Genomic DNA, 67500 nt, shown 5'->3' with positions numbered 1-67500 from the left:
AACAACACCACCACCCCAGTGTAGATGTAATTGTTGTTATAGTTGTTGATTAAAGGTGATAGAAAGGAAAAGATACTGCAAAAGTCCTTATCTATTTCTATAAAAAAACAAACGACTGAGGTTAGTAAATCTTTAACCATAAGTCAGCTCAATCAAGACTGAGTTAAGACTAAACCACATTATTCAAGATTTATTCCAGTTGTTAAAGATATGTAAACGAGTGAAGACAGGTGTGAGACACACCCACATTACATGACCTTGCTTCTACATCCCTCCTCCCACCCACATCTTTTCACTTCCCCAAAACTCTGGGTGTGACCCCTGGGTACATCTGTGACCAATGCAGTAGCAAGTGGGGATAGAATGACTGCTGACTACTAAAGTGTGATGTAGTGAGGGGTTAAGGAGCAGAAGACTGCCCCAGGAACATGGTGACCCTTAACCTGTACAAGAGGAGAAGAGGGAGTGAAACACCAAGAGAGGGAGGCACTGAGGCTGTAGGGTGCCCTGAGATGGTAGTGGTCAGCCAGATAGAGGAGCAGGGTACTTCAGTGGTCAGTGTGGTTTACTGGAGACCATCGTTGGTGCTGGGAGTGAGAGATGTTGATATTGTACCCTAACCCTAACCCCACCTCCAACACACACACACTGAACCAATGGGATGGGGGTTGATAAAGGAGTTAGTCTGATAGCTAGAAATAGGAGACAGATTTTAGTGAAACCTTTAATAAAGGAAAGGACACATTCAGTTATGTAGCTATGGATACCTTTCCTGAAAATTAGATGTGGTAGTCATGGTTGGAACATATTGACCCTAGATGTGTCTGATTTGAGCTGGCCTAGAATATACAAATAATGTTATTAGCCTCAAACCACAGAAAAACAGCAATGGTATGGAGCAAGGGGTTATAACAGAGACTCCTTAGCTCACCTCCAGCATGGCCACTGCTAAACCTCCAAAGATCTCTCAACCTCAAACATGCCCACCACTAAGATTTCCAATAACCTGTATTGGATACAGTCATTTACCCATCACCAGGGGTGACCTGAGGGTGACACAACCACCAACACCAGAGCCACAACAACATCAGAATCTGAGTTCAAATCCTACCAAGGCCAACTTTGCCTCTTATCCGTTCAGGGCCAATAAATAAATTACCAGCGCAGGACAGTGAATTGGTGGAATTGTTAGTAGTGACCAGTGTCCATCTCCCACTTCTGTGTTAAGGTCTGTTTAATCAGGACTAACTAAGGTCACCCAACGATAACACAGAACCCACCTCCAACTGACCATTAGAAAGGGTCAGAGCATTTTGTGTACAACAACTATTTAAATAAGTCTAAATATTTATAAACCTATCAAACACTCACTAAATATAAAAATCAGAGACAATGAATCATTTCTTAACGAGACAGATTTAGTTCAACAGTGTAGTTATTAGATTTCATACAAGCTATCTCTTGATAAACAACTGGGCTTCACTCAAATTAAATCTAATCAGGACACCCGTAATCAGTCCTAATTTAAATACCTATCAGCGTGTGTGCGTGTGTTAGACACAAATATTATTGTTTTGTGCAATTCAGCTGATTCTAACAAACCTTCACCTAGTTTCTAACGTTACCTTAACACCTTTATATCAGGACAACAACAACTATATATATATATATATATATATACATACACACACACACATTTTTATAAAGATATATATATGTGTGTGTATACTTGTATGCATGTGTGAGTACATATTATCACAACCATTTTAATGCCTGGCTTCTCTGCTTGCTGGGGTCAAATGAAATTCTCTGAAGCTGATTTTCTACAGCTGGGGCCTTTCCTGCCACTAAGCCTCACCTATTTCCAAGCAAGGAAGGTAACACAATTTAGGAGGGAGTTCCAGAGATCCACTTCTGCAACTTACCATCACTTGCATCCAAGACAAGTTTGAAGCAGATGGAATGGTTCAGAATGAGCAGAAGGAACATTCCATTGAACCATGGACATTGACAAACAGACAGACTAGGAACATATTATTGCTGGAATCCAAGACAATCTGTGATAGGCAAGTCATGAGAGAGGAATATCAAAATCAAGTGTCCATCGAATTTTGAAGTAATGTCCAACCCATACCAGCATGGAAAAACGGACGTTAAACGATGATGATGATGATGTCATCATCATCGTTTAACGTCTGCTTTCCATGCTAGCATGGGTTGGACGGTTCAACTGGGGTCTGGGAAGCCCAAAGGCTGCACCAGGCCCAATCTTATCTGGCAGTGTTTCTACGGCTGGATGCCCTTCCTAACGCCAACCACTCCGTGAGTGTAGTGGGTGCTTTTTACGTGCCACCAACACAGGTGCCAGATGAGGCTGGCGAACGGCCACGCTTGGATGGTCATTGGAAAAAATTGTGATCCAGGATTAGTCTCTGTTCTCAATGAAGATGACCCAGACCAAAGAGCAGAGTTCTGAGTGGTTCTTGGCAAGATGTGTAGAAGACAACACTTTCACCACAAAGATTGTTTGGAGTGAAGGTCTGAGAATAACTTCCTTTGGTCAAAGGTTTTACCTCAAGAGTACCCAGGTAGATGGTCAAAGCCTTCATGTCTCCAGATACACAAGACTTCCACCTAACTGAGGACCAAACCAACATGTGGTGGTTTATTGAATGAGATTACAGAGTGTTGAGGACGGCCTGGACAGGTTGTACTCTGTCTGTCTGTTTGTCAATCAATCTATCAATTTACATCGCTTGTTAACAACTAGAATTATCCACCGAGGGCAGCCCCAATCATGACCCCCACTAAACAGCTTTAGGATTTCTGGATGGCTGCTCCACCAATTGCATTGCCCTGCTGGTAGAGGGGCTACGAGTACCCGGCACAGACAGCAGCAGCAGTAAATTATTCATGAGTGATAAGACTCATAAGATTGGAGATTAATATCATCTTCATGGCATTTAGGCGACCAGGATCACAAATCTGCCCCATTGAACACTGACAACAAAAATGTGAAATGTTCGAGATTTAGTGAAGAGAATGATGATGTAAAAGATAGAAAGTGGACAAGACAAACTGACCAGAGAATAAACCACTCAAAGAACATTTATGTAATCCCTTAACACAGCAACACAGCACCCCTACATCACCACCTACCATCATCATTTAGTGGTGCTAGTCAAGGCTGACCCCAAAATATCTCCCCAAAGCTCTCAACTCAACATGATCACACCAGGGTGACACACTTCATATGATGAACTTCAGTTGTGACATTCTGAGAGAAGAACTTGTGACAGTTCCAAGTCATCCAAAATCTTCAAAAGGCAAAGGATGATACCAACTGATATTTTATTCCAAAGTTGTGCCGAGTTAAATCATATTTGACACTGTCTTACTGTTTGTGGGTTGAGTGATTGAAAATGCTAATGGATATTGATCTCCACAGCTGGGTCACAGAAGCCCATGACAGGAACCGTGGCGGAAAGACTTCAGATGATAAAGAAAAACAGTTACTATTGAGATCTACACACAGTTTCTCTCTCTAAAAATATATGTGTGTGTGTGTAGACACACACATACATCATCATTTAACGTCCGTTTTCCATGCTAGCATGGGTTGGACGGTTCAACTGGGGTCTGGGAAGCCAGGAGGCTGCACCAGGCCCAGTTTGATCTGGCAGTGTTTCTACAGCTGGATGCCCTTCCTAACGCCAACCACTCCGTGAGTGTAGTGGGTGCTTTTTACGTGCCACCGGCACAGGTGCCAGGGGAGGCTGGCAACGACCACGATTGGATGGTGCTTTTTACATGCCACCGGCACGGTCATGCCACCATGCATATATATATGTATATATATATAATAAAGGTGGCTGGAGGCAATTTAAAACCAAAAAGGAAATACCATATTTTAACACGTATAAGGAACCCGTTTTTGTCAAAAATTAGGTTAAAAAAATACGGGAGTTTCTTATAATCCCTTACGAAGTCTTTTTTCCAAATGTTAACCCCCCCCCCCCCAAATTAGGGGGTTCCTTATACACGTTAAAATACGGTAATTCATCGTCCCTTAAAGTGACCAAAGGTGCAAAGAGCACCAGCATTGCTAGAAGTAGGAGTCAAAGACCCCTTAGCCACAAGAAGTCGTATGTTATATTTGAACTGACAGGAGAGACACCAACTCCCCACCATAAGCGAGATGCAAGAAATCAGTATATACATACAGGGGAGAGAGGCACTAGACATACGAGTCAACGTATTAAGTCTATGAACCTACTAGAAACAGCAGCCAATCCTTCTTTACATTGCACCAATTTTCTTTAAGCCCTAATAAGGCCAACAAATGACCTCAGTTCTATGTGCTTGACATGGAACTAACTCACAACTTGTCTTCAAAAAAGGGGAGAGGTCATAAGACATAACGTAGTCCACGATTTACTCTGTGTGGAAAGAACAAAAACAAGGATGGTCTGATCTTGTGCTCAACAACGATAATAAACCTATTTGTTTCCTGTTAACAACAAATAACGAAGACATCTGTAAAAGAACCCCAAAACGAAAGAGGAAGAAGATTGGTATTTAGCCCCGGGTCAACACTGAGCCAGCAGACTTATTATGATCAAAGATATTCCAACCATGGTCGTTCCATCGTATCTTCAAGCATAATGTAACCACATTATCTAACAATAATGTCCTTCTCTTTTTAAGACGATATGGTACGATTACGGTGAGAACTGGCTGTTATTTTTAGCAAATTGAGTAACCATGTAGAGACTCCCTGTCATCACAAAATGAAGAGGAGAGTAAACAAGGAGAAATATTTTCGTCAGCGGAATTTGGAAATAATAACAGTCCCTCGAAGTCCCATACCTCACAAGAAAGGTATTCGGAAGTATGGGGAGAATTTACAAAAAAAACGAAGACAGGTGGTGTAGACAACAAACAGATGTATTAGTTTAGCGCTCGGGAAGTGAAAAAGGTCTTTAATGTTTCAAGCCTACGCTCTTCCACAGAAAGGAACAAGGAGAGAAAATAAAGAATGTCTAATGGCTAACGATCTAAACATGTCAAAGAAATAAATTACAAGTTATCTCTCTCTCTCTCTCTCAGGATCGTAATATCTGTTGTCTGCAACAGAAGAATGTTAAAAATAATCATAATAAAGGAAAAAGACCTTTCCTTTCCATGAGGTATGGGATTTCGAAGGAGAGACAGCTATTCCGAGATTCCGCCGAAATGTGCAAGCATTTTCAACAAAACGCTTATCAGTGAGATTCGGTTTCGATTCCCGGCTGCCGTCAGTTCACATACACGGCAATATGTCCGTCAAACAATAATCAATACTCGTAATTACAATATTATTTTAAGCTAAAATCCTTCCACATTATTCCACTTTGTCACTGTCTGTCAATTCAGATTTAGATTAATTAAAACACGAAATCTATAATTGATTTCATTTATAACCACCCTTACATCATACATTCCGGATTGTGACAGATCAATAATCTAAATATTTAAAATCAATATTTTAATTATTTCGCAACCGTAATTTTTATGTAAAACGAAAAATTTATTAATCGTTCCTTACATTATGAGGTTAATTAGCTTAATAGATTTATCAAGAGTGTAATGAAAAGTGTGTAACTTCATCTGCGAGAAATAAGTCTCAGAGATACTCACTATATCTCTGACAGGCTGGTCACGGTTGGAACATGTTTCGAACAGAATTGACCCGACACTAAACAACGTAGCCATTACCATCACGTTTTCACATGGGACACAGTGTGTGTCTAGGGGGACATTATCGAATTTGTCCTTCCTTTACAAGACGGTAGATTTCCGCTGATACCCGTCATAAAACGGCCTATGCACCCGTTTTACTGTATCAGTGAAAGAACCTGTTATACAAGACTTACGAGATAGTATCAAAAAGTTCCTGAATTAGTTATGTTTAATAGAAAATAACTCATTTACCCACGTTTAAACATCATCCCCTCCGAAATAGTCACCCTGCGCAGAACTACACCAGCCCCAAAGTTCCCGCCAATTTAGGGATCCGGCCTGGAAGTCGTTTTCCGTAAGCGAGTCGAGGACCTTCTGAGATTCACTCTGGATCTCGACAAAGGTGTTAAAACGGCGACCTTTGGGCAGCATTTTTATCTTGGGGAAGAGATGAAAGTCTGCAGGTGCTAAATCTGGGGAATAGGGTGGGTGCGAAAGCGATGCCATATTCTTTCGGGCGAGAAACTGACGAATGGAAGAGCTCGGTGAAGAACCCTATTTTTCGCGCTCCACAGATCCGGTTGCTTCAAAATGTTACAGTAGAACTCTCGACTGATGGTCTGGCCCCGGGGGACAAGTTCTGGATGCACAATACCACATTTCCGTGGGTGACACTCCAGGCAGATCTTCCAGATCGCTCATCGTCTTCCAGGAACATTCTTCCGCTTTTGAAGCACCCGTGACCCTCGAGTCATTGCGCATGACTCATTGTCTCGTAGCTGTAAGCTTGCTGAAGCATGCTCAATGTCCCTGTAACAGACTTCCCAAGTTTAACACAAAATTCCATGCTGGCTCTTTGTTCCTGTCCATGACAAAATCACAGACTACAGCAGACACATAATCACAAAAACAGAAATTTCACAACTTGTGAAGTAAACACAGCGACATCACTCAGCACACTGCCTCGTGAAGGTCACGGCTAGCTCTCACTTGCAACGCAAAGTGCTGCCATCTGTTGGCACGCTACAGAACTAGTCTGGAAACTTTGATTATTAATTTTTAAAGCTGGTTGTTCCTCAATTTCCGTAGAGAACTTTTATTTACTTTTGTTTTCATGTCCCTGTTTGCTATGAAGTCGGTGAGGTCGGTGGAAAGTGACACACACATTGACTTTTAATGTTCGTGAGTTGAATAGTGAAACACCCACTCGTTCAATGTATTCATGCAAAGATAATGGATGTGCGTTCGAGTATGTTCAGCTCCATGTATTTGTTGCATTCACATACTCACACTTGCACAATTTATGTATTTATGCCATGTACGTGTGTATGAAAGATAATGAGGAGAAAGGTGCTCGTGTGTTTCACTTCTCATCGACTTCAGCAGGACATGAAAACAAAAGTGAATAAATAAAAGTTCTTTACGAAATTTGTCGAACAACCAGCTGTAAAAATTGATAATCTTTGGGCCATAGGCGATAGGATATCCCCATATGAGGATATCAATTTACAGCTTATTTTAAATTCTTTTCTGGCATAGGCAGGAAATAATTATAATAATCACGATTATTATTAAGAGATAAGATCTGAATAAACGTTCCCAGGGACAACGAAGGTGTAAACGGGAATCGAAACTAGACTGTAGGTCATACAATATGTTAGAAAAAGCAACTTTCCTTCGGCTGTCTTTAAAAAAGAACACACTGATTAATATACATATGGTATATAAACAAACGGGATGGTCACAGTTTTTATCACAGGTCTGCTCAATTTAGGCTGACCTGGGGCTAAACATCATGCAATTAATACAGTTCCTTCCATGCCTACTTCAGACGAAAAGATTGAGGATCGAAGTTCACGTTGATCGGTCGCTTTACCTGGTTCCTATAAAGGTTAAGATGACCCCAGGAAATAATGAAATATTTGGTGGTTAACGAAGGGAAATCGTTGTAAACCGTTCAGAAAGGAAAACGGATGAGAATAGAAAGTGGTTGTGTGTGTGTGTGTGTGTGTATTTATAAATACATATGTATATATATATATATAATATATTCATATGCTCGTGTGTGCACGTAGACCCGAAAAACGTGAACACTTTCGTCCAGTTTGCTCGAAAACGATTAATAAATTTATACCAATTTCATTTTTAACATTCGGGTTCAAATTATCATATTTGACTATCCCTGTATGCGAGTGTGTATGTGTCTATAAACGTATGTTTGGAAATATATAATCTACACTCAGCTATTTTTAAAAATCCTCCCTCTTCTTCTATTTCCTAATTAATGTGGGCGGTAGGAAGGGCAAGAGAGACTGAGTTAAAACTGAAGAATAATAAAAAAGAAGAAAAAACTTCAGGCAAAACGTTGCAGAGTTGCACGTTTACAAGGACATTAGCCAAAGACCTTGAGCAGTCGGGTGGTTCTGTTTGTGAGAAATAAAGGTTACACAGAAATATTGTACCTCGGAAAAAATACTCAGAAAGACCAGGTATATCACGTAAGAAAGGCCCAAACCCCTCGTCTTCCTCATATCTTTACTATTTTGCCCTCTTCTAGGAAATATATTTGAGGCTTGTCAAAACTAACGGCTGTGGTGCAATAACCTTAACCTTTCTTTGATTTCAGTACTGAGGTAACTGAAACGGAACTTTTACGATGAGAGGGGAGTGACATATGAAGGGGTTCGCAGACGAAAAGGGTCAGAAATAAAAATGTCAATGTCAAAGTAAAACGGGAAACGGGTGGAAATGTAATGGGACGATTCTTATAAGACAGGTCGGGGCACGTTAGAGTGGAGGGGTTCGATTAGACCGAATATTTAACAGGGAATTTGGGACGGTTATACTAATGAAAAGACTAATTAATTTTAATTGGATATAAGGCAACTTTTGATATCAATTAAATTAGATTTAAATAAAAAGTAAGTTTTGAGAGCAGGTGTTAAAATCGACACGAGTATTTAACTGGTACTTAACTCAACTCTCGACCTGCTAGAAAGAAAAAAAGCAGTCAAATCCTCTGAATATACTTTGGAAAATGCAATTCTAAATATACGAAAATACGAGATGGTCACAGATGGAATGTCTTTCATCGTAGTTGTCTGCTTACTAAACAACAATAGGTACAATAAAATATATAAACGAAAACAATAATAATAATCCTTTCTACTGGAAGCAGAAGGCCTCGAATTTGGGGGAAGGGATTAAGTCGATTACATCGACCCCAGTGCGTAACTGGTACTTGTTTAATCGACTCCGAAAGGATGAAAGGCAAAGTCGACCTCGGCGGAATTTGAACTCGGGACATGAAGACAGACGAAATGCCGTGAAGTAGTTTGTCCGGTCTGCTAACGATTCGAATAATAATAATTTTTATGTCGACATGAAGGGTGAAGGACGGGTGTTGGTGGTCGGGGTTTAGCTTTTGATAGCGTAGACGTTCGATGAAAGGCGTTCCAACTATGACAATCACATCTTTCTTCTATTTTCTCGGCCAGAGTAGGTTACATTTTCCAGTATTTCCTTCCATTCAAATATAGAAAGGGCGTAATCTGAGGGACTTTCACAGCTATTTCTAACAGGTTAAACAAACAGGTAGAGGCGCCTCCATTTGCTCCAACATTTTACAGGTTAACGAAAGGTATTATGCGTTGCACCCAGGCCCGCCCTAATCCACAGGCAGTCCAACCATGACTAAACAGTCTTTTTAAAAGCCAAGTACGACTATATTATATCAGGTACTTTGCTCTTCTTTAAAACGGTTATTTGAAGATCTGGCTGTTATCTTTAGCAGGCCTGAAAGCCTTCATAAAATTTTCCATTTCATCCGAGATACATCATATGTCGTCTATTTTTAACAAGACATCCAAGATTTCACCAGTTTTGCTGCTTCTGAAGAAAACTTTGATCCGGACTGAAGAAACACCAGACTTCTGCGAAGTTAGTGATTCGGTTTCGATCCTCGTCCAAAGCCACACTCTAAATCCACCCCACTTGATAGAAAAACATTAACTCCACACAATCAACTCAGAATTTCTACAAAATTTACTCTTTTTTTTTTGTATAAACAATATTTCTGTTATATATTATATATATATATACACACACATTGAATGTGTGTGTGTGTGTGTATAAATTGTGTCCATTATTATTCCATTTAACCCCGAGTCAACCTTGATCGAGCAAACCTATGATCATAGACATTCCAGATATGACCATCCTGTCTATTTTTTTGCATCAGGGGCTAATCTGTCTAACGTGCCTTCCTCTTTTTAAGATGACACGTGTTATTTTAGGGAGACATTGGCTGCTATTTCTTGCAGACCGGGTGATCAACGTAGGAGCCAGGGGTTGTTAGAAAAGTAAATATTGGCTGTCTTTCATGAAGTAAAGCTAGAATATAGCAAAGGATATATTGAAAACGATGAACTTACGAAAGTCTGTGGATGGCCCCGGCGTGGGGCGAGGCCCCGGGGAGAAGCCTGGGCAGAGAGCGAACTGATGTGAACAATGCCATGGTTGGGTTTCAACTGACGCTCGATGAAGGTCGGCTGCCTATAGAACAAGGAGTGGAACTTTCACTTGGCAATAACCTCACGACGAAACGAAACACAACTAGGTAAAACGTCGTTTAGTTTGGCTCTTACTTAATTTTCTCTTTTAATTCTGTGTGTTTGAGTCTTTACGTACATTCGTGAATTCTTCAGAGATCCACACAAATGTACAAGATAAATAAAATATGATTTGGAGGCGTTCATGCCTTTCCCAGTTGTATTAGGGACTGAGAAGGTGTTGCTGGTTTAGTAAACCAACGAACCGAAATATTAGATGTTGGTAGAGTCGTTAGATAATCGGATAAAATATATCGTGGTATTTATTCTGGCTCGCTGCACACTGAGTTCATATCCTGCCGAGATCAGTATTACCGTTCATCGTTTCAGGGTCGATAAATAAAGTACCAGTTTATTTATTGATTCTTCTCTTACATTTTCCTTCTTTCTCTTTCTCTCTGGTCAGACCCAAACATGGATGAGTTCTCTCACGTTTAAGGCACACTGTATAAGGTTTAATCAGAAGCTGAGGGACTAAAAAGGGAAGCAACATTATGTGCCATGAGAAAGGGGGAGACAATGAAGTCGTGCGGGGGCAACTCAGAATCTGCCCTTCCACCGAAAAAGAAAAATCTTATTGTACTTTCAGTTTGAATCGTTTACTCTCGTGTCTTAATATTTTCCTACGGAGGCGCAGGAGTGGCTGTGTGATAAGTAGCTTGCTTGCCAACCACATGGTTCTGGGTTCAGTCCCACTGCGTGACACCTTGGGCAAGTTTCTTCTCCTATAGCCTTGGGTCTTGTGAGTGGATTTGGTAGATGGAAATTGAAAGAAGCTCGTCGTATATATGTGTGTGTGTGTATATATATATATATATACCAGCCGAAATTGCAAGGATGATCCGGTTCTTGACTGAAGATAAAAGGCTTTGAATGACCCGTCCGTGTTTTTATAGTATCGTCTCTCTGGATGTTTTGTTGTCCCCTTTTGTATCACCTAGTTGTCCGGATGTTTTGCGTTCTTGTCCCATTTATTTTATTTTATATATGTTTGTGTCTGTGTTTGTTCCCCAAACATCGCTTGACAACCGATGCTGGTGTGTTTGCGTCCTCATAACTTGGCGGTTAGGCAAAAGAGGCCGATAGAATAAGTACTAGGCTTACAAAGAATAAGTCCTGGGGTCGATTTGCTCGACTAAAGGCAGTGCTCCAGCATGGCCGCAGTCAAATGACTGAAACTAGTAAAAGAGTAATCATAAAGGAGACCAGCTGGCAAAATTGTTAGCAAATCAGACGAAACGCTTAGCGGCATTTCGTCCGTCTTTACATTCTGAGTTCAAACTCCGGTGAGGTCAATTTTGCCTTTTATTTTGTGGGTCAATAAAATAACTACCAGTTGTGTACTGGGGTCAATATAATCGACTTACCCTCCCCCCATCCACAAATTTCTGGCACTGTGCCAAAATTTGAAACCAATATTTTTCTAAGCAGGTCTCAGTGATACACCTTCTGACTTCCTCCTCTGAAACAAGTCTCTAGTCTGTATTTCATATCTTAGAATCATGATTAAAATATTGGATTGGCAGAATTGTTGGAGAATCAGAAAAATGCCTTGAAGAATTTCTTCTAGATTCTTCTGAAACATGGACGTTGTTATGAAAGACATTTCAAATTATTAGAATGGTTCCACTAAAAATACCTTCACTGCATTTTAAACATTAAATGGAGCATTTATACTCCAGACACAGATGTCTTTGCATACTCTCTTTTACTTGTTTCAGTCATTTTGACTGCGGCCATGCTGGAGCACCACCTTTAGTCGAGCAAATCGACCCCGGGACTTATTCTTTGTAAGCCCAGTGCTTATTCTATCGGTCTCTTTTGCCGAACCGCTAAGTGACGGGGACGTAAACACACCAGCATCAGTTGTCAAGCAATGCTAGGGGGACAAACACACATATACATATATACAACAGGCTTCTTTCAGTTTCCGTCTGCCAAATCCACTCACAAGGCATTGGTCGGCCCGGGGCTATAGCAGAAGACACTTGCCCAAGATGCCACACAGTGGGACTGAATCCGGAACCATGTGGTTGGTTAGCAAGCTACTTACCACACAGCCACTCCTGCGCATCTGCAGGAATCCAATTAAATCAATGATTCTGAAAAGCCAAATGAGATGATCCGGCCATAATAATCCGTATGGAGGATGAAAGCACACCTGGACATCTGTTTTATGGCAAGTTTGCAGAGGGGAACCGCAATTGGTGTAAACCTAAAAAGATGTTTAAGGACAGCAAAAGGACTACCATGAAGTCACTTGGAATGGGTCCTAAGGCCAGAGAAACCCTTGCTTCAGATCGAGCTGGATGGTGAACAAAAATGTGGAGTGGAGGGAAAGCATTTGAGGAAGTCATGCAAGACCCCAGAGAGATTTAAAGAAGAATTTTGTGATTGAGAAGGTGAATCTCAGTGACCCTTTTTGTGTGCACAGTTTGTGACAGACCCTGCCTTTCTTTTGCTGGTTCAAATCTCATTTGCAGACCCATGGAAAACGAACCTCCACTAACTATTCTGCCTATATACCTGTGCACACCTTTCAATGCTGTGTATGCCATAAGGTCTGCAAATCTAATGGACGAATCAAAAAGCATTTTAAGATCCACAAAGATCAGAACTTAACTGCAGCTTTTGGTGGTCTAAATCAGATATGCAATCTAGGTGGGTGGCTTTTCAATACATTTAAAAAGCCACATCGGATGCCATGATGGCTCTAAGGAGGTGGTCAGACTCTGCATAAGGAGTAGACAACCACCAAATATATATAAAAACAGGGCTAATTTAGCTACTTCTCTGAAAACTGAAAAATAATGAAGATCCTTAATTGATGGTTTGAACTTTTGGGGTTCTCATCAGCAGTGTCTGGGCCCTTAACTTGTTAATAGGGTCACAGAGACACTATGATGAGATACATGTTTTAAGCATTTTGAGACTTGATGAAGCCCATCCTTCTCCAGATTTGCCTAAAGGTAATTTCTTCCAAAAGATAGGCAAAGAGTTGACCCCAGTATGGGACTGGTACTTTATCAACTCTGAAAGGATGAAAAGCAAAAGTTGACCTAAGCAGAATTTGAACTCAGTGGGCAGACAACCAGAACAATTACCACAAAGCAATGTATCCAATGAATCCCTGAAGCTTTATTCAAGGTCCCCCACCCCCTGCTATTATTGCTTGAAGCTTTAAACTACAACAGTGGCAACACCTTGAATAAAGCCTCAGAGACTCTCGACCAGACGAACAAAACTGGATGCAAATGCAGGCCACATTGCAAGACATCCAACGGAAAATATGTTGGACAGATTGAAATTCAATATGCCCCGCATGACCGTAATAACAACAACTTCTATGTAAATGTATATTCTTATTTATTTGAATTGTTTTGGGTTTATGCGTGGGTGTTGATAGGATAGGAACTGTTGAAGATTGAATATAGTTGGAGGAACGGATGATGTTGACTTAGAAACCTTTCTGTAGTGACTCGAGTTATTTATAAGAGACAGAAATTAATGCCATCCATTATTTCTATCTCTCTATAATTAGAATCATAAACCTCTTCAGATGTTTTATTAAAAAGGTTTCTATTGTCTTTTAAAACCAAAAGTCAGGATTAGTGGATGTGTTTGAAGAAGATTTCAAAGACATTTCTTCGGTTGAAACCAACTTTTCCGTGTTTCCCATTTTAACGTATAGTTGTCACCATGAACCATTTGTCTAGCTCCCTAAAACGGGTTTACTGCAGCCCTTTAGCCAAGCAATTTTACAGCTGGGGATAACATACCTTCACCAAACTGCATCCTTTTAATACAGATTTTGTTGTTAGCACAACTGTGATGCACCATTACATTTTGGACTGTTTTCTTGTGTTCATTTAACCATTTCCTGTTGATTAAAATCCTGATACATCTTTTCTCTTTCTCACATTTCCCCCTCCATGCACCATGACCACCTCTCACAGTGAAAGCAACTGGAGCAGTCTTTCAAATCAAAATATAGAAAACAATTAAAAACTAAGGTTTGTTTCAGAAATCTGATCAGATGCCACCAGATTTGTGAAAAATCCTGTAATAATTCTCCAGGATGGTGATATAACTATGTTTATTAAAAAAATATGAACTAGATTAAATGAGGGTTCAAATAGCTGGCAATACCAAGTTCCCACTTATGGGCTTACTGGATCTAGGCTAGAACAATTCTACTTCCAAAAAGAGGACTTTCTAGACCATTTATTTATGAGCACAGCTAGAGTTAATTTGAGGTTCTAAGCTTAATACCACCGAGTGACCATCCTTAGGTAAATGGACTACCAGAAACCACAGAGCTGAAATTGAGAAACTGACCCAATTATCTGCAGAGTGACTATACCTGGTTGGTAGATTCATTCATTCCTTGAATAACTGGTTCATGGTTACCTCTAAAGGAGTTCTAGTTGCAAATGAACAGACTCCCCCCCCCCCCAGTGTCAGAGACCATCAACATAGGGGTCATGGACGTCTTACATAAAGAGCACTGGTCATATTTAAGCAAGGCACCTTGTATTAAAGTAGATAATTTGAGATAAATGAACCACTAAATTACAAATGTAGATTATCTAATTTCTCCATAGGAATATTGGAAACCGTAAGGAGTTCTACTGTTAGAGTAAAATTCTTAAAACTCATCTCGGTTATCCAAAGTGACCCCAAGATAAAAGTTAACCTGTTCATTACCATATTTCTAATGAAATCAGGTTTGTGACATCAAGAGCCGTCTTAGGTTGGCGTCAAAAGAGTGCAGAGATATTTATAGATTACAATATTATTTAATTATAAATCTACAAATTTCATTCTAGAAAAAATAGATCTCTTCGAATAAACAATCCTTGGTGAGCAGGAAATAGTCCTGGTGCTGATGGCATAAAATGCTCCCAAATGATGCTATATATTGAAAGGATTAGCAAGAGGAAAACCAAGGAGCCAGGTGAAAACAAGTACTGCCCAGCTGGAGTAGTGATTGGACAACCAAGTGGGGGTGGGATCATTCTCTAGACACAAACATTGGTAGTTCATTAGATCACTGAATGGTTGTAATGTGTGGCACCATGGGAGGAAAAACTAAAAATATCCAGAATTAATGCAAGGATGAAGTGAAAATAAGCAGCAAACAAGAAATACCTTCACATTCTTTATCTGGTGTCTGAGCTTCAGATTTCGTAATCTCCATTATATTAAGCCAGATTATCCAGTATTTAGCAAATTTTTTTCCATGTGAAGTTGATTTACTTCCCTACAAAATCCTTAGAGCTATGACATTTGTTGGTGGTAGTGGATAGCTCACTGCTCCAGTATGGCAGTAAAATCTTTTGCCAGGTGTTGCGTTAAAAACTTTACTTTGTAGTAGAACCAATACGGAAGTTAATAAAATATGAATTGGGTGGGTTGGTTGGTTGCCTCCTGCATTCATAATCAGAAAACGAAACTTAAAAGGGGTCAGAGTGCAGGTGACAAAGGAGCAACGAAAACCCAGCCAATTTCTTACTTTATCAACCTGTAAAGAAAACGGTAACACAATAATAAAGAACAAACAAATAAGGTATTCTGCAAATGTCTTTTAATTAAAGGAGGAGGAGGTGTGTAGTATCTTAACATTGGAGTGTTTGGTAGGTTAAAGTTGTCTTTTCCCCCCCCTCCCCAGTCCTGCCAAACTGACTAAACTGGTCAGTTCTGAGAGATGCCAACAGTTTTTGGTCATTAGCAACTACTTTGTCCCAGGAACCTTAAGAGAATGGCTTATTCCTCTTTCTAGTAAATTTCCATCCATACCTTTTTACGAAGTCAGTCATTTTGAGCCTTTAAAATATCCTCAACCCTCAACAGGTCCTCAAAAACTGCCACCAACTTGGTAGCTGGAGTTAAAGAAAAATCAATCCCTTCCCCAGATGGTTTCTACGTTGAAATATAGAGTTGCACTTCAAAGGCAGTTAGATGTAGTATGGCCACTACCTCTGCTCATTCAACTTCCAGAAAAAAATGAAGAAAGCAGGGAATAAAGTGATTTCCGGAAGAAATTTAAGTAAAATAACACTAAACTCTTTAATATTGATATAGCACATTCTTAGTTTCCCTGCTTAATAAAGCACTGATTCTACTGCCAGGGTTTTAGGAAGCAAACAAAGAAACCCCAAAAAGTCCATGAAATCAAAAAAAAAAAAAGGAAAAAAAGAAAAAAGAAAATAAAAAATAAAAGCTACATTTAACTACCCTCTGGACAATGTCCCAACATTATTATCAGAACCTTAAATAGTCTGATGATGAAAGGGTCTGAGGACAAGGGAAGTGGGAGACAAGCAATGAGCCCTTTCTAAATGCCATCCAACCATGAGATTTGGGCTTTTGGTCTTCAATCCTGGTCGTCGCTGTTTGCCTGCTAACAACACAAAGTGGCTGTTCTATTTACACAACTTTCTACTTAGCAGGTATTTTCCTGTAATGTTTCTTTTAAATATTTTTTGCAGGTGTTTTCAGGAGGTAAAAAACTTTAGGGTCAGGGGTTATATATACATGCTGATTCTGTATATATAAATATATATTTTAAGTAAATCTGTTGTGACTGGATTTATTGCATCTGTCAATGGCAAGCTGTCAGTAATTCTATCCGCATCTGTTAGCTTCTCTCTTCCTGGACAGAGCCAGACAAGGTAGTTAACTGGTTGCTTCCCTGCTTCCGTTCCAAACAAAAATGGCAGCAATGAGTTGGAAAGGATTCAAAATCTGACTACTTCGATGTCCGATGCTTTTTTTGTTGTTTTTTTCAGTATTGAGATGATTATTAGGTGAAAACAGCAATGGGCCTCTGTAAGACAAAAACATTTACATTAATTTAATGATCATTTTCTGGTCATTAAGTTTACAAGAAACAAAAAAGATACTATTTATGACACAATGACAAAGCAGTGGTCAGCTACAGATTGACAAGACTCAGAATTAAGCTGAAAACAGTCCATGATCTTCTGAATTCCTGAATCACAAAACTCTGCCGCATCCAACAATCATTGAAATTCAATTTAGCTTAAGTCCTCAACGGGGAAGACAAAGGAAGGGGGTTTACCTTGTTCAGAGCTTTTTCACCGTTTACGTTGTTTGCTTCATTGTGTTGGTTATCTGCCCAACTAGAATCACCCCAACCAGTATTTCCGGAATTTCGTCGGAAGTTTCCTCTGTAATTACCACGGTTCATTCCTCTACCTGATGGATAAAAAGGAGCTGCAACAAAAATATTTTTATCTTAATGTTGACAGCAGACATTGAAATGGTTATTACAATTCATGGAATTTTTAAAAATAAGGTTAACTATTTTACATTTCATCTTAAATGGTAGGTACAGCACAGGCCGAAAATTGATTTTATTTCAATGGAAAGCCAAAGAAGACAGAAACATGGCCAATCAATTAGTCTGCACAGATACAGTGCATTATTAACAAGCTGAAAAAGCCACTGGGCAAAAAACTGATATTTACCTCTCCCCCTTCGACCTCGGAAACCACCTCGACCTCTCATGCCTCTGCCCCTACCACGATAACGTTCTGACACTCCAAAAGTTTCTGCATTAAGTTTCCGTTCTTCTCGCCAACTTGTTCTATTTACACGACTGGGAGAGAAAAAAAAACCTTGCTTAATAATTAAAATCAGTTTCAAATTCCATAACTGTCTTCATAATTTGCACAAATTTGCATTTAATGTAGTTTTAAAACAAGATTGAACCAATTCACAATCAGAGAGAAATTAGTTCCAAACGTTTTTCGATATTCTAATACTTTAATTTTTAATTGCAAGGCTGTTTAAATTCAGAAAATAAGTTACAAATATAAAAATTTAAATTTCAAATGGAAAAGTACACCATAATTTTTTTGATATCAAATGCAAATATTTACAAAAATATCGCAGTTCTAAATCCTATTTTTTTAAAAATGAAAATCCAGAAAATTAAACAGGCAGGGACCAAGTTGGTGCTGAAATAAAGTGCCAAATATATAATTCTTTGTGTTGACTTTCAAAAATGCTTACGGCCCATTTCACAAATGAACATCTCACCTGGCACAACTAACTCTTTAGCATTTAGGCCAGCCATATCCAGCCCAAATAGTTTACCTGTTCTATGTGCAAATTGTCAAAATCCGGACTCCTACACCTACCCAACAATGTCCTAAAAACACAATTGCATCAAAATCCTAAAGTTAAATCAATGTGAATATCAAATTTGACAGAGTAATCCGAATGAGAAAGGGTTCAAGGCCTACATTTAGAAATTATTAAAAGTAGATCATTTCTAAACAATGAGTGAAGACAAAGGTTCAGTTTAATGTTGAAAATTAGGAAGTTCATATTGGAAGGAAAATATCTGCAGGATTTTCAAAAGGATTTAAAAATTTAATTCTATTCAGAAGACAAAAATTAGGAAGTCGCATAACTTCCATAACTGGTTCCAATACTAAGAATATATTCAAATACCAAAATTTATTCAATCATCGTATTGGATTTGGGCAAAATTCATGTCCAACTGACAAACAAATTTTATCACAAAAACATTTCAAAGTATATCATAGTCTTAATCTTTAGTTGTATTCCATAGTTAAGCAATTTTTTTTTTTTTTACTAAAATCTCTAAATTTAAAAATGTAGTTACAAAGCTCACAATTTCTAATTAAAACAGCTAACCCTAAAGCAAACAACTTCAAATTTTAGTACAAGAACTGCCAAAGATTAAACAGAATAATTCCTGCAATTGTAGACTATATTGGCAAACAGTAAAACGGAAGATCATTATGATGTAAACTGGAAAATCTCCTCACCCATGTTCACGCTCAGTTGCCTCACAGCTGATGTTATCAAAGAAAGATTTGGTTTTATCATAGTACACCGTTTCTTCATCCTTCTTCACATCTTTCTTTGGAACTTCTGGTTCCTCTTCAGTTTCTGGTTTTTCTCCATTCACAATAGGAGTGGGATTCTTTTCATCTGAAAAGATTTCAAAGTCAAAAGACAAACTCAGTCAGGGCAGCAAAAGCACAACAACATTTGGGGTGATAGGGATGTGGAAATTCAATCAGATTCAGTAATTTAATTTCATAAAAGACAAAACACCCAAGAACAAGTCAATGTGCCTAAAAATATCCCAAGTTTAAATTATCCTTCAAGGGCTGAACAATTTGACAAGGCAGGGCTGTGCCAAATGCCAGTATCAGCTTTGGCACAGTTTCTATGGCTGGGTGCCCATCCTAAAGCCAATCAGTTAAATGGAAGGTGAACATAAGTGGTTCTGAGGATTGGACAGAGTGGGTAAGGCAAGTTCATACTTAAATTACTGTTACTCCAAAAACAATAATAACCCACCCCTATTACAAAAGAAAAAAACCCCAGCAATAATCCTACTTACTCAGTGTTAACTTCTTCAGCTCCTTCTCCACTTCTTCAAATTCAGCATTGGCACTCTCAAAATCATAGTCATTCTCAAATTTGAGAGGTTCTGAAGGTTGTCTGGAGTTCCCTCTGCCTCTTGGCATACCTCGAGACATTCCTCGGGGTCGGCCTCTTGGAACCCCTACCAAAATACATTAAGTACATCAGAATATTTCAAAGACAAAGAACAAAGGGGAAAAAAGGGGATTAGAGAATGAGAGCAGCAACATACCTCTACCCCCTCGTCCACGAGTGAATGTTGTAGTCCGGTTCCCTTGCTGATCTTTCTGATTATTGTAGCGTTTGTCTCGACGATCCGTGGGAGACATCTGCTGGTGCTGGTGCTGATGCTGATGCTGCTGCTGCATCTTGTCATCCACATTGATCTGAGTTCCTTGATCAGTTGTTGGGGATTTGCGCCCAACAGGTGGGGTAGGACCACGAGAAACTATAAGAGAAGAATTTCAAACTCAAGCAACCATTCAAGCCAGGAACTTTTGCAAAAGCCAAAAGTTGGATTAGATATTAAGATTCAAAAAATGTAAGAAAAATTTTTAAATGGTTAATATTTGAATATTAGTATGCATGTTATATGTAAACTAAGATTTAAGAAAAAATTTTTTTAATTAGTCAACCATTTTAGTACGTCAGGTTAAAAATTTAAGAAATCCATAATGAAAGGGACAATGGTTAGAAGTTACAAAAAAAACCAACAGAATCTGGTAGAACTGGCATTTCCCATGGTCGTTCACCTGTGTGTCACCTGCACACTGATTAGAAGTTAGGTAAGATTAGTGATGTGAGATTCTGAATGCTTCAATTTACCAGATTTCCTAATTTGCTGGGGATCTACTTGAATGCCTTGGTCCCGAGTTGTATGACGGGCATAACTGCGAATAAAGGAACCTGACAAACGCCAACATTCAGGTCCAAATCCAATTGGGGTTTCAAAAACAATATCAAGAAAAATTCAGTAAAATCAAAATGTTAAAATTTAGCAAGAGAGGAGAAAAGTTTGAAAATAAATGGAATTTAAATATTTAGCTGATTAGAAAATCGTACAATTAACTAATTATAAAAGAATCAGTGAAAGATGCAAATCTAAAGAGTAATGAGGGAAACTCTTCAAAGTACGAAGTGGGTCAGCTCAATGGAAACTGCTCCAAGAAAGACTTTTGCAGGTCTTAATTGCTGCACTGGGAAACCAGCATAAAACCTATCAAGAGAATCAGTAATTTAAAAGCAATTTCAAAAGTTTGATTAGGATAGCCTCCTGCTAATTAGAACGGCAAAAGAAATTAGTTGCTACACCTTAGGTTATGTTATAAGGCCCGCTTTTTTAAAAACAGCAGTTGTTGATATTCCTCCAGTAAGCTAAGCGTATAATGAAAGACATTCACAATAGGTGTTACCTGGAAGAGAAAATTGGCTAGAACCATGATAGGAATGCTGGCCACCAGAATGAAGATACTGACCGCCATAAAGCTGAGCTCCTCCAAAAGGTTGATAAGATTGACCGCTGTAAGTGTGCTGAGGCTGCTGCTGTTGTTGCTGCTGCTGCTGTTGTTGAGGATAAGACGAAGTGGTGGTCACTGGCTGGGATGACTGAGAAGAAAAAGATTTCGAGGTTACTGTATCGTCAATTGAAATGGAAATAATATAGGAATTAAAAGGGTGACGCGGTAAGACTGCCTACCTTCACAATAGCAGGGTCTTGCGGTAGTCCTTGCAAAGGCTGTGGCTTGGGAGGTTGACAGACATGGATGTCTTTAATGTCACTACCTCTGAATATTATATATTCAAAAACTTCATCTCTTGGGGCAACAGGACGGTCGGTAGGACGATCTTCAGTACCAAAAGATCTTACTGTTTAAAAAAAAAAAAAAAATGTTTAAAAATTAAAATCTTAAAAATGAAACGGAGAAAACATCTTTACATTTAACCGCCATAAAATGTGAACATTTAAAAGCTTTTCGGGACAGGTGCCAACTAAATACGTGTGTATATTATAGACATAAAAGTTCATTTAAAAGCAAAGGCAGGCGTTTAATGTAATACTAAAAGAGTTTAACGAAATTATTTTTATGAATTAAAAGCGCAGGAAAAAGAACTATTTGAGGAGGAACGAAGAGGACATTTTCACAATGTAAATAAGTTGAACATTTTAAGCGACCTGGAACGTTCTGAATGCCATATTATTACCTGGCAAATAAAATACCTGCAAGTTGTCGGCTAAATTAGCGAGACACAATCTTGGTCGGAGCTTGATTTAAAAAAAGCAATATAAAAATGGCGGGGGAATTAAAAAGACAATTATTAGGAAATTCGAGGAAAATGAAAGACTTTGGCAGCTTATGGAAAGCTTGGCTGGGACACGAGTTATTATGCATTGGTCAATGAATATAGAACCAGCATACGTGGACAATCAGACACAGCAAATGGACAGCGAGAGAGAAAGAGATACAGACGGGAGGAAGTTGATAGGACATAAAAATAACTCGTTTTTTAGTTATATTTTATTTCCAGTATTTTTGGGGTTTTTTGTTAGAGAAATGGAAATTCTAGAAGAGAAGTGCAAAGTACGAAACATTGTCTTGGTAAAGTGAAATAGCTCAATTAAGCTTAGTCATGGCTGAAAGCAAAGAGAAAAACTGAAATAATAATAAAAATAATAATAAATAGTCGGATGACATGTCAACGTTTTATCAATAGAAGATGTCAACAAGAGGGAAAGAACGAGGACACTTTCACTATGTGAATGGCGGGTTTGTGGCTGGGAAGAAGACACAAATACACTTTTATTTGAATGAGTCAAAGCTCAGTTTTTGCTGTTTTATAAAGAATTGCCTTTTAAATATAATTAGACATTTATATAACAAGTTTCTCATTCAGGTTAAACGAGGGAAGCGAGAAAAAAACAGAAATTGCGAGGTTTTTCTCAGTTCTAAAAAAGTTCGCTACATTTTGACAGAAGCTGAAGAAATTAAAGGGAACTGGCTTTTTAAAGAAAAACTATTTTAAAAAAGGGTGGAACTGAAAATAGGACAGTTTGGTCGAAGAGTTTATTGACAAATGTTGCAAAACTAAGAGAATATCCAACATTTCGAGTGAAGGTATTTTACTGGGGAAAGATAAAACCGAAAGCTGTTTTCGTCATTAGAAAAAACCGCGAGGAAACGAGGGGGGGTTTATTTTCAATATGAACCAGAGATGTGTGTCTACCTCGGTGAGGTGGAGGTTGACTCTAACCATCAGACACACGTGTGTGTGTGGAGGGGAGTTCGCTTCTTACCCCCACATGCAATACATGGGAGTCAAATATTTCACAAGCACCACACACCCATGTGTTAACGTGGTAAAGCGGAGGAGCAAACACACACACACACATACATATAATATATATATATATATATATATACACACATATATAGAAGCGGGTAAAGTGGAGGAGCAAGCACACACACACTCACACACATATATATATATACACACACACACACATATATATATACACACACACACACATATATATATACACACACACACACATATATATATATACACACACACACACATATATATATATACACACACACACACATATATATATATACACACACACACACATATATAATATACACACACACACACATATATATATACACACCACACACATATATATATACACACACACACACATATATATATACACACACACACACATATATACACATATATAGAAGCGGGTAGAGTGGAGGCGAAATGCCTGGCCACCTCGACACATGTATAACGCGGTAAAATGGAGGTTTAATTCCTGACTCCACATAACGCGGGATGTTTAATTCGCTGGCCACCACCACGCATGCAAAATGGGGAAATTGGAAGGTTAATTCAGCGAGACACATGGATAAGGCGGAAGTGAAGACAAACATAAATAACAAAGTAAAATTGTGAAAAAGGGGAAACCATTCCTCACGGCGCCAAAGAAATAAAGAGACCAGTCGGAGGGGATGGCCAGTATTTGGGTTGGATTCTTCAATGGGTGTTTGATAGTGAAGTGTAGAGTAAAGAAAGGAGTGTTGGGTTACCTTTGGCGAGAGCAACAGTGGATTCGTGGGGGTCGATGGTGTAGAGAATGCCTTCATAACGTATCTCAGCCTTCGATATCAGGCTTATCTTGCTGCCCAGATACGGAATACCTCCTCCACTCATGGTTCTCTCACGGTTCGCTTTCGCAGTTTTCTCCAACAAATTTTAGTCTGCCTGTCCGTTGAGCCCAACGCTATTAAAAGAGGGTGGTCGTGGGTCCAGTGGTGTTGCGGTTCGAGAGAGAGAGAGCTCAAAGCAGTCGACTTTCTTCTCCCCAAACTAAAATATCTCTCAAGATGGCGACAATGTAACACTGTACTCTCCGCAAGGTGGCGCTCGATGTCTTTTATACACAAATCTCAGGGTTCAACCGGGTCACTGCGCATGCGCTCTTTAGTCGTCCATCGACGAAGCAAACGAAATGGCGGCCACCAACTCAATCGAGGAATTGTTGTCGTCTGAGGTGGACGAGAACGAAGTAAGTGCCTTAGTTGGGAGCCTAGAGTCGAGGCTGGCCTCGCCTACCCACAAGGAGTCGTCGCAGGATGTATCGGACAGTGTAGTTGTTCCCATTACTGCTCCTGCGACGACGGACCGTGTTGGGAGCAACGGGAATTCTGGTGCTACTAGCAATAGCAATGTTGGTGGAAGTGGTGCCACGAAAAGCACTGGAAATACAACTGGTATCGGAGCGACTGGCACCAATCACATCAACAACACTGCTACATCGTGTGTCGGAGCAAACCTGGGAATCGGTCCTGCCACGGCCCCCACCGTCGTGACTGTGGCAGCGTCATCGCAACCCGCTTCGTCCACCGTCAGTGCCCCATTCGCATCTATCCAGGCTGTCAGTCAAGGACAGAAGGGCATCCCCTTGGTAACAGCAGGCGGACCCCAAATGAACAAAAACACAGCACCAATTTCCAAAGCACCTATGGATACCCAAATTATCGGCATCAGTTCCATCCTAAGTCCTACAAACGCGACAGTAACGGGCACTGGAGCCGGTGGTGTAGTTGGCACTGGGTCACCTGCTTGTGGAGCTACTACCGTACCAGGAGCAAGTGGTGTCTCTCTACTGAATGTTAACACTCCAAATACTGTGCAAATCCCAACCAACAGCGGCAAAATCGGAAATACACAGACAATTCGAATCATTACTCAAACATCGTCGGTTGCAAACACCAACAACTCGAACCCAAATGTTCCCTATGTACATCCAATTGCGAGGCCACTGGGACCAACTCAACCACAACCTGTCCAGCATCAAGTTGTAACGACAGACAGTAATGGAGCGGCAACAGCTGTGCAGAAAAACACTGCTACCTCCGGCGTGGTCACCAACCAAACGAACCAAACAACAAACAGTGCTATTTATAATCTGGCTACAATTGCCGCCGAACGGAAACCTCTGATGGTCCCACATATGACTGTCCAACAGACTAAGTCAATGCAAACTGCTAATCGAATGACTGTCCGCGAGCAGATTGACCAGAGGCAGGACAAAACTGGAGGACAGAAGATTACAACTACCACCACCACGACTCCACCAGTTACTTCAACACCAATTATGAAACCCGATCAAAGTACTGGCCACTTTGTTATTAAGGATACAACACGTAATATCACCACAGCATCACCTAAAACAGAGATAACCTGTTCTAGGGACACGATGGCCCGTGTCACCTCGTCTGTTGTCACCTCAACACAGCAGAATCTACAGAACGTACACATAGTGAAGGGTTTGTCTCAACAAGTCAACCCTAATGTCATCACAGTTTCACGAACCCAACCTCAAGTCAGCATGGTTCAACCTCAAATACTCACCAATAATGCCACCCAAATGAGAATTGTAACTCTGAACAATCAGAATATCCACACATCTCGAGCTCTAACCGTAAATGCTGGAAGTCTTGGCAAAACGACCAACAACCGTGTAGGGGCGGTTCGTATAAATACTTCACAACCATCACAACAGATCAACATCGCCCCACGACCAGGAGGAACGGTAAAGTACCATTTGTTTACTTGTTGCTCTCTTTATCGCCCTCCCCACCTCATCTTTTGCTCCTCTCCTTCTTCTCTTTGAAGATTATTATTGTTCAGATTATTGCTATTCCTTGTTCCCTTACACACACACACACATATATACAGATACGCGTATACACACAGTAATTGCCACTGTTCCTTGTTCCTTTACACACACACACCAATGCCATTATCAAAACAGGACCCAGAACATCTCCTCCCCCTAATATCCCCGACTCACATCAGTTCCACTCGATCTGCTCCAATCTTTATCTTTTCGAATATTCAAATATTCCACCCAGCCTCAGATGTTATTCAAGAACATTTTCACATATTCGCGGGATCGATTTTACACTTATCTTCATCACCATCATCATCATCATTATCGATATTGTTATGACTACTGATCGAAAACCTCTCATCTCTGAAAGATTCTTATTCGCTGTTTGTGAAAGATGCTGAAGTATTTTGACAGAGTGAATCCAAGTTTTAAGTTTAGCCTGACATTAAAGTCCGAAAGTGTGACTGCCAGAAAACAGGTTAAACAACATCAAAATACTACAGCAAACACTTATTTCACTACATCAGTTCGTATTTCAGTGTGTATGTATATATATATATATATATATATATATATATATATATATACACTCACTCTCACAGCTATGTGTGTGTATTTCTGTGTGTTCTAAATGTAGCAGGTGCTCCCCCAACATGCCATATGTATACACACACACAACTGATTTCTTCAACCACTACACCACAACACTTACATTATTCTCACCCATCCACACTCAGGTTTCTAAGGTTTTATTATATCATCGTCCTATTTACTCCAACAACGAAAGTTTGTCTTTGTTTTCCCTTGTTGTTGTTTTTTGTTTCCTTCTCTTTCTTAATTAGAAAAGAAAATTCAATTAAGGAAGACCTAAGTTGGAAGTTGGTAAAGTGGTTATGATTGGTGATTGTGGTAATTTTGATTGGGATGGTGCATTCTCTCTCGACACCTAACGAGAAAACAGTTACTATTGGCAAGTGTGACGTGTGAAACATGAGTGTGTGTGTGTGTGTATACACACACATATATATATATATATACATATGTATGTATATATATATATATATAGCATGCAGCGAACTGGGACCGAGCCAACTAGGAAGACTCTATATGGCCTGTTTAATTTACTAGAAGCAGCAGCCGAATCTATCTTGATTACGGAAAGGGCACATTAGATAATGCAGTCTTACGTATTACGGAAGGAACGGGATGCTCATGGATGGAATGTCTTTGATCATTGGTCTGCTGGATCGAGTCTGACCTGGGGCTAAAAACAACAATAACTCAATTAGATCGGTAGTGTGGTGTATATAGAAACTGGGGTTTCGTTTGCTTCTCAAATATATTAATGTAGTTTATTTTCCGTGGACAATTTTTATCATTAATATTTAAACATGGAATTGGAATATAATTTTGTAATTAATACACATTGATTTCTTATTTTTCAGTTTAATGTTTGTTTTCGTGTTTCCCCCTCCCCTCTGTATGTGTGTGTTTATATATATATATATATATATATATATATGTATGTGTGTGTGTGTATAACGCCACCGCCATCCCTTCTACATATTGTAGCAGAACTTTGTTTGATCTTTCACTCTGACCTGTTTCTTAATTAGTAAATGTGTGTAACTGTGCAGTGTTTTGATGAAAACCCTTCATTAAAACGAAACGAAAGGCTAAAAGTAGGCAAGGTAGCTGTGCTAATTTTTAATAATAGGAGCTCGGTTATACTTTAGGAAGAAAAAAGGATCTAAAGAAGAAGAAAAAAGACACTTGTGGCCGAACGGTTAAACATATCGATTACATTTCCTCGTTCTCAATTTCAACAACGATCGCAGATCACTTTGTTGTTTTATTATTATTTTCCCCCATTTTTTCGGTTTCCTCCTCCAATCTCTCCATTTTCAAACTCGTTTCTTCCTCTTGTTTTCAATTTGAAAATGAAACATTTTCGTTTTTATAGATATATGTATTTTCCTTCTTTGTTTACCTGAGAGGAAATGTTGCTATTGATTAGCTCCAGGTAAATCGTGACTGAACCAAACTAGCGGACGGCTTAGGCAATAAGTTCGTTAGAATGATGACTTAGAATATTGCTGATAACGAGAGGATCTCTTTATCAACATCTTCGTCTTTTTACTAATCTATAAATAACTCTGTGAACTGTTAGGATGTCAATTATGAAAACACCTGTCTTTGACCAGCCCCAGATAACCATTCCGATTCAATACTCTGCTCTCCTATATCAGATCCTTCTGAAATAGGTTCCTGGTTAGGATTCAAACTGAACATTAAACATTCTCCACACACACACACTTCTGACACTGTTGTGCTTTGAGGAACTAAGATGACTACCAGTTTTGTAATCCACCTCCAGATTTAGATAACAAGTGTACCTTTACATGGTTGCTTACCTGCTAAATGCAATAAGTAGGTTACCCACATTACACCTTACATTGAATAGTACTATTCCCGGTGACTCCTAAAAGGAATAGGTTGTTACAGGTTAAATATTTTTGATCATTAGTCTGCTCAAACAGGGCTGACCTGGGGCTAAATACATTTTTAATTATTTACTAGTATCTTATAGACAAATGGTCTTCAAGGTGTATGCCCCTTGTACACTGACAGTACCCAAAGATTACTTCTAAAATTGGCATATTTACAGCATTAATCTTTAATATTCTTGGAATATTGATGTAATGATGTTCCAATGATTTTAATTTTGGCAACAAGATTACCTGGCTTATTGAGATTACCTGGGTTAGCATCTCACTCGTTTTGTTTACTAAAACTGTCAGCGCCCAAAATTGGCAGTTTGGTGCCATATTACAGGCGATGATAGGTTTAAATCTTTGCCAATCTTTATCATTATGTCTGTAGGAAAAAAGGATCATTGGGCTTTTTCTGTTTTGGTTTTTTTCTGCTAAAATATAAAGGAGGCAGTGCAGTAGCAAAGTATTGGCCATAAAACACCAAAATTTCTTTGTAGTCTCTCAACTAGCTAGAAATAGCAGCCAAGTTTCCCCCAAATCTGGTGAGTTACCAACTGACTGCAGGATTGATTGGTAGTGTAACAGACTTTAATCTACAGGATCAGGGGTTCATAGCTCATCACCAACGATCAGCTTGTCCCTAAAATTGAAAACGGCTGTCTTGCTAGCTGTATATAGGGTACCACATACGAATGTGCTGCAAGCAGCAAGAATACTGTAAACTTCACAGAATGGAGTTCAATTTCCCAAGCAGTTAAAGCTTTAGCAATGAATTCTTCAGCAGTGACCCGATGGTTTAATGGGTTCTGGCACTGACCATTCCTAAGTCAGCTAAATACTGGACCTTACATGCCTTTCATTAACAACTTTAATCCTTTCTGCTGTAGGCCCAAAGCCTGAAATTTTAAGGGACGGGACTACTCGATTACATTACTCCCAGTGTTCAACTGGTACTTATTTTATTGACCCCAAAAAGGATGAAAGGTAAGGTCAACCTTGGTGGAATTTGAGCTCAGAACATGAAGACAGGCAGAATACTTCTAAATAAATAAACCAGTTAATAACTCTATGAAATTGAATCTATCTTTCTGGTGTGTGTGTGTATTTGTTTGTGTAACATCTGTTTCTCCATGCTAGTGTAGGTTAGATGGGGACAGTATTTGAGGCAGGGTTTTTATGGCCAGGGTTTTTCTGTCACCCACCTTTACCTGTTTTACTAGTAAGGGATTTTGTAATTCCAGAGGAATTTGAAAGTGCAGAAATTACGGATGACTTGTTGACAAGAAATGTCAACAAGTGTCACCCATTACTGCCCAGCTGTCACTGGTGACATCATCAAGTGGAGTGCAGCTCACCACAGAGTCATACATTCACACACACACACACACACACACGGTTTCTATATACCAGATACTCTCACAGGGCTTTGATTGTTACAGGGCGATAGTAAAACACACTTACCCAACGTGTTGTGCTGTGGAATTGAACTCAGAGCCACTTGATTGAAAATTGAACCTCTTAACCACATAGCCAAGTGCACCCATGCTGGTGGCATGTAAAGAACACCTTTCGAGCGTTGGGCCTCATGGAGGTAATGACCAAGACCTTTGTCATTCTGTTGTGCTTGAGATGAAGACCCACCAAGCCAAACAAAATCACAGTCGTGGCAGATACTGGTGTCACACAAATTGGCATCTGTGCTGGTGGCACATAAATGCACCCGTTACACTCTCGGAGTGGTTGGCGTTAGGAAAGGCATCCAGCCATAGAAAAACATGCCAAATACATACTGGAGTGTGATGCAGCCTTCCAGCATGCCAGCCGGGTCAAACCATCCAACCCATGCCAGCATGGGCATTGAATGATGATGTTGATATATATATATGTGTGTGTGTGTGTGTGTGTGACTGAAAATGGTACAAAACCAAAAAGACAGTTGAAGCAAATGAGAGAACACCAAACAAGGTTTGACTCTCTGCAAAAATGGAAGTCTTTGACAGGCAAACATGGCTGTGTGGTCAAGAGTTTTATTGTGCAACAACATAATTTCAGGTTCAATTCCACTGAATGATACCTTGAGCAAGTGCCTTTTTACTATAGCCTTGGGATGGCTGACATCATGTGAGTGAATTTCGGGAAATGGAAACTGTACAGTAACCCTTCACATACACACTTGTGCATGTATTTGTCTACACATATCTTTGAATACCTATTTCTTTACTACCCACAAGGGGCTAAACACAGAGAGGACAAGTGGATTAAGTCGGTTAGAAGCGACCCCAGTGCGTAACTGGTCCTTAATTTAGCGACCCCGAAAGGATGAAAAGCAAAGTTGACCTCGGTGGAATTTGAACTCAGAACATAGTGGCAGACAAAACACCACTAAGCATTTCGCCCGACGTGCTAACGATTCTGCCAGCTCGCCACCTTAATATCTTTGAATACCATTTCAGCAGTAGCTATATACAGGGTGTTCAATCTAAATTTGATAGTTTGCGTAAAAGGAAAAGAAAATACAACATCCCATCCAGAAATGAATGTATTTTTAAAACTCAGAAAATTATGGTTGGAAGGTAAGAGTAATTGCACTCAGCTTCTGCCATGGCCTCAAGAAGGCTCCGGAAGCTGGCACACGCATTCCTCATTATGTGCCTAGGGACATCTTTGAACACCTCCTTGACCCTGACCAGCAACTCGACTTTGGTGTTGCAAGCAGAACAGCTGCTATCTTTCTCAGCTGCACATCCCACATGATAATCCATGAGATTTCAATTGGGGTTGGTGAAGTTATAGAAATTCTCCAACAACCACTTCGGACTTTTTTCCAGCCTCGCCTGGCTTCCATTCCGGTCGCACGTAAAAAACACCATCCGAGCATGGCTGTTCGCCAGCCTCGTCTGGCACCTGTGTTGGTGGCACATAAAAAGCACCCACTACACTCACGGAGTGGTTGGCGTTAGGAAAGGCATCCAGCTGTAGAAACACTGCCAGATCTGACTGGCCTGGTGCAGCCTTCTGGCTTCCCAGACCCCAGGTGAACCATCCAACCCATGCTAGCATGGAAAGCGGATGTTAAACGATGATTAAACGACGATCTGATCAATAAGTATCCGGACTGTTGCCATAGTAACAAAGCTAAAGCTTATAGAGTGAAGCCACCTGGCAAAGATTGACCTTGAACTCTGCTGTGCATGTGCACTAAGCTTCTACATTCTAGTTCACTTCTGCTGTTTACAGCAGTGCTTGGAAGGAAGGGGTGTAGCATGTGATTGTCGCAGTTACCTTGACAGAGAAAGTTGTCACGGCGATACCTGCTCAGAGGCCTATGCAAAGTTGCAGAAAGTGTATGGAAAGGAATGTATGAGCCACACACAAGTGTATGAGTGGTTCAGATGTTTCTAAGATGGCCAAAAAAATGTCGATATTGATGAACATTCTGGGAGACCTGCAACCAGCAGAACTGAGAAAAACATTGCAGATGCGTGTGCAGCTGGGAGGGGAAATCGTCGAATCCCCATCTGTGAGTTATCAAAGGATGTGCAGATTAGTTACGGTTCAGTCCAGTCCATTATCACTGAAGATTTGTGCATGAGATGCGTGTCTGCCAAGTTTGTGCCAAAACTGCTTTCAGCTGGCCAAAAAGACACTCGGGTTTCAGTTGCACAAGATCTCCTTGATTCTGCTGAGAATGATGAAAATATTTTTGAAAACTTTGCATAGGCCTCTGAGCAGGTATCACCAAGCTTTTGGCAAAATTTAATGCAGATTCTCTGCTCAACTTTCTGTCTTGATCAATGCAATGATCACATGCTACACACCTTCCTTCCAAGCACTGCTGTAAACAGCAGAAGTGAGCTAGAACATTAAAACTTAGTTCACATGGATAGCAGAGTTCAAGGTCAATTTGTGCCAAGTGGCTTCACTCTGTGTGCTTTGACTTCATTACTATGGCAACAGTCCAGATACTTATTAATCAGACCACAGATATCACATTCCATCAACAACCCTCTCCAGCCAGGAGTTGATCACAATCTCCATCAGTTTCACTTAGCCATCTGAGCCTAAGGCCCTGTTCAAATATGTGAGGTGGCATGCTGGGAACATGTCCAAAGACCATCCCCTTCCTGCTGGCCATGGCTTTGTAGTCTCTGTTGCAGCTGTCCGTCACACCTCTTACAGTTCACAGAACATTGGGCAGCAGACATGATGCTGGTATTTTGATTCCTGCTGCCAACCATCAGGATACAAGGAACTCTTTTCCAATATTCAGATGTCTTCCAGTCCTCCACATCAACTGACTTTTTCTCAGCTACAATTTTAATCTTCATGCTCTCCAACGCTGTTGACTCTTCAGGCTGTTTCTGGGAAAGGGAGACATTAAAAAATCTTCAAATTTAGGCAGAACATCCTGTATATGTCTCCCTTAAATAAACTGCCCAGCAGGTGTTCAACGTGTGAAGGCTGAGAATAAAAAAAACTGTAACTGAAATAAAAAGTGTTGAGGTCAGGAAGAGGGTCTGGGTCTTGAATATTGTCTGACAAAATTTGCTTTGGTCAGTGCCAGTGTGGAAGAAGAAAAGGTAAAAAATGATGACAATGACATCTGTGTGTGTGTGTGTCAAAATGTATAGCTTCGTCCTGAATATGCAAAAATGTTCGTTTAGTTGAGTTATAGTGTAGAGTGAGGAGGAAAGAGAGAAAGAAGTACTAGATGGTGGTGGGGGGGGGGGTTTAAAAGAAAGAGCATAGAGAAAGGAACCTTTAAATTAGTCTACAGTTTATTTTGAATTTAAAGATGTTCAAAAGTTTGTATAAATTTTATTTCAGTTGGAATTACTATTTAAGATGTGTGTGGTAGGGGTGGTGGAGTTAGCAGCAAGTTGGCTGGAGCGGTGGAGCAGCAGAGAAAATGTCTTGTCTTGGTTCACTTGGCTGTGAGTAATCTGTAAGAGATCATCTGGAAATGTTAGTTGTGCTAGACTGACATTCTGCTGTCCCATTTACTGAGACAGATACAAAACACAATCCACTGGAATTGTTGTAATTCTGCCATAAATATAATGGATTATTTTCTAGAATCTAGAAAAGCAATTGTATTGTTTTCACCAACCATGGATTGGGAAAAGCATTTTTTTTTTCTTTGAAATTTTAAATTATCATTATTGTTATTTTAGTGAGGGCCCAGCTTGGAATTTAAAATAAAATTTAATTTATCCCAAACAGAAGAGGAAATCAATATCTGTTTGTCTTTATCTGTGTGTGTGTGTGTGTGTATATATATATATATATATATATATCATCATCATCATCATCATTTAAAGTCCGCTTTCCATGCTAGCATGGGTTGGACAATTTGACTGAGGTCTGGCGAACCAGATGGCTGCACCAGGCTCCAATCTGATCTGGCAGAGTTTCTACAGCTGGATGCCCTTCCCAACGCCAACCACTCCGAGAGTGTAGTGGGTGCTTTTACGTGACACTGGCATGAGGGCCAGTCTTGTACTGTCAACGGCCACGCTTGAAATGGTGTCTTTTACGTGCCATCTGCACAGGAGCCAGTCCAGCAGCACTGGCAACGACCCCGCTCGAATGTCTTGTTCACGTGCCACCGGCACAAGTGACAGTGAGGCACTATCTATCTATCTATCTATCTATATATACATGTGTGTGTGTGTGTGTGTATATATATATATATATATATATATCATCATCATCATCATCATTTAAAGTCCGCTTTCCATGCTAGCATGGGTTGGACAATTTGACTGAGGTCTGGCGAACCAGATGGCTGCACCAGGCTCCAATCTGATCTGGCAGAGTTTCTACAGCTGGATGCCCTTCCCAACGCCAACCACTCCGAGAGTGTAGTGGGTGCTTTTACGTGACACTGGCATGAGGGCCAGTCTTGTACTGTCAACGGCCACGCTTGAAATGGTGTCTTTTACGTGCCATCTGCACAGGAGCCAGTCCAGCAGCACTGGCAACGACCCCGCTCGAATGTCTTGTTCACGTGCCACCGGCACAAGTGACAGTGAGGCACTATCTATCTATCTATCTATCTATATATACATATATATATATATATGTATATATATATATATATATAGAGAGAGAGAGAGTAATTGAATGAAATTCAATAAAGCCAACAGGAATTTTCCATTTTCTTTTATTTTTTCTTTTTAGTTCATTTTGAATTTCAGAACTTTTAAAAAACAAATAAGTTAAAATCTCTCTTTCAATGCAATATTCTCCTCCATTGATGCCTGTCAGAAGTTTGCTTCCCAGTCACATGGTTTTGAGTTTGGTCCCTCCGTGGGGCACCTTTGGCCTGTGTCTTTGACTATAGCCTTGGGCTAACCAAAGTGCCTTGTCAGTGGATTACCATAGGCAGTAACTGAAAGAAGCCCATTGTGTGTGTGTGTGTGTGTGTGTATGAAGACACATATATACACACACACACATACATTCAAAGGAGGGCTGAAAAGTTCCTCACTTTAAAGGTATCACAAAAGGCCTGGTTGGAAGCCCAACCCTCCAAGTACTTTTACAGGGCTTAGAAAAACTGAAGGACTGCTGTGATAACTTTTCAGCATCCCATCGTACACACACACACATATTATCAATATCATCATGGGATGTGGAAGAGAGGCTTGTCTGGGACAGATTCCATGTAAGAACATGGACATAACAGGGCATAACTTTTTGGCCTCAGTTTTATTTAGCTGGATGGATCTTCTCAAGCACACCAAATTGCCTATTGTCTTGGTCCTTTGTCATCTCTATGAGGCACAATATCCAAAGATTATTTTTCACCACTTTGTCCCATGTCTTCCTAGGCTTTCCTCTTCCACAAGTTCCCTTCACATTTAGAGATTGACACCTCTTCATGCAGCTGTCTTTATTCATATACAGCTACATACATACATATATAAACACATACATACATATATAAACACATACATGCATATATACATATACATATGTCTGTGAGTGTCACTGTCATATAAGCAGTGTCATTCATTTCCAGTATTCTCTAAAAACATGTCTGGCCATAGTATAATATTACATTGCTTGGAAATAAATAGAAATTGGCTGCAGGGAAGCATGGACGCAGGGGAAAATAGATGCTGAAATGACAGTGATGATACCCGATAAAGTTAGTCCACGGCGTATCCTACACCAACTTCACATAACCAGCTCCAGCCCATTCAAAGTACTTTGGATCGTAGGACGACCTACTGTGCTTACCTTGGATCATAGGGTGACCTGCTGTGCTTGAGGAGACTTATTGTGTCAAGTACATCAACATCAAAGTAAAAATCAAATGGAAATTGTAGTTGTGATACCTGTGCTGATGGTACGTAAAAAGCACCATACAAACGTGGCCGATGCCAGCGCCACCTTGACTGGCTTCCATGCCGGTGGCACGTAAAAAGCACCAACCAACTGTGGCCATTGCCAGCCTCCTCTGGCCTCTGTGCCGGTGGCATGTAAAAAGGACCCACTACACTCGTGGAGTGGTTGGCGTTAGGAAGGGCATCCAGCTGTAGAAACACTGCCAGATCAGACTGGAGCCTGGTGCAGCCTCCTGGCTTACCAAACCCCGGTCAAACTGTCCAACCCATGTCAGCATGGAAAATGGATGTTAAATGATGATGATGATGATGTGTGTGTGTGTATGTTTTGCAAGTTAATATGGGATCCTTTGATGGCAATGGAAACTTCATTTGATTAAGGTATCTTTGGCCCAATGAGTAGCTAGGGGATTACCCCTTGTTTGGGTAATTACTACTTCCGAATTTCCTTTAGCTATAAAACATATGTAGCATGGATTTTATCAACTCCATTTTCTAATTTTGGATTTTTATTCTCATACACAGCAACCCCAGCTGATAACCGTAGATGATAAAATAAGTTTTTCAGCTTATCAAACATTTTAAACCACCATTTGTTCTTGAAAGCTGTTTTTTATATCTTCTACAGCTTGCTCGAAGCTTACTAACTTCCTACACTTCGATCCTTGGATCTTACCTTTATATATATATATATATATATATGTCCCTAAATCCTTAAAAATGTTTCAACCCAAAAGCTGCGGCCATGCTGGGGCCCCACCATTGACTGTGCTACTCTAGTATGTGAAACCACCTCTGATACGTGGCACTTGATCAACAAGGGAGTTCGACTCCACTGCCCACATATGTGTTTCCTGCAGAGAGGTAGGTTCGTGTGGAACCCCTGACAGGAAGAGATCCAATTTAGTTTTAAAGAAACCCACATCCACACCATGCAGGTCTCTCAGGCATTTAGGAAGGATATTGAAGAGCTGCAGTCCCCTGAAACCCAAGCTGTTGCAGTATCTGGTCCTGTATTTTGATGGTGATGTTTGGATCTTTGGCACCATGCAGTGGTGCCCCGTTCTGCTGTTGGGGTAACTTTCAATGCCAAAATTTGGGACAAGACCCTCCAGAATTTTCCAGATGTATATCACTGCATATCTCTCCCACCTTTACTCCAGGGAGAAGAGTTTTAATACTTTCAGTCTTTCCCAGTAGCTGATATGTTGCATTGAGACGATCTTCTTTGTGTAGCTTCTTTGAATTGCTTCGAGTTCTGCTGTTAACTTTATATTGTGTGGCGACCATAGTCGGGAGCAGTAGTCCTAGTGGCTGAGGACGAATGTCTTCCAAAGGACCATCAGTGTCTCCTTCTCTCTTGTTCTGAAAGTTCGGAGGATCCATCCAGCTCGCCAAATTGGCAGTATGCACTTGGAAAGATGCATCATTGCTCATGCCAATGATTTTGATATTTTTCACATTATTTGAATTTATTATTTCTTTCTATGTTGTAATTGTGTATTATTACTTGGTTAGAGAATATTATAAAGGTGAAAGGATTTTGTCTATTTATTTTGAATGTCCACCTGCAACTGTCATTAAATTGACTAGGGACACTGAACGCAATGACTATCCAATACCAAACAATCTTAATCTCCATATTTAAACTGCATTAAACTTTGGGAAGCTTACCTCTACCTAGTCTGGGTTACTCATATATCTCATCTCATATATATGAGAAGGGCAGCAGCTGAACAGCAATCTTTTTTGTGCATGGCACAAAAAATTGTCCAGCAGCTGACCTGGCTACAAATACAAAGCTGGAACTATACCTACCACCACAAACACCAACACACACGTCACAAAAATATTTCTACTGAACATAGGAGGGCTGCTGCACGGTAACTGTAAAAGGAAAATCTCATTCCTGAGAGACCTTGTGACATGCAATCAAGCTATATGCATGGCACTCATAGAAACACATCTTGGACCTGATGTAGGGGATGCAGAAATAAATATACCGCAATATGTTGTTATACGCTCAGATAGAAAAGAGAGGAGTCATGATGGAGTTGCAGTGTACATCCGAGATGACCTCACACCCCCGGTCCTGTTGTCATATTCAAAATCAGTGTGTGATACTCAAATTGTACACATAAGACAACTGAATATCGTCATATGTACTACATATCACCCACCAGATGCCCCAAATCACACAGGCATGTTTGAAGACTGCCTAACAAAAATAGAAGTTCTCACCAAACTGAAACAACACAACAGTGTATTCTTCATGGGTGACTTTAACTTCCCCAATGTGGAATGGCCTGGGTGGGGCAGATGCTCCCAGGGATGACACACCATCAGCAAGCACAGGCAGAGTCCCTGCTCCACCTCACAAATGCCTCTTTCATGGAGCAAATTGTGCTGCAACCAACCAGGGCAAATAATATACTGGATCTCTGCTTCACAAGCAATATGGACATTTATGATAATGTTAAAGTGATGCCGACATTGAACTCGGATCACAACATAATAGAGCTTTTCAACTGCCAATTACCTCAATACATTTGACTAATATAGGCAGAATGAGATGCTTTTATCTATGGGCTGAAACAGCTGTAAATTATTTTACTAATTTATATTCATGTTTTTTAATAATTACTTCTATCCTATGGCTAGTAGATATACTACTAGTCATAGATGAAGTGGACACAAACTCAACTGCTGGTCCTAATGGTTTCCCAGCAATCCTCCTCAAATCGTGTAAGCATGCCCTGGCAAAACCCCTCCAGATTCTCTTCTAGAGCTTTCTTCTAAATGGCAAACTGCTAAGCAAGCTGAAGGAGGGAATAATATGCCCAATCCGTAAAGGGAGAAGTAGAGCAGATGCCAAAAACTATAGACCTATCTCTCTGAGTTCGCATATCAGGAAAGTCATGGAATGGATTGTCAGAGGGTAACTAATTGCATTCCTTGAAGAAAATAACTTGCTGACCCAGCATGGTTTTCGACCCGGTAGGAGCTGCCTGACCCAGCTCTTACAACATTATGACTGGGTGTTGAGGCAGTTACTCAACAAATCAAATGTGGACGTAATCTACCTTGATTTTGCAAAAGCTTTTGACAAGGTGGATCATTATATGATATGCCACAAACTGCATGACCTTGGCATAACTGGAAAACTTGGAGAGTGGTTACATGACTTCCTGAAAGATAGGAGTCAGGCAGTAGTGGTTAATGGAGCCACCTCTATGAGCACACAAATAGTGAGCGGTGTTCCACAGGGCACTGTCTTGGGACCACTGCTTTTTATTGTGGCCCTCTCAGATATGACCTCAAATGCCCGGATAGCCACTCTGGCAAGCTATGCAGACAATACGAAAGTCTTGCAGAAAATACAGAACCCCAGCGATGTTGCACACCTGCAGCAGGAGTTGGACTCAATTTACAGATGGGCTAAGGATAATAATATGCAGTTTAATGCTGAAAGATTCCAGGCCCTGCGCTACCAGCATCTAAAACTGAATATTAAACCTACAGGGTACACCGGTCCACAAGGAATTTCAATCCCAGAGCCTAAGTCAGTGAGGGACCTGATATGAGTGATGATACCTCTTTCCAAGTGCACATTACCAGGATGGTGACAAAGTGCAGACGACTGGCTGGATGGATCCTAAGAACATTCAGAACCAGAGATAAGGAAACCATGATGGTCCTCTGGCGGACATTCATCCTCAGCTGCCTGGATTACTGCTCACAGCTATGGTCACCCACCAGTGTAAAATTAACAGCAGACCTTGAAGCAATCCAGAGAAGATCATCTCTTTGCAACAGCTCAGCTACTGGGAAAGGTTGAAACAGCTAAGACTCTACTCCCTGGAGAGAAGACAGGAGAGGTATGCAGTAATATATGTCTGGAAGATCCTGGAAGGAATTGTGCCAAATTTTGGCATTGTAAGCTACACCAATGCTAGAACGGGACGACACTGCATAGTGCCAAAGATCCCAGCAATGCCATCACGCTTCAGGACCAGCTTCTGCAACAGCCTGGGTTTCAAGGGCCCACAGCTTTTTAATATTCTCCCAAAGAGTCTGAGGAACTTGCAGAAAGTAGATGTAGCGGTTTTTAAATCAAAGCTGGACTCTCTTTCTGTCGAGAGTCCCAGATGAGCCTACCTCACGGCAAGAGGTGCAAATGAGGGTAGCTATATAAAACTCCATTCTTCACCAAGTGCCACATATTAGAGGAGGCTCTTAGTAATAACAGTGTAGCAAAACGGCGGTGCATCAGCATGGCCACAGCTCTCAGCTGAAACTAGAGAAAAAAAAATGTGTGTATACATATATATATATGTGTGTGTATGTGTATATATGTATATATATATGTGTATATATATGTGTGTGTGTATATATATGTATATGTGTGTGTGTGTGAATATATATACATATGTATGTATATTTTGAGAGAACCAAATAAAATATTGAATATTGGTTGTTGGAATCTACGGACGCCGCTTGACCACGAGTCCTCTGAATGTCCTGAATGAAGGACTGCACTTGTTGTGAAAGAGCTTCGATGCTATGATCTTGACATCGTTGCATTATCTGAGACATGATTAGCTGGAGATGGTCATCTTACAGAATCTTGTGGAAAATATTCTTTCTTTTGGAATTGGAGGAATGAGGAATTTAGAATAGAGGCTGGAGTGGCATTTGCTGTTAAGACTACTCTTGTGGACAAGTTGGAAGAATTCCCAGTCGGAATTAACGAGCGTCTTATGTCCATGAGAATTCCTTTGGCTAAAGGAAATTATATGACCTTGGTGAGTGTGTATGCTCCAACAATGTGCTATACTGATGACAAAAAACTTTCTTTCTACCATGCTTTGAAGGGCATTATAAGAAATATCCCTCGGGCAGACAAAGTCATCGTACTTGTTGACTTTAATGCTAGAGTGGGTAGGGATTTTAACACATGGACAGTAATTGGAAAGCATGGGGTGGGGAAGTGTAATACTAATGGCATGCTTTTGCTGCAGATGTGTGAGGAGCTGAGTTTGTGTGTTACCAATACCATGTTTCAACAAAAGAATAAGCTTAAGACTACATGGATGCACCCTGCATCTAAAGAATGGCATATTCTGGATTACATCCTTGTTAGGGTGTGTGCCAGACAGGATGTGCAGTGTGTTCGTGTTCTTCGTGGAGCTGAGTGTTGGACTGACCACCGCCTAGTACGTGCAAAAGTGAAATTAGTCACAAAACATAAAATCTGAGCTGCAGGGATTACCCTGCCTAAAAGACTGAATGTTGATCGTCTTAGGTGTAATAGTGTGAAGAGAAATTTACGAGAGGAAATGAATGCTGCAGATATTGGGGAGGATTGGTTGTCCCTTAAAAAGTCAGTTTATGATATAGGCAAGAAAGTTCTGGGATTTATACAAAGAAAGCATCAAGATTGGTTCAAGGAAAATGAACATATAGATGATTTATTGGCTGATAAAAGACGTACTTTGTCACACTATTTGTCAGCAAAGCCACAGGAAAGGGAAGTGTTGCAGAGGGAACGCAAAGATGTGAAATCACGTATGAGGCGGAGGCTTTCTCAGATGAGGGATACATGGTGGAGTAAGAAGGCTGATGAGATACAGGCGGCATCAGATTCCAATAACACAAAGCTGTAGTATGGTCTCTTGCGAGAAGTTTATGGAACGACGTCTTCCCTGATGACATCACTTCAAAGCAGGGATGGTAAAGAACTTCTTCATGATTCACAAGGGATTCTGCAAAGGTGGCGAGAACACTTTGATGAACATTTGAATCAGCAGTCTGTAATTAGTAAGGATGTTCTCAGTCTCATCCCTGGATTACCTGTGAAGGTGGCTCTTGCAGAACCACCAGAGTTGGAAGAAGTTGCAGTGGTTGTCTCAAGGATGAATAATGGGAAGTCTCCGGGTATGAATGGCATACATGCAGAGTTGTTACAGCATGGTGGTGAGAAACTTCTGCAGCAACTTCACTCTTTGTTTGGTAAGATATGGACTAGTGAATCTGTACCTGAGGACTGGAAAGATACAGTAATGGTGGTCTTGTATAAGGGAAAGGGCAACAGGAATGATTGTGGTAACTATAGGGGAATATCATTGCTGTCTGCTGTAGGAAAGGTTTTATGCAGGATACTTCTGTATTGTCTGCTGAAACATGTTGCAGATTGTGTTCTTCCAGAAAGTCAATCTGGTTTCTGTGTAGGATGCAGCACTACTGATGTGATCATTTCAGCTAGACAGCTTCAGGAGAAGTGTGTGGAACAGGGTCTGGATTTGTATCAGGTTGTTGTCAATCTGACAAAAGATATTAATAGAAATGCACTGTGGAAAGTCCTCCAGAAACTTGGGTGTCCTGAAAAGTTCCTTGCTTTGGTTAGGTCTTTTCATGAAGATATGAAGTGTAGGGTTAATGTTAGAGGGACAATGTCGGAGCCTATCTCAATACAAAATGGAGTGAAACGGGGGGATATTTTGGCACCGGCCCTATTTTCCATATATATTGCCATGGTTTTCTGTATTGCATTCAGAAGCTGCAGATATGGTGTTTACATCCATTATCGAACCTCTGGCAGCATATTTAATATCAGGCGCTTTGCTGCGAAAACAAAGGTATTTATCTCTATCATGAGACCTTTTGTATGCTGATGATTGTGATCTAGTAGCACACACAGAGATTGATATGCAACACATTTTTAATGCATTCTCTGATGCTTGCACTGCCTTAGGATTGACAGACAATCTCAAGAAAACTGTTGTCATGCATCAACCTGCCCCTGGTAAGCAGTATAGTGTACCAAATATCTATGTGAATGATAAACGACTTGATGTAGTTGATCAGTTTGTCTACCTGCGAAGCACTAATAGATATAGCAATTTGGATGATGAAATTCCATACAGAATTAGAAAGCAAGTGATGCTTTTGGGAGGCTAGAAAGGTGCTTCTGGAGTCAGCAAGACATATGCAGAAAGACAAAGATAAAGGTGTACAAGGCATGTGTGCTCTTTTCTCTTCTTTCTGCCTACGAGACGTGGGTTACATATCAATACCTTAAACAACTGGAACGTTTCCATCAGATGTGGCATTCAGTGGGAGGACCGCATCAGTGACCTTGAAATATTAGAAAGCTCTTGGTGTGAAAGTATAGAAGCTCTTGTGTTAAAGCAAAGGCTCAGATGGAGTGGTCGTCTGGTCTGGATGAAAGATTCAAGAGCAACTCTTTTATTTCTCTCAGGGTGCTTATACTCTGTTGTGTGTGCACACTGACATTACACATCCAGCAGATCATGCTAGCTTCATTTCTTTTGAGCCTACGCATGTCTTCAGCAGTCTTGGCCCATGTTTCACTGCCATGAAGCATGGCAGTTCGCACACATGCATCATACAATCTACCTTTCAGTCTGTATGAGAGGCCCTTTGTCACCAGTAGGGGTAAAAGCTTTCTGAACTTTGCCCAGGCTATTCTTATTCTAGTGGTAACACTCTTTGAGCATCCAGCCCCCTCTACAGACTTGGTCACCTAGGTAGCAGAAGTTATCAACTACTTCTGGTTTCTCCTCCTAGCATGTGATGGAGTCTATTTTCTGAGTATTAAGGTGTGTATTGCCCCTGTGCATCTGCTGCACGTGAAAGCTATCTTCCCGGTTAATCTTCTTTTGATGTTGCTGCACCTCTTTGGTTTTTGTAACATTGACTCTAAGGTCCTTCGATTCTAAACCTTGCTTCCACACTTGAAGTTTCTTCTAGTTCTGGTAGTGATTCTGCTATGAGGGCCAGGTCATCAGCATAGAGGAGCTTCCAGGGGCAAGCTGTCTTGAATTCCTCTGCTATTGCCTGGAGGACTATGATGTATTTGGTAATTAATTAGTGATGTCACAATAAATGTAATTCATACATACAATTTATAAATGCAGTGTATATAATCCTACTAAACACATCCTCAGATGGGGTCAAAATGCACACACACACGCGTGTGTGTATAAACATACACATTGCTGTTGAGAGTGTAGAATAATTACTCCTCCTTTCCTGGCAGTTGCTCCCTGAACAGTTTCACCAGTTGAATGAAAGAGCAGCTATGAGGGTTCATGTAAATACTAATGAAACTAATTCTGGTTATAATTTCATTTTTACACAAATAATTGCCTAATTAATTCATACAATAATTGTTTTGGCATTTATGTTCTCTCTTGTTCAGTCAGAAGAATTATACAGTTATATAAGATTTATATTCTTATATTTACCATATTCATCCCACCATAATTAAACTACACTAATTATACCACCATAATTATACTGCCCTAATCAGACCATTAAAAGGGATTTGTACCTTTGCTATAAACTTGTGTCTTTATCTTAATTCTGTCTCAAAGAATTATCCTGGGGTCATGGCCGACATGTTTAGTTTAATATACTCATCTTGGATCACCCTTATTAAGATTACATTAGATCCATGGATTAAAGCCACCTTTAATCATGGTTTCTGCCCCTAGAAAGCTTCTCCCTAAAGGTACCTTGCCAAGGCTAGTACCTTTGGGGAGAAGACAAACAGGTATCCATGAACAAAAGCCTCCTCTAAGCTGCAGCAGCTGATTATTGGTTCAAATGTTGTGCATTTAAAGCAATTCAGTTCATTGTTTTAGCTTCTTTAATCAACTGAGATGAAATATAAACGAGCATCAATATTCTGATAGCTTTGTTGTTCGTATTTGTACCACCGTGTAGATTATAGTTTTATTATGCAACATATTGTATCTCATCGAAAGTAATGAGGCCAAAAGCCGAAACCATCTCTAATGTTTTGTCGTTTGTTCTTCCTTCTAGAATGCCATTACTTTACCCACAAGCATTCAGCTTCAACCCGGCACCGTATTGGTGAAAAACGAACAAGGCCAATTAGTTTTGGTTCATGCGAGTCAGTCGAGTGTTCTACAACCACAGACATCTACCAATACTACTGTTTTACCAGGGAAACTGCAAAATGTCAAGGTAAGTCCTTTTGTGTGTGTGTGTTCTTTGTTAATGAGAGTAAAATGAAGCGGACATCTTTCATTCAACATTGTACTCAATATGATCAAGACCTGTGGCAGAGGGAGACCCTGGGAAAACATAAGACGACATAAGATGACATAGTGAAGGCTGATCTCAAGATGCTGAGCCTCGCAAGAGAAATGATGAAGGACCAAGATTCATTGTGTTCAAGAAGTCTCTTCCATCGCAGCAAAAATGAGATTCTGAAAGCCTTCCCCCCCCATCAGTTCCCCCCAACACCCATCCCTCTGTCACTCCTCATTACTTGGTGGTGGGCATAATAATAAAGAAGGGGATTGTCACATCGGTGACAGGTGCTGGATAAAGGTTTATCTGGAGTTAAACAACTTTGATTGGTGATTGAGGAGTTAAGCAGTAATTAAACATTTTTAAATGGTAACTAATTGTTTAATCAGATATTATAGATTGCGGACGACCACCAACTGAATCATTGATAAGTTTAAGTGTGATTTGTGTGAGGCAAGGGAGGAAACTGTCGTAAATGAGATAATTATAAACCTTTTGACGAGGTTAGTAATACATTTAGCTAATTATAACTATCTCATTTATTTATCTTGATTATCTCCTCATTTAATCCATATCTATGCTGCCTAATGAGCAATATGAATTAGTCACCCCATTTCAATTGAGTTACTGGTTTGTGACTGACTTAAATAGTAATTACTATGAAGTGCTGTTTGTAAGAGAAGAGTGAGCAGGCTTCTTGTAACCCTGACCCTAACCTGCCATGAAATATGTCAAAGCAATTTTCTTATTTGTGTTGTTGCTAAGAAAATAATAATCTGTATTCACTTTTGTTTACTTTCTGCAGCATAGACATTACAAACTTTAGTGCAACTGCATTAAATTTATCTTCTGTGTATGTATGTTTGTTTAATTATCCAGGTAACCATCCTTTTGATTTGTCATCCTTAATTATTGTTTTCTTTGCATTTCAGCCAATGTGCAATCAAGGTCAACCTCGACAGCCAACCTCCACTCCAACTATTCTTACAATCCAGCAACCGCAAGGACAAGCGACTACGTCCAGCCATCACACAGTTCTGCGACAAACTGTCCCAGTTAACCACAATCCTGTACAGGTGTCACCTGTCACTCAAAACAGTACAGGCTCAACAACCACAATGCCAAGCACCATACCTGTCGGACATAATCAGGCCAGCAATGTATTACCAAGTAAGAGAACGTCTTTTATCCTCATCTCCTGTTTCTCTGCAGGAAATATTTGATGTTAGTTAGTTAATTTTTTGTCTCAAAAAGCAAAAAGCAAGGCCATGTAGGGGGACATGGAGTTATGTACAGGGTGGTGTTCATGTAAAGAGTTCAGGCCACTTGTGGTCAAGGGAGACTTTAAACCGAGCGGTCGTCGGCATCTTCACTATCTCGTCCGGCGGCTTATTCCACGGATTCGCAACCCAGATGGAGAAAGCCCCTCTCCTTTGATTGAGATGAAATTGTTGCAGATAGAGCTTTTCGGAATGACCCCGCAGCCGACGCTCTGGAGCAGGAGTGAAGAACAGCTCTTTCGAGAGGTTACACTTTCCGCTTATGATGTTGTGAGCGAGAATGATGTGGATCTCTAAACATAAAAATGACAACCCTCTAAGATGGCTTATCTCAATGCTTTTTTATTCCAATTCCAATTAGTCACTAACAGTAAATGGTAGGGAACTACTTCTCTGTGTTTGCAGAGACTCTAGAAGTCATGCTCTCTTCTCCTTCTTCCTTATAAAGGCATCTTTCTCTGGAACCACCAGGGTGAAACTCCTCCCACTTAGTGCTAAGGAAATACTAACCACTCTAAACCCTTTGCCCATCTGTTTCATTATTTGTGTTTAAGTGGCCCTTGGTACTGGGGCCACATAAAAAGCATCCAGTCCACTCTGTAAGGTGGTTGGTGTTAGGAAGAGCATCCAACCATAAAATCCATGCCTAAACAGACAATGAAGCATGGTTCAATCATTCTGCCGAAGCCAGCTCCTGTCAAGCCGTCCAACCTAGGACAGCAGGGATAATGGACATTAAATCGTGGTGGTGGTGGTGGCAGTGGTCCTCCTCCTCAAATGGAGGAAGAAAAAATAAATCATATATCTACAATAACACTGAAATCCCTGATTCCCTCGGGCAACAGAATTAAGCTTTCACCCTCAACAGAATAGTTTGTTACCAATTACACTTGTCCAAATGGTCCACTTGAAGAATGCAGCCTCTGTCACTCGGTCAGCAGCTTCCTACAAAGTCCATTCCTACCTCAACCATGTGGTACATACAGTGTACATACTTACTGTTAGTACTGGTCAGTCTGGTTTATGTCCACCTCACCCCTTCTCTCTTCACTGAAGCAGCCCCTTTTTATCTTTCAAATCTTCCCCTGCAGCTTCTCAACGCAAGGGTAATTGGAGTGGAGGGGCGGGGATGCATTTATAGCAGCTCTAAAGGTACTCGTTATTGTCTAAGTGGGTAAATAGGACTGGGTATGTATAGAGGCATGGGTGGGTGTGTGTACATGGGTACATGCATATAAAAGGGGTGAAGTGTGTGGGTGTGTGTGTAACTTTCCTTGGAAGCCGGAAGAGCATCCGGCCTTAGAAAAACCTGCTTCAATGAATGGCATCTGATCCAAATAAGGTAGGAAAGAAGATGCTCGTCTATACATGTGTAACTGGCACTCCATCGGTTCCAGATGATCCAATCAATGGAACAGCCTGCTTATCAAATTTATGTGCATGTGGCCGAGTACTCCACAGACACATGTACCCTTAACATGACACAGTGTGTGATAAGGCTGACCCTTTGAATTACTTGTACAACTCATTTTTGCCAGCTGAGTGGATTGGAAATAAAGTGTCTTGCTCAAGGACACAGCACACCACCAGGAATCGAACTCACGATCTTACAATCTGGAGCCGAATACCCTAACCACTCAACCATACCCCTTCATACATACACATATAAAAGTAAATTGACTCCATGATTTTTGAAAGATTTCTTTGTCATCTCTTCTTTGGATCTTTGCTGGTTGAAGGCAAGGTTCCATTCCAGCTACCCAGCCATAATAGCCAAGTTGATGGAGATGCCGTACAGAGGTACTCCAATTCATTTTGGAATTGCTCTGCAACCTCACCTGCCCTGCAGCAGGGATTATTTCCACCAATCTATTTGGCAGCCCAAACACGCCTGTCAGCGGGTCCCAGGGTGACCTGAGCAAAATGCTTTTGATCCCTTTCTTTTGTTGGTGGATTGGACAATCACTCTGTTGACTGCATCAAGGGGAATCCCAAAATGTTCTGCAGTCTTACACTGGCTGAGTCACCCTCGGATTCACCCACAATACACCCTCTTTGAAAATCAGACAACTCGTTTGCTTCTGGTGTTCACAATATGGCTAGTTGCCATAAACAATGAAAAATTCTGTAATCCTGAAACGGAAAATGATAAAACATTAACAGTTTGAAGTCCCAGATAAAAAGGTATAATGAGTGGGGGGGGGGTCTATTTACTTTTTGAGATGTCTGTGTTTGTATAATGTTTCATGGACTTTGTGTTTGATTTGTATAAAATGTTTTACTTTTAGATCAGAACAGCAATATGATTGATAACGTTCGGAAATGTAAGAATTTCATGGCAACACTGCTGAAATTAGCTTCTAATCAGCGTCCTGAAACAATCTTCAACGTGCGTGAGCTCATCCAGGGACTGATTGTAAGTGAACCTATTTTCCTCTTTATTTACCTTTAGTCTTTTTACAACAGCAAGGATCATGCTGATTAATGATCATGTTGACTGATGACCACACTGACTAATTACACAGAGTCTGTAAAGTGCAGTCTACCTACCTGGCTGACAATAGGTTCCACTTCTATTCCCTTGATTGGCTCATTAGCTGTAGAGGTGGCACCCGTCTGTAAAACCTGTTTCTTTGATAATCCAAAGGAGCTTCTATGTGGTAACTTGACTTGTTAGAAACAGCAGCTAAATTTCCTTCTTATCAAACCCAACTGCCTGTAAAAGATGGGAGGATCATATTAAATAATGCAGCTGTAGATATCTTTAAACAATGCAGGATGCTCAATGGATGTTAAATGATGATGATGATGATGATATCTGCTGGATCTGGGTTGACCTAGGGTTAAATGACACTCTATGCTCCAATAATACGATGCAAGTGCTAAACTTTGTAAATGTCTCCCATGTTCCCAGATGGCTGTGGAAACAAGAAAAATAAAAGTGTTAAAGTTTATTTGTTGAGAGGTTGTGGGTTCAAACCCCATTACAGTCATTCTAAGATTTGCTGGAGTCACTGGGGCATTTATTGCTACTTTCGTCTCGGTTGCCATTCTACACCAACTTCCTGTTCCGAGATGTGGGAAACAACCAATTGTCACTTATTTCTTTTGCATCCACTTTCCTGAGATTGATGTTAGGGATGAGGTTCTTTTGGTTTTGTAAACGTAAATATGGACACAATTTCTTGGAGAAAATGGTTTTACAACAGGCTGCAATCACTTTCTGTTATGAAATATTGATACTGTCAAATTAAACTTCCTTCTCACCCCAAGATGGTAATTTTCAAGAACAGACCTCTCCTACTTTCCATTCTTAAGTTAAGTTAAGTTAATTTTTTGCCTCAAAAAGCAAAAAGCAAGGCCATGTAGGGGACATGGAGTTATGTAAAGGGTGGTGTTCATGCAAAGAGTTCAGGCCATTTGTGGTCAAGGGAGACTTTGAACCGAGCGGTCATCGGCATCTTCACTATCTCGTCCGGCAGCTTATTCCACGGATCCGCAACCTGGACGGAGAAAGCCCCTCTCCTTCGATTGAGATGAAAACGTCGCAGATAGAGCTTTTCGGAGTGACCCCACAGCCAACGGAGTCTTAGGTCAATGTTATATACACCCAGGGTACTTAAAGTATATTTGTTTTGTGACAAAATACCCATTTCTTTTCCTTTCTATCCTATTGGATTAAACCCTTTAGCGTTTAAACTGACCCTATCTGGCCCCTTATACTCTACCATTTTTATGGAGAAAATGACCATATCTGGCCTCTCGCACCTATTCTACAATGTAATTCAGAAAATAAACAATCATGTCATCGAAATCTCAAAGCTATGAGATAATCCATGATTAATTCAAAACATTTGACAGAATAACCTGAATGATAAAGGATTAATAATCTACAGGGTATAGTTAGAAAATAACTATTTGCAAATCTCACAACGTGGGATATTCAGCAACAGTTCTTTGGAGTAAAGTTTGTTTGCCAACTTAACATGGCATGAATGTTGCTGTAATTTAGCCCCAGGTGACATCGCCTCCAGCTGGCTGTATGACACGATCTGTTCAAATATATAAGGACACAGATCGGGTCGTATGGCCAGCTGGAGACGATGTCTCTTGGGGCTAAATTACAGCAACATTCGTCCTAAACCAGGACTGCCATGTTATGTTGGCAAACAATCTTTACTACAGTGTATATTTATTGTTGCTAATGAAGTTGTCTAACTCTGAAGGCTGTGTTTAAAATAATAATAATGAAATTATTGTATACAGTGCTCAGGTGCACCACAACTTGTCAAAAGTGCATATAAAGCATATGCAGTAATGTACAAATGTCTGGGAAGTGAACAGTGTATGAGTCAGATACATGCTTGCGTGTGTATGGAGGGGAGAAAATCAGGTGTAGTGTTGACGAATCTCAGAAAGCATGGAAGTTTTGAAGGATGCAGTGCTCTGACAACTAACAACTGATGCCGGCAGTTTGTTCCATGCTTCAGCAACTCTCAGCGTGAAAAAATGTTTCCTAAAGTCATGGGAGCTGTGCTGTTTTCTGACTTTGTAAATATGTCCACGGGTGTTAGATGGGTGGAGTTTGAAAAGGTGCTCAGAGTTATTGTTTGTACGATGGTTGATAATTTTAGTCCAGCTGTATCTGTTCATATTAACTCACAAGTGAAATAACTTTTTTTGTCATTAATATAACTATTTTTGTCATTAATATTATTTGTAATTAAAATAATGTTTAAAAACAGTATTTTTTTTCAAGTTCCTCTTGTGTTTTATTGTGGTAGAAGTTTAAACTTAAAGTATTTTGCACAAATTGTACAGTTAGAAACTACAAATAGGTATGTGCTATGGCAGCACATTTCATGTGATATGTCCATCAACAACAGAACCACTTCGTGCAATGGTCAGGGCCCACTTCCCACTTATAATTCTGCTCAATAATTCTTGAGCAACCCATCAAAGCTTCACTGTTCAAACTATTCTCATACCAAGTCCATTCTTCTCTAAATGGTTTTACATTAATTATGTATATTTTATGTTAATTATATAGTTTTATATTAATTGTATATTTTATAGATTTAACTCTGGGTTTATTCTTTTATCTTCCATTCTAGGATGGAAAAGTTGACCCCGAAAGTTTCACAGAGAAACTTCAAATTGAACTGCAGTCTTCACCTCAACCTTGTTTGGTCCCTTTCTTGAAAGTAAGTTCTTTATCCCTTCACTTGTGCTGTCCTATAAAGAAACATTCTTTCATTGGCATTAATTAACCACTTTATAAAGACATATAATCTTTAATTAGATATTGGATATGTTAATTATTCTTTATTTCCAATTAAATTTCTTTTTGTTGAACTGACAAACTGTAAACCTGTCACACACACACACACACACACACACTCTCTCTCTCTCTCTCTTTCTCTCTCTCTCTTGTTGTTGTTTGTTCAAATTTTCTGTGAAGAAATAAAAAGTTCCTAACTTGGTGACAAGAAAAACATTCCAAGTCTTGCTAGCAAAAACATGCTAAAATGAATGTGTATGTACACACACTCATACACACACACACACACACTCATACACACACACACACACTCATACACATGCCCATACATGTATGTAAACTTAAAATATGACAAATGCATTTTAATGGAAACAGTATAAGTTTCACTGTTCTCAAACAACATTTTTTCCAATTGTGTGTGTGTGTGTGTTTTTGTGTTGTATTTGATGAATTACATGAAGCCCCTGAATTTTAGCGGACCCTTTCTTGTCTTACAACTTGCCAGCAATCTAATCCTTGACTCAGACCCCCTGTTTATTAAGTACAGGGGAGAATTGTGCCTTCTTGGCAGTCATGTTTGGTGCTTAATGTCCATCGTAGACATCTGTGTGTGTGAGTGTGTATGGTGGCAGCAGTGGAGATGGAAAACAGGTCAAATCTCTCCCAGTTCCTTTTCTTTGTGTCTCGTCTATGTATATCTGGTCTGTCCACTCCTACCACCTCACCATTGTCTCTGTTTGTCCATCCCCTTGTCCACCTTCCCACATCCTTCTTCCCATCTCCATGCCTATATAACTCTATGTTTGTCCCTCTCTTTCTTTCCCCCACCCCCCACAATATCTATATATTTATATATTTTGTATATTTGCAGAAAAGTTTACCTCTGTTGAGGCATTCTCTCTACATGAATAAAATGTCCATTGATGGGGTGCGTCCCCCTCCTCCTGAAGTGATCCGGGTTCAGACCATGTGTTCGGTGCCTAATACAACTGTTATGACACACACAAAACAGAACGTACACAGCCACACCCACAACAGAATGACTCATGTGACCACAGCCAATCGCATGACCACCCAGCCTCAGGTCCATGGCGTTATGTCAGGTGGACACATTCATCAACCCACTCAGGTAACTATCTTCTTCTCGTGTCTTTCTTTTAAGGATAAACCAGTTATGGCATCGGCTGGTGTTCATTCTTTCCCCATGATGTTTATCAAGCAAAATAGGGCCAACTGGGATTTGAAACCCTTGCACACAGTTTATCTCAACATTGAATGTTACTAAAGCTTGTCCTTCGAAGCCCCAAAACGAGGACTTGCTTTCTATGTCTCATACTTTGTCTGTGATTTCTTTAATTATTTACAGACATAAAACAAACATCTCCCTGGATTGAACAGAATCGGTAGAGCACTAAACAAAATGTCTTGTGCTGTCTTCTTATGTCCTTTATTTTCTGACTTCACATCTCATCAAAGTTAATCCTCTCGTTACCATAATGAGATTCACCGCCTTTGTTTCAATTAATTTTCAAAATAATGAAGAATTTTATAAAGTAACTTTGTTGTTATTTATCCGGTTTCTGGGAAAATAAACTTGCACAGAATTTTGTTGGAAGATTTTGATTTAAATCCTTTTAAAACCGAAAGTTTGTATCACAGAACCAGAGTGGTCTCAGGCAGGTTGGTATCAAAAGGGCTAATTCTACTGTTCTTCTTGCCGGGTCATTAGAACACAGTATCAGTAATATACTGGGGTCAATTTAATCAGTTACATCATTCCCCTTAAATTTTGTGCCTGTGTTAGTAATTAATATTTCATCGAATCAATCTTATCATTTAATGATTTTGGTTTTGTTTGTTACAGACTATCATCAAACAGGTATGCCCAGGTGGTCAAATTGGCCATGTCCAGGTACGTGGTGGTCAAGCTAAGATGACAACGACAACCGTCGGTCACCCTGGCATCACTGTCACCAAATCTAACCTTGGTACAATGACCACTGTTGGGAGGACCAACCTTCTCAACACATTGCCTACATCTACCACTAATCTTCAATCCCACATGCAGATCAAGAAAGAGACGTTGGCCCCGCACAAGGAAAAACGGAAATACGAGTCTCTGAAGTAAGTTTGCCTTATCTCGTACATTTTGTTTCCTTGTTCTGTGGATCCCGCTTCGTTTCATTCACCCTGAGACATCTTTTCTCAGATGAGAAACAACATAACTGTGGAGCCAGTGGTTGTCGTGTGAAGCTAATTAACTCTTGTGTATTTTAATCATTTCAGAGATGACGATGACATCAATGATGTAGCAACGATGGGTGGGGTCAACCTGTCAGAGGAAACTCGCAATATCATGGCTACCAATGCTGACTTCATTGGGACCCAGATTCGGTCTTGTAAAGACGAATGTTTTCTTTATCACAGCCCACTCTTAAGTAGAATCAGCTCAATTGGTAAGTATTTACTCAACACTTGAGTTTAACTCTGATCGTAACTATGTCTGTCTGTGTGTGTGTGTGTGTTCATGAGTAGATGGTTGGGTTCACTCTTGTTTATATGTGCATACATACACATTTGTGCCTGTATGTGCAATCTTTACAGATTTTTGGATTTTTACCAAATGGAACAATTGTGTGTGTGTGTGTGTGTGCAGATAGGATCTAATGTTGGCCACTGTGATATTCTGACTAATAAAAGAGCCAAACTGTAAAATCACTCAAACTCTGTGAATGGAATGAGTTAGACCACTTAGTAACAATAACAACAGCAGCAACAACACCTAAAGCTCCACGAGGTTCCAGCAGGGGCTGGTGGCGACCCCTGTTGTACTCTTTCACCCCAACTTTCTCTCACTCTTTCTTCCTGTTTCTTGTCCCCGACTTCCTATGCAACCGCTGAGCCTGGATGCACATTCATCCATCCATCGATGCTCTCGGTGTCGGGGGTTGACCTGCTTTCTCTTATGCAGGTCTTACGAATAGCAAAGGACCACGTTTCGGACTTCTCCCACTGAGACAAAGACCACTTCGCTCAACAAACAAACAAGCAGCAACAACATTATTGAATAACACCCTGTGTTGTTGTTGTTGGTGCTGTTGTTGCCCCACTAGGGGTTCAGAGCTGCAATATGAGTTGATGTGACAGAAAGGCATCAGCTGGAATTGACTTTGGATTTGAAATTTCCAGGACTTAATTGCGAGGACTTGGCCTGGGGCAAGTTTGATAGAGGAGCAATTTGTCTTTCATTTGGAATATGGTTGCTACTGATAAAGCATTGCTCTATTGGCACCAACAAGCATTATTATGGCTGTTAATTAATGTTTTTATTTGTTGTTATTGTAAGCTGTTAACTGTGTCTTCTGTTGTATATTTTAAACACAGCCAAGAAATACGGTGTTGAAGAGGTACCTTCCGATGTTGCTAACATTGTATCACATGCAACCCAAGAACGATTGCGAGATTTCATTGAAAAATTATCTACGATTGCTGAACACAGAACAGAAATATACAAAGTAAGTAGCTGATCCTTAATCTTTAGTCTTTCTAAAAACACAATCTCTTCTTGTGGATTGAGGGATGGGTTTGTTTACATTCTGCTTTTCTCTATTTTCAGATCTCTGTATTTATTGTTTTTCATTTCTTTAATTTTTGTTGTTTTTTTTCTCTCCAAGATGGACAGCAGGTATGAGGTGAAAAATGATGTCAGATCAATATTGAAACATTTTGAAGAACTTGAGCGACTTGAAAAGAAGAGACATGAAGAACAGGAGCGAGAAATGTTACTAAGGGTTGCTAAGGTTTGTTTTTCCTTCTCCCTACCTATGAAATCTCCACCCCTCGGGGCCAACTGGATGACGTTCCTACTGTTGACCTGTTCTTGGGAGGGGAGCCTAAAATCAGTAAAAAAAAAAAAACTGAGGCAAACTGAGTGGTGTTTGGTATGTGGAGACCAAACTGTATCTGTAGTAAGGTTTGAACTTGTGAAATATCAAATACAAGTGTTGCGGGGTTAAATTGTTTGGAGGAAAACCAGGTTCTCCAGCTGTAGCTTTGCTCTCAATAACCATCCTGTTTTCTCTTATTCAAACCTTAGACTCAAACAAATCAGGGGAGCAACTGGAGGGGCTGTTTCTGCACTTGGTCTTCCTTTCCTAGCCTCACTTGTTATTATTGATGCCACATTAGACGCACTCTGTGGAGTGGTTGGCGTTAGAAAGGGCCATGCCAAAACAGACAATGGAACCTGGTGCAGGTCCCTGACCTTACCAGCTGCAGTCAAATCATCCAACCCATGCCAGCGTTGAAAACAGACATTAAATGATGATTATTAATTCATTGAACTTGATGTTTTGAGTTCAATTTCCAGCCTGATTGACTTTGTGGTTGATAAAATAAATACCATTTAAGCTCTGGGTTTATCCATTCATCTTTTCTACCCACTATTCCAAGGCGGGTCCTGAGAGTAGAGTCCCCAGGTACCCTCCCTAGGCACCCATCATTGCACTTCCCAACTGCATTCCAAACCCTGACCAATTAAGACTATGGATCAGTATCCCACCATCTCCTTCTTGCTTGGCCCCTCAGTCTCCTTGGCTTGGTTTGAAGAATCTGTCTTTGCTGCAACATTCTAATCTCCTGTCCATAGCACCGGAGCTGTAACCTCTCAATTTGGAGAAGTTCTGACTTGACCTGCGGAGACTCCTTCATCCCCAAACCATGCACCACCCTCTTGAGTAACATTATTCTAGAGATCCTTCAGACAAACTTGTTTCAGGTCCCTGTATTCACTCTTTCAGTCATTACCCAATATTCTTGATCATAAGGGCTGATTGGCATAAAGACCAAACTAAAGATGATAAGTTTTTCTCTTTTGAGGGTCAAATCCTGGTGTTGGTGCCTTACTGTACCAACACCTGCAATTCACCCATTCAGTTCATATTGTGTCTGTTTCAATTTGAAAATAAGCGATGGTCACAGTTGGATTGCTGTTGGTTTTTACAAATATTTGATTAAACAAGTTCTAATTTCTTGCTGGTATAACAGCTAAGATTTGTATATTTTCAGGACACTTGCTTTGAACACAGCAATTCAGACTAACTTGATATGGTTTTATGAGTTTGAAAATTTTTATTTCAAGCCATCAAATGAAACACAGATATTTTTGTATATTTAGTGTGTTTGTCTAACACAGCTGTTACCTGACTGGACTTGTAACTGTTTCACTGGCCATGTCCCAGTCTCGTAGAGTTTCTGTCTCGAATGAAAGGACTGTTGTCTCAAAGATAGATTTTAATTTTCATTAAGGCAACAAATTTTGGCTGAAAAGGGTTTGATTTTGTTTCAATAACATTAGGGGATGAAACGGGAAGGAAATTCATTAGACTGAAAAATAGATTCTATTGAGATGGATTGTAATGGGATTTCGTGTGTGTGTGTGTGTGTGTGTGTTCATACAGGTACCAGTGTAGCTGTGTGATTAAGAAGTTTGCTTTCCATCCACATGGTTTCAGGTTCAATCTCATTGCATGGCACCTTGAGCAAGTGTCTTCTACTCCAGCCCTGGACCAACCAAAGCCTTGTCAGTGGAGTTAGCTGAGAGAAACTGAAAGAAACCCTGTTTTATATATATATATATACATATATACACACACACATACACAAACATTGTGTGTGTGTGAAATGTATGTTTATGTCTTTTTGCTCTGACATTGTGCGACAGTCGTTAATGAACGTCACTGTCATACAAGAAGCACCACACGTCTCCAATATCCTTCAAAAACACTTCTGGCCATGGAGGAAATATTACCTTACTTGGAAACAAGTGAGGGTTGATGACAGGAAGGACATCCAGCTATGACAAATCTGCCTCAAATAAACTGTCTGACCCATGCAAGCATGAAAAAGGGGACATTAACTGATGAGGAGGATGAAAATACGTTTATATACGTATATTTACGCAGGAGTGGCTGTGTGGTAAGTAGCTTGCTTACCAACCACATGGTTCCGGGTTCAGTCCCACTGCGTGGCATCTTGGGCAAGTGTCTTCTGCTATAGCCCCGGGCCGACCAATGCCTTGTGAGTGGATTTGGTAGACGGAAACTGAAAAAAGCCTGTCGTATATATTTATATATATATGTATGTGTGTGTTTGTCCCCCCACCATCGCTTGACAACCGATGCTAGTGTGTTTGCGTCCCCATCACTTAGCAGTTCGGCAAAAAGAGACCGATAGAATAAGTATTGGGCTTACAAAGAATAAGTCCCAGGGTCGATTTGCTCGACTAAAGGCGGTGCTCCAGCATGGCCGCAGTCAAATGACTGAAACAAGTAGAAGAGAAAGAGTATATATTGTATTTTATTCTATATATATTTATATGTTTTCTGTTTACAGAGTCGGTCAAAACATGAAGATCCAGAACAGTTGAAACTAAAGCAGAAAGCTAAGGAGGTAAGTTGGTGTGTGTGTCTGTCCAAATGAAATGGTTTTGGCATTAAGAATGGCCGTTTGAATTTGTTGCTTCCTGCAAAATATCTGCAGTTTATTTCTGTTTATTGTATTTCTTGTTGTGTTTTCTCAGTTACAACTGGCAGAGATGGAAGAGATGAGGCAACGAGAGGCCAACATTACAGCCTTAGCAGCCATTGGTCCCAGAAAGAAGCGGAAAACAGAAGCAGGAGACTCGAATCAGGTACTTTCTGATGTAGCTCGCTGATTTTTGGGAGGGGTTTGCAACCCACTGACATATTGCTGAGTTGACGACCTATTAAAGGATTTACCATTTGTGGTGGTCATTATTACAGTGATGGAAGGTAGAAGCATTATTATGCTGAGCCAAATGCTTAACTGCACTTCTTCCATGTTCTAAGTTGAATATCCCTGTTGTGGGTTCATATCCCATTGAAGTGGACGTTAGATTTCATTTTTCTGGGGTCCATAAAATAAGGGACCAGCCTGAGGCAGTGAATTGGTAGGTTTCTTAAAGAGTTACCCTGAGACGTTTTGCGCTATTTGTTCTTGAATTTCTGTCCTTGAGCCAAATATTTATTCCATTCCACTTAATCCTCAGGGGCCTTTGGTGCTGGTCACTCTTGCATACATACAAGTCAGGTGTCCCATGTGAAAAAATTGTGGAGGCCATGAAATAAAGGGAAATCCTTACAGCCCTTTCCTTCCTAAGCAATAAAAACAATCTGTTGTGTGTAGAGGGGTTGGGTATTCTCCACCCCAAAACAAACGTAAATCATCTGGAGAGAAAAGTGTTGTCTTTCCTTCCTTATTCTCTCCCACCAGATCCACAATTACAGCTACACACACACATTTGTGTGATAGAAGGCCTGTAGAGGTACAAGGGGTTCACAGGAGTAGCTGCCCCTCCAAACTTTCTCACCCTTTAACTGCCTTTATCTATATTCACATTGGTGTATACTAAACACTATATTCTGTTATACCCCCCCCCCATCTCCCGACAGTTCACTTACCTCATATGGTCTAATTTCAACCAGCTGTCATCATTATTTTCTTGTGTTTTGTGAGAGACATTGTAAATAACTAATTTCATAATATACTCTGCAGTCTTATCTACACACACTCACTCACTCCCTACATTGTTACCACCATCATCACAACAACACTGTTCTTCTCTCTAATATATTTTTTATTTCCTATTGCAGACTGGCTCATCAACATCTCTCACAAATGGTGGAGTAAGTTCATCTTCAGTTCGACCTGTGAGTCTTCATTTAAAACCAATTTTTTTTTCATGTTTTCTTCCAACTACAACAGATGGCGGAGTTCCAACTCTTCACCTTCATTCTCCACCACTCAACCACTCTCTCTCTCTCTCTCTCTCTCTCTCTACATCTTTCCATCCCTACTTATCTCTCTCTCTCTTTCTACTTCTCTCTTTTTCTTTGTCTTTACCCCCCTCTCTCTTGTTATATTACTAATTATCGTTACCACATCCACCTGACAAGGATATTGTTGCAGCAGAAGGAAGAATATTCTTGGATCCAACAATGTGTGTGTGTGTGTGTGTGCATGCTATAATAACTGTGACCTGAGAGTTAAGGATGATGATGATGAGATCTCCGGTTCAACTCCTGGACCAGGCAGCATATTTTCATTTTACATTGGTCTCATCTACTCAGCTCGGAATAAGTATCAGCTTCCAGCTGTCAGAATGTTCCATAGCAGCACCTGAAACCATTATTGGCAACCTACCAGGGCAAACATACTCCCTCACAGGTGATGGTCATGGCATACAAACATTTAAACCCGTGTTTAGAACGTAAATGTGATACATCTATAAGGTTAATGGACGGGTAGAATCGGTAGATCATCAGATGAAATATTTTGGGATAGATTTTTGTTTAGTTTCTTTTCTTTGGCAGGGGAAACAGGTGGAGTGTTCACATCACAGATTCTACCCAAAAATCATGCAATCTGTCTTTGACTCAATGAAAGAATCCTTTTGTTGCCAGCAGGGGTTATAAGAAACCCTCGCATGCCCCCCATCGCTTACTCTAATTATTATGTATTCAAAAACCCCCGCTTCATTAACTAACTGCTTCACCTATAGGAACAGAATCTCTCGTCAGTTTTCTCATATTTATCCTGCTGACATGGGTTGGTTAGGTTTTGTTCACTTGGAGTCTTCGACTAGTTTCCTGGATACTGGACAGTTACCTTTAGCTAATATCATATATATATATATATATGTATGTGTGTATGTATACTTGTGAAGACCTGTTGAGGCAAGTGAGAATCAAAGAATCAAATCAAAATCGAAATCGATCAACATCAATGGAATTTGTAGTTGTGGTACCAGTGCTGGTGGCACATAAGAGAACCATCAGAACATAGCCGTAGCCAGCACCGCATCGTCTGGCCTCCGTGCTGGTGGCACGTAACAAACACCATCTGATCGTGGCCGTTGCCAGCCTCGCCTGGCCTCCGTGCCAGTGGCACATAAAAAGCACCATCCGAGCATGGCCGTTCGCCAGCCTCGTCTGGCACCTATGTCGGTGGCACATAAAAAGCACCCACTACACTCTCGGAGTGGTTGGCGTTAGGAAGGGCATCCAGCTGTTGAAACACTGCCAGATCTGACTGGCCTGGTGCAGCCTTCTGGCTTCCCAGACCCCAGTTGAACCGTCCAACCCATGCTAGCATGGAAAGCGGACGTTAAACTATGATGATGATGATGATGATGTATGTATGTATTTATGTATAAACACATGAAATATAACTTTCTACTTGCTGTGTTTAATTAGAGAAGCAGGAAACAAAAAATTAAGACCTGGGAATCTTTCAAAATTCTGGTAAAGGTGAGGCAGGTGTATTTGCAGAGACAATTAGACAGAACCAAGCAGAGTGGGAGGCATTCATATATGTGGTATTACTTGCAATTGATCTATGGTATGACTTCAAACAACATCAAGTTGTGGGGCCCTGGTTTTGGAGTTGCAGAGGTTTGAAGAGTGTGGAACCAGCTCTTAGCCCCTATTTATTCTCAGGTCTGCTCTGACCCAGAATAGTAGCACTGGTCAGGTCTCAGTTATGGGTTTATTAGAATGTTGTGGAGTAGAGAGAGCAAGATGAAGCAGGTCTGATATGCCTTGGTCATCCCCAGTTGTCTTGACCTGGTCTTGTCAATGGACTGAAGATGGTCAGAGACAAGAAAATGAGGTTGAGGGTGTGCAGTTCTTCTTCACTTTAAACAAAGTCGCTCTGTGCAAGTCCTTGGTCACCCTTCCTCCTTTTAAGATGACGAGATGGTCCGTATCACTTTGTTAGACTAAACAGTGTCTTTTACTCTCTACCATTACCCACTCAGACGAGACAACACTGAAAACCTTCAGGCTTTAGGGGCTGCTTTCTAGATTAGGGTTTTCTGCACCACAAGAGCTTGGTCATATATGAAGTCAGGTGTCAAATCCTTTCATGATTAACAAAGTTTTATTTATTTTGTTACTTTTTGTTATTGTTTATTTGTTGTATTTTCTTCTTGTTTATGAATTTTTTTGTTATTTTTGTTTTGCACCAAATTTCCCGTAAATCCAGTCACGTTGGGGCCAACATTTTAATGTCTTCTCTTTCCTTCCGCAGGTTGTGTCCCGGCCACGTATCAAACGTGTCAACCTGAGAGATTTGCTATTTTTGATGGAACAAGACAAATCTTTATGCAGATCAACGCTGATGTATAAATCATTTTTTAAGTGACCTCTTCTTTACCACAACCACTACAACTACTACTACTACTACTATTAAACACTGTTACCACCACTACTACTAAACACCAAGCGACACCCTCCTCCCCCCATACCATCGCACCTCATTCCCCCCATGACCCTCTCAACTGGACTGACTACAGCTTTCCCGACCCCCCAAACTCTCCCTGTGTTGGTGTGTTAAGTGACTTCTTACACTTTCATCCTTTCAAAGAGGAAGAGAGTATGAGAGAAGGGGGCAAGGGGCAGAAAGAGGGGTAGCAAGAGGAGGAGGAGGCAGACGAGGAATGTGATTTTGACCCCAACTGAAATTTAGTCCACTGCACCCTCACCACCACCACCACCCCCATCATCATCATCATCATCATCACCGCCACCTTCACCATTGCATGCCATCAGCATCACCACCAGCACCACAAAACCAACATCATTGCACCTTTTTTCACTCATTATTTCATTATCACTGAGTACAGGGGTGGGGGAGGGTTTGTGTTTTTTGGGGTGGTAGAGTAGGGTGGGGTAAGTTGTTACCCCAGCAACCATAACAACAACACATTAAATTGTGGAAAAAATGGTTCTATCCTTTGATCATCTTCCCTGAACTCACCCCTGCTTCATAATAATAATAATAATAATAATTATACTATGGCAGTGCTCTAGAATAGTCGTCACAACTAAACCAGTTTTGTTAGTGAATGCCTGGTGTATTACTGGTATTTATTTTGGGATTGCCAGGAATACAAAATACAACTACTATGTTTTGGCTCTCTTCACCTTCCTCAACCAATAATAATAATAATAATAACTGAGGTGAGTGTACTCCATAGAGTACAATGCAGACATCCTTTTCGCCTCTCTGTACTCTGTTGTCAATAACTATTTCAGAACTCTGGATGTGCCACACTGGACAAGCAAGGAGTTGGGGGTTCAAATCACTCTCATCATTATGTTTGTCACACTTATCTGTTTCTAGCACAGTCTTTGTAGCTGTAAGTAGGTACCACCATACGCTATGGTTTATAGTCCACTGCAGCAGATGACCAACCATTTATGTAACGATTTTAGAAAAACAACTCGTTAACTGTGCCGACATTGTTAATAATTACATGAACACCATTTATCAATGTAAACTTGGTTTGAGTTTCACCCACTTGGCTCTGCGCTACCACCTTGACTACAGCACTACCCTGCACCAAACTGCTCCATTGTATCAGACTAAAAGAGACCCTATCCTTTTCTCTCTTTTATTGAATCCCTTAATCCCCTTTATTGGTGTAGTTGTAGAAGCCAGTTTGTAAACCCTTTTCCTTCTTTACTGGATCAATGATGACAATAATAATAATAATAATGGAATTCCTCTTTATTGCTACTGTTGTTGCTGTCAGCCGTTCAGTACATGGAGCTGTTGTTGTTGGTGGTGGTAATTGTGAACATTCGGTGGATGACACCATACTAGTGGTACCTGCTTAGAGATCAAAGTTGTCCTGTCTTCTTTCCTCCAGATTATATCACCCCAAGATGTCCATCTCCCTTTTAAGACAAAAGGGTGTGATTTGAGATATATTTAGCTGCCATTTGTAGCAAGTCAAACGACCATGTAGAGACTCCCTCCCTGACACTTAGAAGTCACCACTGATGTGTTTGTGCTTGGTGTTGGAGAAGGCATCCAGTCATAGAAACCATTCTAAGGAGGACATTGGAGCTTGGTGCAGCATTCTGTGGCTTGTCAGATCCTGCCAACCCATGCCAGCATTGAAAACGGATTTTAAATGATGATGATGATGATGATGTTTGTATGAGAGAGAGAGAGAGAGAAATAGTCACCATTTTGCTGTATATAGAGGTAACCTGTATGCCAGGAATCCCAATTCCGCCACACTTTAGTCAAAGTGACTCCCCCACACACTGGGTGACTGTATGGGGCTACAATGTGGCCCCAGGGGTATGTTGGTGGTGGTGTTGTTATGGCAACAGGGTTCGGTGAGTCAGTGGTGGTAAATTCTTGGCAAACAAAATTCACTTTCAAATTAACTTTGGACTTTGTAACTGGTTGCATTGCTGCCTTAGTAAGGGCATGATTGTCACCACTTCCCATCTTTGTTTCAACACACTGATAGATTAACAAAATGTCTTTACATGTCATCTCTGTCTTGTCTCTATTATGTCTAATTAATTACTTTCACCCTAATTAAATATTGTAACTCTAACGACATTCCTCTCTCTATCTACATGGCCTCTCTCTGCCTCCTCCTCCTCTCACTCTCTCCATCTCTCCCCTTCACTCTCTCTCTCTCTCTTCTTTGTCTCCTTCACTCATTCTTTCGCTCAAAAAACAACCATTCAATGTTTGTCATTTGTCTTGAAGCTATTTCATTACTGATGGGTTGGTCTGCCTTCCAAACATGTCGAGAAATACGTACATACATTTATTTTGATACACACACATATATATGTATGTATATATACAAACACACACACACATACACACATGCATACATACGTTTTCATAACATGGAGTTCCATTATGTAAGACCAATTCTCCAACATCTTCCTGTTAAATGGAAGTTAACAAGCAGAGAATTGGTGAGAAAATATGTTTTATATTATGGAAACTGTGTTCTAGGAAAGATTCTTGGGCAGAGCTCTTCCATGATGTGGGAGATGCCTGTGTGTGTGTGTGTGTGTGTGTGTGTGTGTGTGTGTGATGTTCATTTGTGGATGAAACTAAGCAGTAATAACATTCTCTCCGACCGGTTTCATCCGGTCGTTCATTCAGCCATATATGGATTGGCTGCGAATGTAATCCCTGTTTATCTCATGCATAAAATTAACATATATTATACAGACATATATTAACATATATTTGAGTCTACACACTTCCAACACTGTATTAAATACTTTTATGTTTTTATACCACAACATAAACTATGCATATATATATCTATATATATAGACAGATATAGATAGGCATGTGTGTATGTATATATAATTACACATATGTATGCATATTGTGTATGTGTGCATAATGTATGCTTATATTTATATTTATATATACACACACACACACACATACAAATATATTTATTATATTGCCATAAAATTGCAGTGGAATTGTGAAGAAGCGAAGTATCCACCTGTCTTGTTGCCGGTCACACTTCAACTGGTCCTAAATCAACCCAAAGAGGTCCTTGCTGAGTTACCAAAGAATCTTCTGTACAAGAGCTATGTAGGACTGTCTTGCGAAATGGCAAGTGATGGCCTCCAGGACACAAACGCTGCCTTGAATAATAACCTGCAATTATTCAGGTGACAATGTACCTTTAAAACTCAACGAGTTGATGAGGAATGTTTTGATTTTGGCTGGGACATATTGGCGTCGGTTGTTTCATCATGTTTGGCAGAGATTGATGACTCAGAGAAAAGTTCTTTCATCACAGGTTACCAAAGTTCGAATGGAAAATATCTTCAGGGAATCATTGCAAATGGTGATGAATTATTCTGAGATTATTTGAAGGGGGACATTTAGGGATCCAGTCTTGAAGCTAAGGTTCCTGCAAACTACGATAGGCATTTAGTATTAGTCTTGTAGACTTGGCTTTCTCAACTAATTATTACTGGTTTCTCTCGGCGACAGTCATAATTCTAATCAGAAGGGGTGTGACATAATTTGTGTGACCTTTCCGATGGGAATAGGGTCAGGGATGGAGAAAGAGAAGGAATAGTAAGGGATCATGTGCCTTTAGGCCCCACTGCATCCTCAGGTGTATATGATAAATTACATAGGTGTATATATGTATACAATTGAGTGTGTGTGTGTAATGTCTTTCTACATCATTGCTTAATCAGTGTTTAGTTTACAATAATTAAAAAAACAAGTAAAAATAATCCAAATAAAAGAAGGAAACAAATCAAATCTTGTTCGTTTTCTGAATGAGATTTTATGTTTTAACTCTCGCACACACACACACCATTCCCTGGAAACTGTAGTGAAGCAGCTGCCTGCTCTTGTATAGTTTTTCCCTTTTTCTTTTCATCTGAAAAAAAAACAAACTTTTTCTTTTTAAAAGAGTTTTTAAAGAACAGAAAGAAATTCCTTATTCAATGTTTTTTGAAGACAGTCTTAGACAACAGTTTGGCACAAGTGGTTCCTGATATCAAGAATTTTGCATTTATACCTGTGTGTGTGTGGTGTGTGTGTGTGTGTGTGTGATGTTCATTTGTGGATGAAACTAAGCAGTAATAACATTCTCTCCGACCGGTTTCATCCGGTCGTTCATTCAGCCATATATGGATTGGCTGCGAATGTAATCCCTGTTTATCTCATGCATAAAATTAACATATATTATACAGACATATATTAACATATATTTGAGTCTACACACTTCCAACACTGTATTAAATACTTTTATGTTTTTATACCACAACATAAACTATGCATATATATATCTATATATATATAGACAGATATAGATAGGCATGTGTGTATGTATATATAATTACACATATGTATGCATATTGTGTATGTGTGCATAATGTATGCTTATATTTATATTTATATATACACACACACACACACATACAAATATATTTATTATATTGCCATAAAATTGCAGTGGAATTGTGAAGAAGCGAAGTATCCACCTGTCTTGTTGCCGGTCACACTTCAACTGGTCCTAAATCAACCCAAAGAGGTCCTTGCTGAGTTACCAAAGAATCTTCTGTACAAGAGCTATGTAGGACTGTCTTGCGAAATGGCAAGTGATGGCCTCCAGGACACAAACGCTGCCTTGAATAATAACCTGCAATTATTCAGGTGACAATGTACCTTTAAAACTCAACGAGTTGATGAGGAATGTTTTGATTTTGGCTGGGACATATTGGCGTCGGTTGTTTCATCATGTTTGGCAGAGATTGATGACTCAGAGAAAAGTTCTTTCATCACAGGTTACCAAAGTTCGAATGGAAAATATCTTCAGGGAATCATTGCAAATGGTGATGAATTATTCTGAGATTATTTGAAGGGGGACATTTAGGGATCCAGTCTTGAAGCTAAGGTTCCTGCAAACTACGATAGGCATTTAGTATTAGTCTTGTAGACTTGGCTTTCTCAACTAATTATTACTGGTTTCTCTCGGCGACAGTCATAATTCTAATCAGAAGGGGTGTGACATAATTTGTGTGACCTTTCCGATGGGAATAGGGTCAGGGATGGAGAAAGAGAAGGAATAGTAAGGGATCATGTGCCTTTAGGCCCCACTGCATCCTCAGGTGTATATGATAAATTACATAGGTGTATATATGTATACAATTGAGTGTGTGTGTGTAATGTCTTTCTACATCATTGCTTAATCAGTGTTTAGTTTACAATAATTAAAAAAACAAGTAAAAATAATCCAAATAAAAGAAGGAAACAAATCAAATCTTGTTCGTTTTCTGAATGAGATTTTATGTTTTAACTCTCGCACACACACACACCATTCCCTGGAAACTGTAGTGAAGCAGCTGCCTGCTCTTGTATAGTTTTTCCCCTTTTTCTTTTCATCTGAAAAAAAAACAAACTTTTTCTTTTTAAAAGAGTTTTTAAAGAACAGAAAGAAATTCCTTATTCAATGTTTTTTGAAGACAGTCTTAGACAACAGTTTGGCACAAGTGGTTCCTGATATCAAGAATTTTGCATTTATACCTGTGTGTGTGTGTGTGTGTGTGTGTTTTATTGCATTCACAGTACAAAAGCCTACATAAAAAAAAACAAAGGCCTGAAAAAACGGTGAGGGGGAACTCTCTCTCTCTCTCTCTCTCCTCATGTTTGTGTGATTGTGTGACACACACAAG

At 40.1% G+C, this 67500-nt stretch overlaps 3 protein-coding genes across 4 annotated transcripts in view; 1 reads left to right on the top strand and 2 right to left on the bottom strand.

The window, feature by feature from the left end:
* LOC115221535 (aspartate aminotransferase, mitochondrial) overlaps nucleotides 1-10316 on the bottom strand; it is a 25905-nt gene extending 15589 nt beyond the window's left edge. The window contains exon 1 of the mRNA XM_029791736.2: nucleotides 10155-10316. Within this exon, the coding sequence (XP_029647596.1) occupies nucleotides 10155-10237 (83 nt within the window). The 5' untranslated portion in view covers nucleotides 10238-10316. The remainder of the gene's footprint in view (nucleotides 1-10154) is intronic.
* Nucleotides 10317-15901: 5585 nt separating this feature from the next.
* On the bottom strand, nucleotides 15902-24177 carry LOC115221825 (protein LSM14 homolog B). Of its 2 annotated transcripts, none has more exons than XM_029792057.2 (9): nucleotides 23852-24177; nucleotides 21460-21629; nucleotides 21176-21368; nucleotides 19996-20211; nucleotides 19741-19905; nucleotides 19157-19322; nucleotides 17825-17955; nucleotides 17416-17570; nucleotides 15902-17160 (listed from the first exon to the last, which is right to left on the bottom strand). In XM_029792057.2, exons 1-9 carry the CDS (start codon nucleotides 23973-23975, stop codon nucleotides 17137-17139), a joined length of 1344 nt encoding a protein of 447 aa, XP_029647917.1. In that variant the 5' UTR covers nucleotides 23976-24177; the 3' UTR covers nucleotides 15902-17136. The 2 variants fall into 2 exon arrangements, with proteins under 2 accessions (XP_029647917.1, XP_029647918.1); XM_029792058.2 differs by having other exon boundaries at nucleotides 21239-21368.
* Nucleotides 24178-24231: 54 nt separating this feature from the next.
* On the top strand, nucleotides 24232-63343 carry LOC115221824 (transcription initiation factor TFIID subunit 4). Its single transcript, XM_029792056.2, has 14 exons — nucleotides 24232-25860; nucleotides 44642-44806; nucleotides 45808-46045; nucleotides 48444-48571; nucleotides 51270-51359; nucleotides 52308-52565; nucleotides 53301-53560; nucleotides 53723-53892; nucleotides 54821-54951; nucleotides 55111-55236; nucleotides 57830-57886; nucleotides 58017-58127; nucleotides 59110-59166; nucleotides 61547-63343. Exons 1-14 carry the CDS (start codon nucleotides 24274-24276, stop codon nucleotides 61658-61660), a joined length of 3492 nt encoding a protein of 1163 aa, XP_029647916.1. The 5' UTR covers nucleotides 24232-24273; the 3' UTR covers nucleotides 61661-63343.
* The last annotated feature ends 4157 nt before the right edge of the window (nucleotides 63344-67500 follow it).

The sequence above is a fragment of the Octopus sinensis genome, linkage group LG18, assembly GCF_006345805.1.
Source record: "Octopus sinensis linkage group LG18, ASM634580v1, whole genome shotgun sequence".
Classification (NCBI taxonomy): Eukaryota; Metazoa; Mollusca; class Cephalopoda; order Octopoda; family Octopodidae; genus Octopus; species Octopus sinensis.
This window is presented reverse-complemented; position numbering and strand designations above follow the sequence as displayed.

Excerpts from the sequence above, each read along its gene's own strand:
- LOC115221825 (XM_029792057.2), bottom strand. The coding sequence starts at position 23,975 with ATGAGTGGAGGAGGTATTCCGTATCTGGGCAGCAAGATAAGCCTGATA. Across the intron at positions 21,630-23,851 it reads CACTGTTGCTCTCGCCAAAG|TAAGATCTTTTGGTACTGAA; the intron begins GTAACCCAACAC and ends TTTTTTAAACAG. Across the intron at positions 17,161-17,415 it reads GTGAAAAAGCTCTGAACAAG|AGGCCCATTGCTGTTTTCAC; the intron begins GTAAACCCCCTT and ends TTTGTCTTACAG.
- LOC115221824 (XM_029792056.2), top strand. The coding sequence starts at position 24,274 with ATGGCGGCCACCAACTCAATCGAGGAATTGTTGTCGTCTGAGGTGGAC. Across the intron at positions 51,360-52,307 it reads GTTTGGTCCCTTTCTTGAAA|AAAAGTTTACCTCTGTTGAG; the intron begins GTAAGTTCTTTA and ends GTATATTTGCAG. Across the intron at positions 58,128-59,109 it reads AAGCAGGAGACTCGAATCAG|ACTGGCTCATCAACATCTCT; the intron begins GTACTTTCTGAT and ends TTCCTATTGCAG.